The following is a 70,029-nucleotide window of genomic DNA, read 5'->3' as shown; positions in this document are numbered from 1 at the left end:
GCGCAAAATTTCCTCATGTCGCATTGAGGGGATAATTTTGTGGTGTTTCTGGGGTTGTGGCAGGAACCAGGGTCTACTTCTCTAGTTGCGACGGGGACCTCAGGAACTCGCTCGGGTTGCTTCAGGGAAGTCAAGTCCCCTTTTGAGTTGGAAGGGGGACTTCCGGATTAATCTCCACATGTTAAATGGGAATAATGCCTCTTCTCGATTTGAGTCCATAAAGTGTGTTTACCTCTCCAATGGGGAAGGATGTTAGGGAACATTCTGAGTCGAATAAAGGGTGTCAAGTACCTTTTTGCCTTTCAAGAGCGAATGTGGTATTGAGATGCTGCATCGCCAAATTTCCTCATCTCGCATGGAGGGGATAATTTTGTGGTGTTTCTCGAATTGCGGCGGGAAGCTGGGGTTACTTCTGGAGTTGCGACGGGGTTCTCAGGAATTCACTCGAGTTACTTCAGGGAAGTCAGTTCACCTTTTGTGCTGGAAAGGAACTTCCGGATTACTCTCAAGCTCTTTAAATGGAATAGGGCCTCTTCTCCAGTTGAGTCCATAAAGTGTGTTCTCCTCTCCAATGGGGATGGATGTTAGGGAATTTTTTGAGTGGCATAAAGGGAGTCAAGTTCGCTTATGCCTTTCAATCGGGAATGTGGGATTTCTCTTGAAATTCTGCAGCGCAAAATTTCCTCATCTCGCATCCAGGGGATAATTTTGCCGTGTTTCTCAAATTGCGGTAGGAAGCAGGGGGGTAATTCTGGAGTTGCGGCCGGGATCTCAGGAACTCACTCGAATTACTTCAGGGAAGTCAGGTCCCGTTTTGTGCTGGAAGGGGAACTTCTTGATTACTCTCTAGCCTTTAAATGGGAATATTGCCTCTTTTCGATTTGATTCCATGTAGTATGTTTTCCTCTCCACTGAGGATGGATGTTAGGGAACATTCTGAGTCACATAAAGGGAGTCAAGTACCCTTTTCCCTTTCAAGCGTGAATGTGGGATATCTCTTGAGATTCTGCAGCGCAAAATTTCCTCCTCGCTTTGAGGGGATAATTTTGTGATGTTTCTCGAATTTGACGGGTAGCTGAGGGTACTTCTGAAGTTGCCACGGGAACCTCAAGGACTCACTCGAGTTACTTCAGGTAAGTCAGGTCCCCTTTTGTGCTGGGAGGGGAGCTTCCGGATTACTCTCAAGGCCTTGAATGGGAATAGGGCCTCTTCTCGAGTTGAGTCCATAAAGTGTGTTCTCCTCTGGAATGGGGACGGATGTTAGGGAACTTTTTGAGTGGCATAAAGTGTGTCAAGTACGCTTTTGCCTTTCAAGCGCGAATGTGGGATTTCTCTTGAGATTCTGCAGCGCAAAATTTCCTCATCTCGCATTGAGGGGATCATTTTGTGGTGTTTCTGGAGTTGTGGCGGGAACCAGGGGCTACTTCTCTAGTTGTGATGAGGACCTCAGGAACTCGCTCGGGTTGCTTCAGAGAAGTCAAGTCCCCTTTTGTGTTGGAAGGAGAAGTTCCGGATTACTCTCCAGCTGTTAAATGGAAATAATGCCTCTTCTCGATTTGAGTCCATAAAGTGTGTTTTCCTCTCCACTGAGGAAGGATGTTAGGGAACATTCTGAGTTGCCTAAAGGCAGTCAAGTACCCTTTTGTCTTTCAAGCGGGAATGTGGGATTTCTCTTAAGATTCTGCAGCGCAAAATTTCCTCATATCGCATTGACAGGATAATTTTGTGGTGTTTATCGAATTGTGGCAGGAAGCAGGGGGTACTTCTAGAGTTGCAGCCGGGACCTCAGGAGCTCACTGGAGTTACTTCAGGGAAGTCAGGTCCCGTTTTGTGCTGGAAGGGGAACTTCCGGATTACCCTCGAGCCCTTTAATGGGAATAGGGGCTCTTCTGGAGTTGAGTCCATAAGGTGTGTATGCCTCTCCAATGGGGACGGATGTTAGGGAACTTTCTGTGGGGCATAAAGTGTGTCAAGTTCCCTTTTGCCTTTCAAGCGGGAATGTGGGATTTCTCTTGAGATTCTGCAGGGCAAAATTTCCTCATCTCGCATTGAGGGGATAATTTTGTGTTGTTTCTCGAATTGCAGCGGGAAGCTTGGGGGTACTTCTGGAGTGGCGACGGGAACCTCAGGAATTCACTGGAGTTACTTCAGGGAAGTCAGTTCACCTTTTGTTCTGGAAGGGGAACTTCCGTGTTACTCTCGTGCTGTTAAATGTGAATAATACATCTTCTCGATTTGAGTCCATAAGTTTGTTTTCCTCTCCACTAAGGAAGGATGTTATGGAACATTCTGAGTCGCCTAAAGGGAGTCAAGTACCCTTTTGCCTTTCAAGCGGAATTGTGGGATTTCTCTTGAGATTCTGCAGCACAAAATTTCCTCATCTCGCATTGAGGGGATAATATTGTGTTGTTTCTCGAGTTGCGGCGGGAAGCAAGGGGTACTTCTCCAGTTGAGCCGGGAACCTCAGGAACTCGCTCGGTTTGCTTCAGGGAAGTCAAGTGCTTTTTGTGTTGGAAGGGGAATTTCTTGATTACTCTCTAGCCTTTAAATGGGAATATTGCCTCTTTTCGATTTGACTCCATGAAGTGTGTTTTCCTCTCCACTAAGGAAGGATGTTAGGGAACATTCTGAGTCGCATAAAGGGAGTCTAGAACCCTTTTGCCTTTCAAACGGGAATGTGGGATTTCTCTTGAGATTCTGCAGCGCAAAATTTCCTCATCTCGCATTGAGGGGATCATTTTGTGGTGTTTCTGGAGTTGTGGCCTGAATCAGGGGGTAATTCTCTAGTTGCGATGGGGACCTCAGGAACTCGCTCGGTTTGCTTCAGGGAAGTCAAGTCCCCTTTTGTGTTTGAAGGGGAACTTCTGGATTACTCTCGTGCTGTTAAATGGGAATAATACATCTTCTCGATTTGAGTCCATATAGTGTGTTTTCCTCTCCACTGAGGAAGGATGGTAGGGAATATTCTGTGTCGCCTAAAGGGAGTCAAGAACCTTTTTGCCTTTCAAGCGGGATTGTGGGTTTTCTCTTGTGATTCTGCAGCGTAAAATTTCCTCATCTCGCATTGAGGGGATAATATTGTGTTGTTTCTCGAGTTGCGGCGGGAAGCATGGGTTAATTCTCGAGTTGAGCAGGGGAACCTCAGGAACTCGCTCGGGTTGCTTCAGGAATGTCAAGTCCCTTTTTATGTGTGAAGGGGAACTTCCGGATTACTCTCGTGCTGTTAAATGGGAATAATACATCTTCTCGATTTGAGTCCATAAAGTGTGTTTTCCTCTCCACTGAGGAAGGATGTTAGGGAACATTCTGAGTCGCCTAAAGGGAGTCAAGTACCCTTTTGCCTTTCAAGCGGGATTGTGGGATATCTCTTGAGATTCTGCAGCACAATATTTCCTCATCTCGCATTGAGGGGATAATTTGTGGTGTTTCTCGAGTTGCGGCGGGAAGCAGGGGGTAATTCTCGAGTTGTGCCGGGGACCTCAGGAACTCGCTCGCGTTGCTTCTGGGAAGTCAAGTCCACCTTTGTGTTGGAAGGGGAACGTCCGGATTACTCTCGAGCTGTTAAATGGGAAAAATGCCTCTTCTCGATTTGAGTCCATAAAGTGTGTTTTCCTCTCCACTGAGGAAGGATGTTAGGGAACATTCTGAGTCGCATAAACGGAGCCCGTACCCTTTTGCCTTTCAAGCTGGAATGTGGGATTTCTCTTGAGATTCTGCTGCGCAAAATTTCCTCATCTCGCATTGAGGGGAATATTTTGTGGTGTTTCTCGAATTGCGGCGGGACGCTGGCGGTACTTCTTGAGTTTAAATGGGGACCTCAGGAACTCGCTCGAGTTACTTCAGGGAAGTCTGGTCCCCTTTTGTGCTGGAAGGGGAACTTCCGGATTAGTCTCGAGCCCTTTAATGGGAATAGGGCCTCTTCTGGAGTTGAGTCCATAAACTTTGTATGCCTCTCCAATGGGGACGGATGTTAGCGAACTCTCTGAGGGGCATAAAGTGTGTCAAGCTCCCTTTTGCCTTTCAATTGGGAATGTGGGATTTCTCTTGAGATTCTGCAGCGCAAAATTTCCTCATCTCGCATTGAGGGGATAAATTTGTGGTGTTTCTCGAATTTTGGCGGGAAGCTGGGGGTACTCCTCCAGTTGCGGCGAGGTCCTCAGGAACTCGCTCGGGTTACTTCAGGGAAGTCAAGTCCCCTTTTGTGCTGGAAGGGGAACTTCCAGATTACTCTCTAGCCCTTAAAAGGGTATATTGCCTCTTCTCCATTTGAGTAGATAAAACATGTTCTCCTCTCCACTGAGGATGGATGTTATGAAATATTCTGAGTCGTATAAAGGGAGTCAAGTACCCTTTTGCCTTTCAAATGGGAATGTGGGATTTCTCTTGAGATTCTGTAGCGCAAAATTTCCTCATCTCGCATTGAGGGGATAATTTTGTGGTGTTTCTCGAATTGCAGCGGGAAGCTGGGGTTACTTCTGGAGTTGCGACTGGGACCTCAGGAACTCACTCGAGTTACTTCAGGGAAGTCCGGTCCCCTTTTCTGCTGGAAGGGGAACTTCCGGATTACTTTGGAGCCCTTTAATCGGAATAGGGCCTCTTCTCGAGTTGAGTCCACAATATCTGTTGTTCTCTCCAATGGGAACGGATGTTATGGAACTTTCTGAGTGGTATTAGGTGTGTCAAGTACCCTTTTGACTTTCAAGCGGGAATGTGGGATTTCTCTTGAGATTCTGCAGCGCAAAATTACCTCATCTCACATTGAGAGCATAATTTTGTGGTGTTTCTCGAGTTGAGGCAGGAAGCATGGTGTACGTCTCGAGTTGCGACGGGGAACTCAGTAACTCGCTCGGGTTGCTTCAGGGAAGTCAAGTCCCCCTTTGTGTTGGAAGGGGAAATTCCGGATTACTCTGGAGCTGTTAAATGGGAATAATGCCTCTTTTCGATTTGAGTCCATAAAGTGTGTTCTCCTCATAATGGGGACAGACATTATGGAAATTTCTGAGTGGCATAATATTTGTCAAGTCCACTTTTGCCTTTCAAACGGGAATGGGCGATTTGTCTTGAGACTGCAGCGCAAAATTACCTCATCTCTCATTGAGGGGATAACTTTGCGGTGTTTCTTGAGTTGCGGTGGGAAGCAGGGAGTACATTTCGAGTTGCGACGGGGACCTCAGGAACTTGCTCCGGTTTCTTCAGGGAAATCACATCCCCTTTTTTGATGAAAGGGGAACTTCCGGATTACTCTTGAGCCGTTAATTAGGAATATTGCCTCTTCTCGATTTGAGTCCATAAAGTGTGTTCCTCTCTCAAACGAGGACGGTTTTAGGGGCCATTCTTAGTCGCCTAAAGAGAGTCAAGTACCCTTTTGCCTTTCAAGCGGGAATGTGGGATTTCTCTTGGGATTCTGCAGGACAAAATTTCCTCATCTCGCATTGAGGGGATAATTTTGTGGTGTTTCTGGAATTGCGGCAGGAACCTGGGTGTACTTCTCCAGTTGCAACGGAACCTCAGGAACTCACTCGAGTTACATCAGGGAATCAGGCCCCTTTTGTGCTGGAAGGAGAACTTCTGGTTTACTCTTGAGCACTTTAATGGGAATAGGACCTCTTCTGAATTGAGTCCATAAAGTGTGTTTTTCTCTCCCCTGAGGACGAATGTTAGTGACCATTCTGAGTCACCTGAAGTGAGTCAAGTACCCTTTTGCCTTTCAAGCGGAAATGTGGGATTTCTCTTGAGATTCTGCAGTGTAAAATTTCCTAATCTCACATTGTGGGGATAATTTTGTGGTGTTTCTCGAGTTGCGATGGGGACCTCAGAAACTTTCTCGAGGTACTTCAGGGAATCAGGTCCCCTTTTGTGCTGGAAGGGGAACTTCCGGATTAGTCTCGAGCCCTTTAATGGGAATAGGGCCTCTTCGGGAGTTGAGTCCATAAAGTGTGTATTCCTCTCCAATGGGGACGGATGTTATGGAACTTTCTGAGTGGCATAAAGTGTGTCCAGTTCCCTTTTGCTTTCAAGCGGGAATGTGGGATTTCTCTTGAGATTCTGTAGCGCAAAATTACCTCATCTCGCACTGAGGGGATAATATTGCATCGTTTCTCGAGTTGGGGCATGAAGGAGGGGTTACTTTTGGAGTTGAGACGGGACCCTCTGGAACTGGCTCAGGTTGCTTCAGGGAAGTCAAGTCCTTTTTTGTGTTGGAAGGGGAACTTGCAGTTTACTCTCGAGCTGTTAAATGGGAATAGGGCCTCATCTCGAATTGAGTCTAATAAGTTTGTTCTCCTCTCCAATGGGGAAGGATGTGTGAGGGAACTTTATGAGTGGCATAACGAACCACACAAAGAGGTGCGGCCGTGAGGAGCTAACCCACGCCTGAGGCCAGGGCCGGCGACCGAGAGGAGTTACCCCACGTCCAACAGGCGGTGGCTGCGCGGGCGCAGGAGGGCCGAGAGGAGCTACTCCGCGTTCAAGGTCAGGAGGGGCGGCCTTGAGGAGATACCCCTCGTCCAAGGTAAGGTACAGCAGCTGCACTTTGCTGGAGCGGCTGTGAAGAGATTTTCCACGACCAAGGTAAGAGAAACCCAAATAAGACGGTAGGTATTGCTAGGGGGCACCAGAGGGCAGACAAACTGAAATCATAATCACAGGAAACTAGCCGATCTGATCACATGGACCACAGCCGAATGTGGTCCACTGGAGAAGGGAATGGCAAACCACTTCAGTATACTTGCCTTGAGAACCCCATGAACAGTGACAAAGGGCAAAATGATAGGATAATGAATGAGGAATTCCCCAGGTCGGTAGGTGCCCAGTATGCTACTGGAGCTCAGTGGAGAAATAACTATAGAAGGAATAAAGGGATGGAGCAAAAGCAAAACCAATACCCAGTTGTGGATGTGACCAGTGATAGAAGCAAGGTCCGGTGCTGTAAACAGCAATATTGCATAGGAACCTGGAATGTTAGGTCCATGAATCAAGGCAAATTGGAAGTGGTCAAACAGGAGATGGCAAGAGTGAACGTCGACATTCTAGGAATCAGTGAATTAAAATGGACTGGAATGGGTGAATTTAACTCAGATGACCATTATATCTACTACTGTGGGCAGGAATCCCTTAGAAGAAATGGAGTAGCCATCATGGTCAACAAAAGAGTCCGAAATGCAGTACTTGGATGCAATCTTAAAAATGACAGGATGATTTCTCTTCGTTTCCAAGGCAAACCATTAAATATTACAGTAATCCAGACCTATGCCTCAACAAGTAATGCTGAAGAAGCTGAAGTTAATCGGTTCTATGAAGACCTACAAGACCTTTTAGAACTAACACCCAAAAAAGATGTCCTTTTCATTCTAGGGGACTGGAATGCAAAAGTAGGAAGTCAAGAAACACCTGGAGTAACTGGCAAATTTGGCCTTGGAGCACGGAATGAAGCAGGGCAAAGGCTAATAGAGTTTTGTCAAGAGAATTCACTGGTCATAGCAAACACCCTCTTCCAACAACACAAGAGAAGACTCTACACATGGACATCACCAGATGGTCAACACCGAAATCAGATTGATTATATTCTTTGCAGCCAAAGATGGAGAAGCTGTATACAGTTAGCAAAAACAAGACCAGGAGCTGACTGTGGCTCAGATCATGAACTCCTTATTGCGAAGTTCAGACTTAAATTGAAGAAAGTAGGGAAAACCACTAGACCATTCAGATATGACCTCAATCAAATCCCTTATGAATATACAGTGGAAGTGAGAAATAGATTTAAGGCACTAGATCTGATAGATAGAGTGCCTGATGAACTCTGGACGGAGGTTCGTGACATTGTACAGGAGACAGGGACCAAGACCATCCCCATGGAAAAGAAATGCAAAAGAGCGAAATGGCTGTCTGAGGAGGCCTTACAAATAGCTGTGAAAAGAAGAGAAGCGAAAAGCAAAGGAGAAAAAGAGAGATATAAGCATCTGAATGCAGAGTTCCAAAGAATAGCAAGGAGAGATAAGAAAGACTTCCTCAGTGATCAATGCAAAGAAATAGAGGAAAACAACAGAATAGGAAAAACAAGAGACCTCTTCAAGAAAATTAGAGATTCCAAGGGAACATTTCATGCAAAGATGGGCTCGATAAAGGACAGAAATGGTATGGACCTAACAGAAGCAGAAGATATTAAGAAGAGGTGGCAAGAATACACAGAAGAACTGCACAAAAAAGATCTTCCCGACCAAGATAGTCACGATAACGTGATCACTGACCTAGAGCCAGACATCTTGGAATGTGAAGTCAGGTGGGCCTTAGAAAGCATCACTACTAACAAAGCTAGTGGAGGTGATGGAATTCCAGTTGAGCTATTACAAGTCTTGAAAGATGATGCTGTGAAAGTGCTGCACTCAATATGCCAGCAGATTTGGAAAACTCAGCAGTGGCCACAGGACTGGAAGAGGTCAGTCTTCATTCCAATCCCAAAGAAAGGCAATGCCAAAGAATGCTCAAACTACCGGACAATTGCCCTCATCTCACACGCTAGCAAAGTCATGCTCAAAATTCTCCAAGCCAGGCTTCAACAATATGTAAACCGTGAACTCCCAGATGTTCAAGCAGGTTTTAGAAAAGGCAGAGGCAGCAGAGATCAAATTGCCAACATCCGCTCGATCATGGAGAAAGCAAGAGAGTTTCAGAAAAACATCTATTTCTGCTTCATTGACTATGCCAAAGCCTTTGACTGTGTGGATCACAATAAACTGTGGAACATTCTGAAAGAGATGGGAATCCCAGACCACCTGACCTGCCTCTTGAGAAACCTGTATGCAGGTCAGGAAGCAACTGTTAGAACTGGACATGGAACAACAGACTGGTTCCAAATAGGAAAAGGTGTACGGCAAGGTTGTATATTGTCACCTTGCTTATTTAACTTATATGCAGAGTACATCATAAGGAACGCTGGGCTGGAAGAAGCACAAGCTGGAATCAAGATTGCTGGGAGAAATATCAATAACCTCAGATATGCAGATGACACTACCCTTATGGCAGAAAGTGAAGAGGAACTCAAAAGCCTCTTGATGAAAGTGAAAGAGGAGAGTGAAAAGGTTGGCTTGAAGCTCAACATTCAGAAAACAAAGATCATGGCATCTGGTCCCATCACTTCATGGGAAATAGATGGAAAAACAGTGGAAACAGTGTCAGACTTTGTTTTTTTGGGCTCCAAAATCACTGCAGATGCTGATTGCAGCCATGAAATTAAAAGACGCTTGCTCCTTGGAAGGAAAGTTATGACCAACCTTGATAGTATATTAAAAAGCAGAGACATTACTTTGCCAACCAAGGTCCGTCTAGTCAAGGCAATGGTTTTTCCCGTGGTCATGTATGGATGTGAGAGTTGGACTGTGAAGAAGGCTGATCGCCGAAGAATCGATGCTTTTGAACTGTGGTGCTGGAGAAGACTCTTGAGAGTCCCTTATACTGCAAGGAGATCCAACCAGTCCATTCTAAAGGAGATCAATCCTGGATGTTCATTGGAGGGACTGATGCTAAAGCTGAAACTGCAATACTTTGGCCACCTCATGCGACGAGTTGACTCACTGGAAAAGACTCTGATGCTGGGAAAGGTTGGGGGCGGGAGGAGAAGGGGACGACAGAGAATGAGATGGCTGGATGGCATCACTGACTCTGTGGACATGAGTTTGAGTGTACTCCGGGAGTTGGTGATGGACAGGGAGGCCTGGCGTGCTGTGATTCATGGGGTCGCGGAGAGTCGGACACGACTGAGCGACTGAACTGAACTGAAAGGGTGTCAAGTACCTTTTTGCCTTTCAAGAGGGAATGTGGTATTTCTCAGGAGATGCTGCATCGCCAAATTTCCTCATCTCGCATGGAGGGGATAATTTTGTGGTGTTTCTCGAATTGCGGCGGGAAGCTGGGGTACTTCTCCAGTTGCGGCGGGGAACTCAGGAACTCGCTCGGGTTGCTTCAGGGAAGTCAAGTCCCCTTTTGTGTTGGAAGGGGAACTTCCGGAATACTCTCTAACCATTAAAAGGGAAAATTGCCTCTTCTCCATTTGAGTCCATAAAATATTTTCTTCTCTCCACTGTGAATGGATGTTAGGGAATATTCTGAATCGCATAAAGTGTGTCAAGTACCCTTTTGCCTTTCAAGAGTGAATGTGGTATTTCTCTTGAGATGCTGCAGCGCAAAATTTCCTCATCTCGCATTGAGGGGATAATTTTGTGTTGTTTCTCGAGTTGCGGCTGGAAGCTTCGGGTATTTCTCGAGTTGCGACGGGGACCTCAGGAACTCGCTTGGGTTGCTTCAGAGAAGTCAGGTCCCCTTTTGTGTTGGAAGGGGAACTTCCGGTTTACTCTCGAGCCGTTATTTGAGAATAGGGCCTCATGTTGAATTGAGTCCATAAAGTGTGTTCTCCTCTACAATGGGGACGGCTGTGTGAGGGAACTTTCTGAGTCGCATAAAGCGTTTCAAGTACTGTTTTGCCTTTCAAGAGGGAATGTGGTATTTCTCTTGAGAATCTGTAACACAAAATTTCCTATTCTCGCATTGAGGGGATAATTTTGTGGTGTTTTTTGAGTTGCGGCGGGAAGCTGGGGGTACTTCTCGAGTTGCGATGGGTACCTCAGGAACTCAGTCAGGTTTCCTCAGGTAAGGCAGGTCCCCTTTTTGTTGGAAGGGGAACTTTCGATTTATTCTCGAGCAGTTAATTGGCAATAGTGCATCATTTCGAATTGAGTACATAAAGTTTGTTCACCTCTCGAATGGGGACTGATGTTAGTGAAATTTCTGAATCGCATAAAGGGTGTCAAGTACCGTTTTCCCTTTCAAGAGGTAATGTGCTATTTCTCTTAAGATTCTGCAGTGCAAAATATCCTCATCTCTCATTGAGGAGATAATTTTGTGGTGTATGTCGAGTTGCAGCGGGAATTTGGGATTACTTCTCGTGTTGCGACAGGGACCTCAGGAATTTGCTCGAGTTGCTTCTGGAAAGTCAGGTCCCCTATTGTATTGGAAGGGGAACTTCCAGTTTAGTCTGGAGCCGTTAAATCGGAATAGGGCCTCATCTCGAATTGAGTCCATAAAGTGTGTTCTCCTCTCTTATGGGGAATTTCTGAGTCGCATAAAGTGTGTCAAGTAACCTTTTGCCTTTCAAGCAGGTATCTTGGACTTCTTTTGAGATTTTGGAGCGCAAAATTTCCTCATCTCGCTTTGAGGGGATAATTTGTTGTGTTTCGAGTTTCGGCTTGGATCTGGGGGTACTTCTCGTGTTGCAACGTGGACCTCAGGAACTCGTTCGGGTTGCTTCAGGGAAGTCAGGTCCCCTTTTTTTGGAAGTGGAACTTCAGGATTACTCTTGAGCCCTTAAATGGGAATAGGTCCTCTTCTAGATTTGAGTCCATGAAGTGTGTTCTCCGCTCCAATAAGTACGGGTGTTAGGAAACTATCTGAATCGCATAAAGTGTGTCTAGTGCCCTTTTTCCTTTCAAGCGGGAATGTGGGATTTCTATTTAATTTGCAGTGCAAAAGTTCCTAATCTCACATTGAGCGGATAATTTTTTGGTGTTTCCCCTTTGAGGCGGGAAGCTGGGGGTACTTCTCGAGTTGCGACGGGGACCTCAGGAACTCTCTTGTGTTGCTTCAGGGAAGTTAGTTACCCTTTTCTGCTGGAACGGGAATTTCGGGATTACTCTCGAGCCGTTTAATGGGAATAGTGCCTCTTCCCAAGTTGAGTCCATAAATTGTGTTCTCCTCTCCAATGGGGACGGCTGTGTGAGGAAAATTTCTGAGTCGCATAAAGGGTGTTAAATACAGTTTTGCCTTTCCAGCGGAACGTAGGATTTCTCTTGAATTGTGCAGCGGAATATATTCCTGATCTCGCATTGAGGGGATAATTTTGTGGTGTTTCTAGAGTTGCAGTGGGAAGCTGGTTGAACTTCTCAGGTAGCAAAGAGGACCTCAGGAATTCACTCTGGCTGCTTCAGGGAAGTCAGGAACCCTTTTGTGTTGGAAGGGGAATTTCGGGATTACTGTTGAGCCTTTAAATGGGAATAGGGACTCTTCTCGAGTTAAGTACGTAAAGCGTGTTCTCCTCTCCAATGGGGACGACTGTTTGAGGGAATTTTCTGAGTCTCACCCGGCTGTGCAAACAGGTGAAATACCAGCCCCACGCGCGCAGACACGAGAGATGCCGGCCCAGGCGGCTGAGAAGCCAGAGACATGGGCCTTGCCGGCGCAGACGCGAGAGAGGCCTTCCCCGCCCGCGCAGACGCGAAAGACACAGGCCCCGCCCGCGCAGACGCGAGAGAACCCGGCCCCGCCCGCTCAGACTCCAGAGACCTCGGCCCCGCCCGCTCAGACGCTATTGTCGCTGGCGCCGCCAGCGCAGATGCAAGAGAAGCCGGCCCCGCCTGCCTGCACAGATGCAAGAGACCCTTGCCCCGCCCGCACAGACGCGAGAGACCCCGGCCCCGCCCACCAGACGCGGGATACGCAGTCCCTGCCCGCACAGACTCAGAAGCCGGCCCTGGCGCAACCGACCATGCAAAGATGTGCAGCGGTGAGGAGCTACCCCATGCCTGAGGCCAGGGCAGGCGGCCGAGAGGAGGTACCCCACCTCTAATAGGCGGTGGCTGTGCGGGGGTGGGCCGAGAGGAGGTACTCATGTTCAAGGTCAGGAGGGGCGGCCTTGAGGACATGCCCCTCATCCAAGGTAAGGTGCAGCAGCTGTGCTTTCTTGGAGCAGCTGTGAAGAGATATCCCACACCCAAGGTAAGAGAAACTCAAATCAGATGGTAGGTATTGCGAGGGGGCTTCAGATGGCAGACACACTGAAATCATAATCACAGGAATCTATTCGATCTGATCACATGGACCACAGCCGAATGTGGTCCACTGGAGAAGGGAATGGCAAACCACTTCAGTATACTTGCCTTGAGAACCCCATGAACAGTATCAAAGGGCAAAATGACAGGATACTGAATGAGGAATTGCCCAGGTCTGTAGGTGCCCAGTATGCTACTGGAGATCAGTGGAGAAATAACTCTAGAAGGAATGAAGGGATGGAGCAAAAGCAAAACCAGTACCCAGTTGTGGATGTGACCGGTGATAGAAGCAAGGTCTGGTGCTGTAAAGAGCAATATTGCATAGGAACCTGGAATGTAAGGTCCAGGAATCAAGGCAAATTGGAAGTGGTCAAACAGGAGATGGCAAGAGTGAACGTCGACATTCTAGGAATCAGTGAATTAAAATGGACTGGAATGTGTGAATTTAACTCAGATGACCATTATATATATACTACTGTGGGCAGAAATCCCTTAGAAGAAATGGTGTAGCCAACATGGTCAACAAGAGACTCTGAAATGCAGTACTTGGATGCAATCTTAAAAACGACAGAATGATTTCTGTTCGTTTCCAAGGCAAACCATTCAACATTACAGTAATCCAGGCCTATGCCCCAACCACTAATGCTGAAGAAGCCGAAGTTGAATGGTTCTATGAAGACCTACAAGACCTTTTAGAACTAACACCCAAAAAAGATGTCCTTTTCATTCTAGGGGACTGGAATGCAAAAGGAGGAAATCAAGAAACACCTGGAGTAACAGGCAAATTTGGCCTTGGAGCACGGAATGAAGCAGGGCCAAGTCTAATAAAGTTTTGTCAAGAGAACGCACTGGTCATAGCAAACTCCCTCTTCCAACAACACAAGAGAAGACTCTACACGTGGACATCACCAGATGGTCAACACCGAAATCAGATTGATTATATTCTTTGCAGCCAAAGATGGAGAAGCTGTATACAGTTAGCAAAAACAAGACCAGGAGCTGACTGTGGCTCAGATCATGAACTCCTAATTGCCAAATTCAGACTTAAATTGAAGAAAGTAGGGAAAACCCCTAGACCATTCAGATATGACCTCAATCAAATCCCTTAGGATTATACAGTGGAAGTGAGAAATAGATTTAAGGCACTAGATCTGATAGATAGAGTGCCTGATGAACTCTGGATGGAGGTTCATGACATTGTACAGGAGACAGGGACCAAGAGCATCCCCATGGAAAAGAAATGCAAAAAAAGCAAAATGGCTGTCTGAGGTGGCCTTACAAATAGCTGTGAAAAGAAGAGAAGCGAAAAGCAAAGGAGAAAGGGAAAGATATAAGCATTAGAATGCAGAGTTCCAAAGAATAGCAAGGAGAGATAAGAAAGCCTTCCTCAGTGATCAATGCAAAGAAATAGAGGAAAACAGCAGAATAGGAAAAACAAAGATCGCTTCAAGAACATTAGAGATTCCAAGGGAACATTTCATGCAAAGATGGGCTCGATAAAGGACAGAAATGGTATGGACCTAACAGAAGCAGAAAATATTAAGAAGAGGTGGCAAGAACACACAGAAGAACTGTACAAAAAAGATCTTCACGACCAAGATAGTCACGAAAATGTGATCACTGTCCTAGAGTCAGACATCTTGGAATGTGAATTCAAGTGTGCCTTAGAAAGCAACACTACGAGCAAAGCTAGTGGAAGTGATGGAATTCCAGTTGAGCTATTTCAAATCTTGAAAGATGATGCTGTGAAAGTGCTGCACTCAATATGCCAACAAATTTGGAAAACTCAGCAGTGGCCACAGGACTGGAAAAGGTCAGTCTTCATTCCAATCCCAAAGTAAGGCAATGTCAAAGAATGCTCAAACTACTGCACTATTGCACTCATCTCACACGCTAGTACAGTCATGCTCAAAATTCTCGAAGCCAGGCTTCAACAATATGTGATCCGTGAACTCCCAGATGTTCAAGCATGTTTTAGAAAAGGCAGAGGCACCAGAGATCAAATTGCCAACATCCGCTGGATCATGGAGAAAGCGAGAGAGTTCCAGAAAAACATCTATTTCTGCTTCATTGACTATGCCAAAGCCCTTGACTGTGTGGATCACAATAAACTGTGGAAGATTCTGAAAGAGATGGGAATACGAGACCACCTGACCTGCCTCTTTAGAAACCTGTATGCAAGTCAGGAAGCAACAGTCAGAACTGTGCATGGAACAACAGACTGGTTCCAAATAGGAAAGGAGTACGTCAAGGCTGTATATTGTAATCTTGCTTATTTAACTTCTATGCAAAGAGAATCGTGAGAAATGCTGGGCTGGAAGAAGAACAACTGGAATCAAGATTGCTGGGAGAAATATCAATAACCTCAGATATGCAGATGACACCACCTTTAGGGAAGAAAGTGAAGAGGAACTCAAAAGCCTCTTGATGAAAGTGAAAGAGGAGAGTGAAAGGTTGGCTTGAAGCTCAACATTCAGAAAACAAAGGTCATGGAATCTGGTCCGACACCCTTTTGCCTTTCAAAAGGGAATGTGGTATTTCTCTTGAGAATCTGCAGTGCAAAATTTCCTCATCTCGCATTGAGGGTATAATTTTGTGGTGTATATTGAGTTGAGGCGTTAAGATGAGGGTACTCCTCCAGTTGCCACGGGTACCTCAGCTGGTTTCAGGGAAGTCACTTCCCTATTGTGTTGAAAGGGGATATTCCGGTTTAATCTCAAGCCATTAAATGGGAATAGGGCCTCATCTAGAATTGAGTCCATAAAGTGTGTTGTCCTGACCAATGGGGACGGCTGTGTGAGGGAACATTCTAAGTCGAATAAAGGGTGTCAAGATCCCTTTTGCCATTCAAAAGGGAATGTGGTATTTCTCTTGAGATATTGCAGCCCGAAATTTCCTCAACTCGAAATGAGGGGATAATTTTGTGGTGTTTCTCGAGTTGCGGGGGGAAGCTGGGGGTGCTTCTCGAATTGCGTCGGGGACCTCAGGAACTCGCTGGGGTTCCTTCACGGAGGTCAGGTCCCCATTGGTGTTGGAAGGGGAACTTCCGGTTTCCTCTCGAGCCCTTCAATGTGCACAGGGGCTCCTCTCGAATTGAGTCCGTAAAGTGTGTTCTCCTGTCCAAAGGGGACGGCTGTGTGAGGGAACTTTCTGAGTCGAATAAAGGGTGTCAAGTACATTTTTGCCTTTCCAGAGGGAATGTGGTATTCCTCTTGAGATGCTGCATCGCCAAATATCCTCATCTCACATGGTGGGGAAAATTTTGGGGTGCTTCTCGAGTGGCGACGGGGACCTCAGGAACTCGTTGGCGTTCCTTCACGGAAATCAGGTCCTGTTTGGTTTTGGAAGGGGAACTTCCGGTTTCCTCTCGAGCCCTTCAATGTGCACAGGGGCTCCTCTCGAAATGCGTCCGTAAAGTGTGTTCTCCTCTCCAAAGGGGACGGCTGTGTGAGGAAACTTTCTGAGTCGAATAAAGGGTGTCAAGTACCTTTTTGCCTTTCCAGAGGGAATGTGGTATTTGTCTTGAGATGCTGCATCGCCAAATTTCCTCATCTCGCATGGAGTGGATAATTTTGGGGTGTTCCTCAGTTGCGGCGGGAAGCTTTGTGTGCTTCTCGAGTTGAGACGGGGACCTCAGAAACTCGCTGGGGTTGCTTCAGGGAAGTCAGGTCCCCTTTGGTGTTGGAAGGGGAACTTCCGGTTTCCTCTCGAGCCATTCAATATGCCCAGGGACTCCTCTCGAATTGAGTCCGTAAAGTGTGTTCTCTTGTCCAAAGGGGACAGCTGTGTGAGGGAACTTTCTGAGTCGAATAAAGGGTGTCAAGTACCTTTTTGCCTTTCCAGAGGGAATGTGGTATTTCTCTTGAGATGCTGCATCGCCAAATATCCTCATCTCGCATGGAGTGGATAATTTTGGGGTGTTTCTCGAGTTGAGGCGGGAAGCTGGTGGTGATTCTCGAGTTGTGACGGGGACCTCAGGAACTCCCTGGGGTTGCTTCACGGAGGTCCGGTCCCCGTTGGTGTTGGAAGGGGAAATTCCGATTTCCTCTCGAGCCCTTCAATGTGCACAGGGTCTCCTCTCGAATTGAGTCCGTAAAGTGTGTTCTCCTCTCCAAAGGGGACGGCTGTGTGAGGGAACTTTCTGAGTCGAATAAAGGGTGTCAAGTACCTTTTTGCCTTTCGAGAGGGAATGTGGTATTTCTCTTGAGTTGCTGCATCGCCAAATTTCTTCATCTCGCATGGAGGAGATAATTTTGGGGTGTTTCTCGAGTGTCAACGGGAAGCTCAGAAACTCGCTGGTGTTGCTTCACGGAAATCAGGTCCCATTTGGTATTGGAAGGGGAACATCCGGTTTCCTCTCGAGCCCTTCAGTGTGCACAGGGGCTCCTCTCGAATTGAGTCCGTAAAGTGTGTTCTCCTCTCCAAAGGGGACGGCTGTGTGAGGGAACTGTCTGAGTCGAATAAAGGGTGTCAAGTACCTTTTTGCCTTTCCAGAGGGAATGTAGTATTTCTCTTGAGATGCTGCTTCGCCAAATTTGCTCATCTCGCATGGAGGTGATAATTATGGGGTGTTTCTCGAGTTGCGGCGTGAAGCTGGGGGTGCTTCTCGAGTGGCGACGGGGACCTCAGGAAGTCGCTGATGTTGCTTCACGGAAATCAGGTCCCCTTTTGAGTTGGAAGGGGAACTTCCGGTTTCCTCTCGAGCCCTTCAATGTGCACAGGTGCTCCTCTCGTATTGAGTCCGTAAAGTCTGTTCTCCTCTCCAAAGGGAACGGCTGTGTGAGGGAACTTTCTGAGTCGAATAAAGGGTGTCAAGTAACTTTCTGCCTTTCCAGAGGGAATGTGGAATTTCTCTTGAGATGCTGCATTGCAAAATTTCCTCCTCTCGCATGGAGGGAATAATTAGGGGTGTTTCTCGAGTTGAGGCGGGAACCTGGGGGTGCTTCTCGAGTTCTGACGGGGACCTCAGGAACTCGCTGGGGTTGCTTCATGGACGTCAGGTCCCCATTGGTGTTGGAAGGGGAACTTTCGGTTTCCTCTTGAGCCCTTCAAAGTGCACACGGACTCCTCTCAAATTGAGTTCGTAAAGTGTGTTCTCCTCTCCAAAGGGGACGGCTGTGTGAGGGAACTTTCTGAGTCGAATAAAGGGTGTCAAGTACCTTTTTGCATTTCCAGAGGGAAATTGGTATTTCTCTTGAGATGCTGCTTCGCCAAATTGCCTCATTTCGCATGCAGGTGATAATTTTGGGGTGTTTCTCGAGTTGCGGCGAGAAGCTGGGGGTGCTTCTCGAGTTGCGACGGGGACCTCAAAAATCGCTGGGGTGGCTTCAAGGAAGTCAGGTCCCCTTTGGTGTTGGAAGGGGAACTTTCGGTTTCCTCTTGAGCCCTTCAAAGTTCACACGGACTCCTCTCAAATTCAGTTCGTAAAGTGTGTTCTCCTCTCCAAAGGGGACGGCTGTGTGAGGGAACTTTCTGAGTCGAATAAAGGGTGTCAAGTACCTTTTTGCATTTCCAGAGGGAAATTGGTATTTCTCTTGAGATGCTGCTTCGCCAAATTTCCTCATCTCGCATGCAGGTGATAATTTTGGGGTGTTTCTCGAGTTGCGGCGAGAAGCTGGGGGTGCTTCTCGAGTTGCGACGGGGACCTCAGGAAATCGCTGGGGTTGCTTCAAGGAAGTCAGGTCCCCTTTGGTGTTGGAAGGGGAACTTCCGGTTTCCTCTCGAGCCCTTCAATGGGCACAGGGGCTCCTCTCGAATTGAGTCCGTAAAGTGTGTTCTCCTCTCCAAAGAGGACGGCTGTGTGAGGGAACTTTCTGAGTCGAATAAAGGGTGTCTAGTACCTTTTTGCCTTTCCAGAAGGAATGTGGTATTTCTCTTGAGATGCTGCATCGCCAAATTTCCTCATCTCGCATGGAGGGGATAATTTTTGGGTGTTTCTCGAGTTGCGACGGTAAGCTGGGGTGCTTCTCGAGTTGCGACGGGGACCTCAGGAACTCGCTGGGGTTGCTTCAGGGAAGTCAGGTCCCCTTTGGTGTTGGAAGGGGAACTTCCGGTTTCCTCTCGAGCCCTTCAATGTTCACAGGGGCTCCTCTCGAATTGAGTCCGTAAAGTGTGTTCTCCTCTCCAAAGGGGACGGCTGTGTGAGGGAACTTTCTGAGTTGAAAAAGGGTGTCAAGTACCTTATTGCCTTTCCAGAGGGAATGTGGTATTTCTCTTGAGATGCTGCATCCCCAAATTTCCTCATCTAGCATGGAGGGGAGAATTTTAGTGTGTTTCTCGAGTTGCTGGGGAAAGCTTGGGGTGCTTCTCGAGTTGCGACGGGGACCTCAGGAACTCGCTGGGGTTGCTTCAGGGAAGTCAGGTCCCCTTTGCTGTTGGAAGGGAAACTTCCGGTTTCCTCTCGAGCCCTTCATTGTGCACAGGGGTCCTCTCGAATTGAGTCCGTAAAGTGTGTTCTCCTCTAAAAAGGGCACGGCTGTGTGAGGGAACTTTCTGAGTCGAATAAAGGGTGTCAAGTACCTTTTTGCCTTTCCAGAGGGAATGTGGTATTTCTCTTGAGATGCTGCATCGCCAAATTTCCCATCTCGCATGGAGGGGATAATTTTGGGGTGTTTCTCGAGTTGCGGCGGGAAGCTGGGGGTGCTTCTCGAGTTGCGACGGGTACCTCAGGAACTCGCTGGGGTTACTTCAGAGAAGTCAGGTCCCCTTTGGTGTTCGAAGGGGAACTTCCGGTTTCCTCTCGAGCCCTTCAATGTGCACAGGGGCTCCTCTCGAATTGCGTACGTAAAGTGTGTTCTCCTCTCCAAAGGGGACGGCTGTGTGAGGCAACTTTCTGAGTCGAATAAAGGGTTTCAAGTACCTTTTTGCCTTTCCAGAGGGAATATGGTATTTCTCTTGAGATGCTGCATCGCCAAATTTCCTCATCTCGCATGGAGGGGAGAATTTTGGGGTGTTTCTCGAGTTGCGGCGGGAAGCTGGGGGTGCTTCTCGAGTTGCCACGGGAGCCTCAGGAACTCGCTGGGGTTGCTTCAGGGAAGTCAGGTCCCCTTTGGTTTTGGAAGGGGAACTTCCGGTTTCCTCTCGAGCCCTTCAATGTTCACAAGGGCTCATCTCGAATTGATTCCATAAAGTGTGTTCTCCTCTCCAAAGGTGACGGCTGTGTCAGGGAACTTTCTGAGTCGAATAAACGGTGTCAAGTACCTTTTTGCCTTTCCAGAGGGAATGTGGTATTTCTCTTGAGATGCTGCATCGCAAAATTTCCTCAGCTCGCATGATGAGGATAATTTTGGGGTGTTTCTCTAGTTGCGGCGGGAAGCTGGGGGTGCTTCTCGAGTTGCGACGGGGACCTGAGGACTTGCTGTGGTTGCTTAAGGGAAGTCAGGTCCCCTTTGGTGTTGGAAGGGGAACTTCCGGTTTCCTCTCGATCCCTTCAATGTGCACAGGGGCTCCTCTCGAATTGAGTCCGCAAAGTGTGTTCTCTGACCCAAAGGGGACGGCTGTGTGAGGGAACTTTCTGAGTCGAATAATTGGTTTCAAGTACCTTTTTGCCTTTCCAGAGGGAATTTGGTATTTCTTTTGAGATGCTGCATCGCCAAATTTCCTCATCTCGCATGGAGGGGATAATTTTTGGGTGTTTCTCGAGTTTCGCCGGGAAACTGGGGGTGCTTCTCGAGTTGCGAAGGGGACCTCAGGAACTCGCTTGGTTTGCTTCCGGGAAGGCAGGTCCCCTTTGGTGTTGGAAGGGGAAATTTCGGTTTCCTCTCGAGCCCTTCAATGTGCACAGGGGCTCCTCTCGAATTGAGTCCGTAACGTGTGTTCTCTTTTCGAAAGGGGACGGCTGAGTGAGGGAACTTTCTGAGTCGAATAAAGGGTGTCAAGTACCTTTTTGCCTTTCCAGAGGGAATGTGGTATTTCTCGTGAGATGTTGCATCGCCAAATTTCCTCATCTAGCATGGAGGGGAGAATGTTGGGTTGTTTCTCGAGTTGCGGCTGGAAGCTGGGGGTGCTTCTCGATTTCAGACGGGGACCTCAGGAACTCGCTTTGGTTGCTTCAGGGAAATCAGCTCCCCTTTGGTGTTGGAAGGGGAACTTCCGGTTTCCTCTCGAGCCTTTCAATGGGCACAGGGGCTCCTCTCGAATTGAGTCCGTAAAGTGTGTTCTCCTCTCCAAAGGGGACGGCTGTGTGAGGGAACTTTCTGAGTCGAATAAAGGGTGTCAAGTCCTTTTAGCCTTTGCAGAGGGAATGTGATATTTCTCTTGAGATGCTGCATCGCCAAATTTCCTCATCTCGCATGGAGGGGATAATTTAGGGGTCTTTCTCGAGTGGCGGGGGGAAGCTGGGGGTGCTTCTTCAGTTGCGACGGAGACCTCAGGAACTCGCTGGGGTTGCTTCAGGGAAGTCAGGTCCCCTTTGGTGTTGGAAGGGGAACTTCCGGTTTCCTCCAGAGCCCTTCAATGTGCACAGGGGCTCCTCTCGAATTGAGTCCATAAAGTGTGTTCTCCTCTCCAAAGGGGACGGCTGTGTGAGGGAACTTTCTGAGTCGAATAAAGGGTGTCAGGTACCTTTTTGCCTTTCCACTGGGAATGTGGTATGTTTCGTGAGATGCTGCATCGCCAAATTTCCTCATCTCGCATGGAGGGGATAATTTTGGCGTGTTTCTCGAGTTGCGGCGGGAAGCTGGGGGTGCTTCTCGAGTTGCGACGGGGACCAGAGGAAATCGCTGGGGTTGCTTCAGGGAAGTCAGGTCCCCTTTGGTGTTGAAAGGGGAACTTCCGGTTTCCTCTCGAGCCCTACAATGTGCACAGGGACTCCTCTGGAATTGAGTCCGTAAAGTGTGTTCTCCTCTCCAAAGGGGACGGCTGTGTGAGGGAACTTTCTGAGTCGAATAAAGGGTGTCAAGTACCATTTTGCCTTTCCAGAGGGAATGTGGTATTTCTCTTGAGATGCTGCATCGCCAAATTTCCCATCTCGCATGGAGGGGATAATTTTGGGGTGTTTCTCGAGTTGCGGCGGGAAGCTGGGGGTGCTGCTCGAGTTGCGACGGGTACCTCAGGAACTCGCTGGGGTTACTTCAGAGAAGTCAGGTCCCCTTTGGTGTTCGAAGGGGAACTTCCGGTTTCCTCTCGAGCCCTTCAATGTGCACAGGGGCTCCTCTCGAATTGCGTACGTAAAGTGTGTTCTCCTCTCCAAAGGGGACGGCTGTGTGAGGCAACTTTCTGAGTCGAATAAAGGGTTTCAAGTACCTTTTTGCCTTTCCAGAGGGAATATGGTATTTCTCTTGAGATGCTGCATCGCCAAATTTCCTCATCTCGCATGGAGGGGAGAATTTTGGGGTGTTTCTCGAGTTGCGGCGGGAAGCTGGGGGTGCTTCTCGAGTTGCCACGGGAGCCTCAGGAACTCGCTGGGGTTGCTTCAGGGAAGTCAGGTCCCCTTTGGTTTTGGAAGGGGAACTTCCGGTTTCCTCTCGAGCCCTTCAATGTTCACAAGGGCTCATCTCGAATTGATTCCATAAAGTGTGTTCTCCTCTCCAAAGGTGACGGCTGTGTCAGGGAACTTTCTGAGTCGAATAAACGGTCTCAAGTACCTTTTTGCCTTTCCAGAGGGAATGTGGTATTTCTCTTGAGATGCTGCATCGCAAAATTTCCTCAGCTCGCATGATGAGGATAATTTTGGGGTGTTTCTCTAGTTGCGGCGGGAAGCTGGGGGTGCTTCTCGAGTTGCGACGGGGACCTGAGGACTTGCTGGGGTTGCTTAAGGGAAGTCAGGTCCCCTTTGGTGTTGGAAGGGGAACTTCCGGTTTCCTCTCGATCCCTTCAATGTGCACAGGGGCTCCTCTCGAATTGAGTCCGCAAAGTGTGTTCTCTGACCCAAAGGGGACGGCTGTGTGAGGGAACTTTCTGAGTCGAATAATTGGTTTCAAGTACCTTTTTGCCTTTCCAGAGGGAATTTGGTATTTCTTTTGAGATGCTGCATCGCCAAATTTCCTCATCTCGCATGGAGGGGATAATTTTTGGGTGTTTCTCGAGTTTCGCCGGGAAACTGGGGGTGCTTCTCGAGTTGCGAAGGGGACCTCAGGAACTCGCTTGGTTTGCTTCCGGGAAGGCAGGTCCCCTTTGGTGTTGGAAGGGGAAATTTCGGTTTCCTCTCGAGCCCTTCAATGTGCACAGGGGCTCCTCTCGAATTGAGTCCGTAACGTGTGTTCTCTTTTCGAAAGGGGACGGCTGAGTGAGGGAACTTTCTGAGTCGAATAAAGGGTGTCAAGTACCTTTTTGCCTTTCCAGAGGGAATGTGGTATTTCTCGTGAGATGTTGCATCGCCAAATTTCCTCATCTAGCATGGAGGGGAGAATGTTGGGTTGTTTCTCGAGTTGCGGCTGGAAGCTGGGGGTGCTTCTCGATTTCAGACGGGGACCTCAGGAACTCGCTTTGGTTGCTTCAGGGAAATCAGCTCCCCTTTGGTGTTGGAAGGGGAACTTCCGGTTTCCTCTCGAGCCTTTCAATGGGCACAGGGGCTCCTCTCGAATTGAGTCCGTAAAGTGTGTTCTCCTCTCCAAAGGGGACGGCTGTGTGAGGGAACTTTCTGAGTCGAATAAAGGGTGTCAAGTCCTTTTAGCCTTTGCAGAGGGAATGTGATATTTCTCTTGAGAGGCTGCATCGCCAAATTTCCTCATCTCGCATGGAGGGGATAATTTAGGGGTCTTTCTCGAGTGGCGGGGGGAAGCTGGGGGTGCTTCTTCAGTTGCGACGGAGACCTCAGGAACTCGCTGGGGTTGCTTCAGGGAAGTCAGGTCCCCTTTGGTGTTGGAAGGGGAACTTCCGGTTTCCTCCAGAGCCCTTCAATGTGCACAGGGGCTCCTCTCGAATTGAGTCCATAAAGTGTGTTCTCCTCTCCAAAGGGGACGGCTGTGTGAGGGAACTTTCTGAGTCGAATAAAGGGTGTCAAGTACCTTTTTGCCTTTCCACTGGGAATGTGGTATGTTTCGTGAGATGCTGCATCGCCAAATTTCCTCATCTCGCATGGAGGGGATAATTTTGGCGTGTTTCTCGAGTTGCGGCGGGAAGCTGGGGGTGCTTCTCGAGTTGCGACGGGGACCAGAGGAAATCGCTGGGGTTGCTTCAGGGAAGTCAGGTCCCCTTTGGTGTTGAAAGGGGAACTTCCGGTTTCCTCTCGAGCCCTACAATGTGCACAGGGACTCCTCTGGAATTGAGTCCGTAAAGTGTGTTCTCCTCTCCAAAGAGGACGGCTGTGTGAGGGAACTTTCTGAGTCGAATAAAGGGTGTCAAGTACCTTTTTGCCTTTCCAGAGGGAATGTGGTATCTCTCGTGAGATCCTGCATCCCCAAATTTCCTCATCTCGCATGAAGGGGATAATTTTGGGGTGTTTCTCGAGTTGCGACTGGAAGCTGGGGGTGCCTCTCGAGTTGCAACGGGGACCTCAGGAACTCGCTGGGGTTGCTTCACGGAAGTCAGGTCCCCTTTGGTGTTGGAAGGGGCACTTCCGGTTACCTCTCGAGCCCTTCAATGTGCACAGAGGCTCCTCTCGAATTGAGTCCGTAAAGTGCGTTCTCCTCTCCAAAGGGGACGGCTGTGTGAGGCAACTTTCTGAGTCGAATAAAGGGTGTCAAGTACCTTTTTGCCTTTCCAGAGGGAATGTGGTATTTCTCGTGAGATGCTGCATCGCCAAATTTCCTCATCTCGCATGGAGGGGATAAATTTGGGGTGTTTCTCGAGTTGCGGGGGAAAGCTGGGGGTGCTTCTCGAGTTGGACGGGGACCTCAGGAACTCGCTGGGGTTTCTTCAGGGAAGTCACGTCCCTTTTAGTGTTGGAATGGTTACTTCCGGTTTCCTCTCGAGCCCTTCAATGTGCACAGGGGCTCCTCTCGAATTGAGTCCGGAAAGGGTGTTCTCCTCTCCAAAGGGGACGGCTGTGTGAGGGAACTTTCTGAGTCGAATAAAGGGTGTCAAGTAACTTTTTGCCTTTCCAGACGGAATGTGGCACTTTTCTTGAGATGCTGCATCGCCAAATTTCCTCATCTCGCATGGAGGGGATAATTTTGGGGTGTTTCTCGAGTTGCGGCGGGAAGCTGGGTGTGCTTCTCGAGTTGCGACAGGGACCTCAGGAACTCGCTGGGGTTGCTTCAGGGAAGTCAGGTCCCCTTTTGTGTTGGAAGGGGAACTTCCGGTTTCCTCTCGAGCCCTTCAATGTGCACAGGGGCTCCTCTCGAATTGCGACCGTAAAGTGTGTTCTCCTCTCCAAAGGGGACGCCTGTGTGAGGGAACTTTCTGAGTCGAATGAAGGGAGTCAAGTACCTTTTTACCTTTCCAGAGGGAATGTGGTATTTCTCGTGATATCCTCATCGCCAAATTTTCTCATCTCGCATGGAGGGGATAATTTTGGGGAGTTTCTCGAGTTGCGGCAGGAAGCTGGGGGTGCTTCTCGAGTTGCGACGGGGACCTCAGGAACTCGCTGGGGTTGCTTCAGGGAAGTCAGGTCCCCTTTGGTGTTGGACGGGGAACTTCCGGTTTTCTCTCGAGCCCTTCAATGTGCACAGGGGCTCCTCTCGAATTGAGTCCGTAAAGTGTGTTCTCCTCTCCAAAGGGGACGGCTGTGTGAGGGAACTTTCTGAGTCGAATAAAGGGTGTCAAGTACCTTTTTGCCTTTCCAGAGGGAATGTGGTATTTCTCGTGAGATGCTGCATCGCCAAATTTCCTCATCTCGCATGGAGGGGATAAATTTGGGGTGTTTCTCGAGTTGCGGGGGAAAGCTGGGGGTGCTTCTCGAGTTGGACGGGGACCTCAGGAACTCGCTGGGGTTTCTTCAGGGAAGTCACGTCCCTTTTAGTGTTGGAATGGTTACTTCCGGTTTCCTCTCGAGCCCTTCAATGTGCACAGGGGCTCCTCTCGAATTGAGTCCGGAAAGTGTGTTCTCCTCTCCAAAGGGGACGGCTGTGTGAGGGAACTTTCTGAGTTCAATAAAGGGTGTCAAGTAACTTTTTGCCTTTCCAGACGGAATGTGGCACTTTTCTTGAGATGCTGCATCGCCAAATTTCCTCATCTCGCATGGAGGGGATAATTTTGGGGTGTTTCTCGAGTTGCGGCGGGAAGCTGGGTGTGCTTCTCGAGTTGCGACAGGGACCTCAGGAACTCGCTGGGGTTGCTTCAGGGAAGTCAGGTCCCCTTTTGTGTTGGAAGGGGAACTTCCGGTTTCCTCTCGAGCCCTTCAATGTGCACAGGGGCTCCTCTCGAATTGCGACCGTAAAGTGTGTTCTCCTCTCCAAAGGGGACGCCTGTTTGAGGGAACTTTCTGAGTCGAATGAAGGGAGTCAAGTACCTTTTTACCTTTCCAGAGGGAATGTGGTATTTCTCGTGATATCCTCATCGCCAAATTTTCTCATCTCGCATGGAGGGGATAATTTTGGGGAGTTTCTCGAGTTGCGGCAGGAAGCTGGGGGTGCTTCTCGAGTTGCGACGGGGACCTCAGGAACTCGCTGGGGTTGCTTCAGGGAAGTCAGGTCGCCTTTGGTGTTGGACGGGGAACTTCCGGTTTTCTCTCGAGCCCTTCAATGTGCACAGGGGCTCCTCTCGAATTGAGTCCGTAAAGTGTGTTCTCCTCTCCAAAGGGGACGGCTGTGTGAGGGAACTTTCTGAGTCGAAAAAAGGGTGTCAAGTACCTTTTTGCCTTTCCAGAGGGAATGTGGTATTTCTCTTGAGATGCTGCATCGCCAAATTTCCTCATCTCGCATGGAGGGGATAATATTGGGGTGTTTATCGAGTTGCGCGGGAAGTAGGGGGTGCTTCTCGAGTTGCGACGGGGACCTCAGAAACTCGCTGGGGTTGCTTCAGGGAAGTCAGGTCCCCTTTGGTGTTGGAAGGGGAACTTCCGGTTTCCTCTCGAGCCCTTCAATGTGCACAGGGGCTCCTCTCGAATTGAGTCCGGAAAGTGTGTTCTCTTTTCCAAAGGGGACGGCTGAGTGAGGGAACTTTCTGAGTCGAATAAAGGGTGTCAAGTACCGTTTTGCCTTTCCAGAGGGAATGTGGTATATCTCGTGAGATGCTGCATCGCCAAATTTCCTCATCTCGCATGGAGGGGAGAATTTTGGGGTGTTTCTCGAGTTGCGGCGGGAAGCTGGGGGTGCTTCTCGGGTTGCGACGGGGACCTCAGGAGCTCGCTGGGGTTGTTTCAGGGAAGTCAGGTCCCCTTTGGTGTTGGAAGGGGAACTTCGGGTTTCCTCTCGAGCCCTTCAATGTGCACAGGGGCACCTCTCGAATTGAGTCCGTAAAGTGTGTTCTCCTCTCAAAGGGGAGGGCTGTGAGAGGGAACTTTCTTAGTCGAATAAAGGGGGTCAAGTACCTTTTTGCCTTTCCAGAGGGAATATGTTATTTCTCTTGAATTGCTGAAGCGCCAAATTTCCTCATCTCGCATGGAGGGGATAATTTTGGGGTGTTTCTCGAGTTGTGGCGTGAAGCTGGTGGTGCTTCTCGAGTTGCGATGGGGACCTCAGGAACTCGCTGGGGTTGCTTCAGGGAAGTCAGGTCCCCTCTGGTGTTGGAAGGGGAACTTCCGGTTTCCTCTCGAGCCCTTCAATGTGCACAGGGGCTCCTCTCGAATTGAGTCCGTAAAGTGTGTTCTCCTCTCCAAAGGGGACGGCTGTGTGAGGGAACTCTCTGAGTCGATAACGGGTGTCAAATACCTTTTTGCCTTTTAAGAGGGAAATTGGTATTTATCTTGATATTCTGCATCGCAAAATTTCCTCATCTCGCATTGAGGGGATAATTTTGTGGTGTTGGTCAGGTTGCCGGCGGAAGCAGCGATTACTTCTCGAGTTGCGACGGGGACCTCAGAAACTCACTCACTTGCTTCAGTGATGTCAAGTCCCCTTTCGTGTTGGAAGGGGCACTTTCGGATTTCTCTCGAGACGTTAAATGGGAATATTAGCTCTTCTCGATTTCAGTCCGTATAGTGTGTTCCCCTCTCCACTGAGGACGGATGTTAGGGACCATTCTGAGTCTGCTCAAGGGTGTCAAGTACCCTTTTGCCTCAAGCGGGAATGTGGGATTTCTCTTGAGATTCTGCAGGGCAAAATTACCTCATCTCACATTGAGAGCATAATTTTGTGGTTTTTCTCGAGTTGAGGCAGGAAGCAGGTTGTACGTCGCGAGTTGCGACAGGGAACTCAGGAACTCCCTCGGGTTGCTTCAGGGAAATCAAGTCCCCTTTTTGTTGGAAGGGGAATTTCCGGATAACTCGGGAGCTGTTAAATGGGAATATTGCCTCTTCTCGATTTAAGTCCATAAATTTTTTTATCCTCTCCACTGATGATGGATGTTAGGGATCATTCTTAGTCGCCTAAAGGGAGTCAATTCCCCTTTTGCCTTTCAAGCGGGAATGTGGGATTTCTCTTGAGATTATGCAGCGCAAAATTTCCTCATGTCTCATTGAGGGGATAATATTGTGGTGTTTCTCGTATTGCGGAGGGAAGCTAGGGGTACTTCTCAAGTTGCGAAGGGGACCTCAGGAAATCATTCGAGTTACTGCAGGGAAGCCAGGTCCCCTTTTGTGCTGGAAGGGGAACTTCTGGATTACTCTCGAACCCTTTAATGGGAATAGGGCCTCTTCTCGAATTGAGTCCATAAATTGTGTTCTCCTCTCCATTGGGGACGGGTGTTAGGGAAATTTCTGAGTGGCATAAAGTTTGTCAAGTACACTTTTGCCTTTCAAGCGGGAATGGGCGATTTGTCTTGAGATTCTCTGGCGCAAAATTACCTCATCTCTCATTGACGGGATAATTTTGTGGTGTTTCTTGAGTTGTGGTGGGAAGCAGGGGGTACACTTCGAGTTGCGACGGGGACCTCAGAAACTCGCTCCGGTTTCCTCAGGGAAGTCAAGTCCCCTTTTGTGTTGATAGGGGAACTTCCGGATATCTCTCGAGCCGTGAAATAGGAATATTGCCTCTTCTCGATTTGAGTCCATAAAGTGTGTTCTCCTCTCAAATGAGGATGGTTTTAGGGGCCATTCTTAGTCGTCTAAAGAGAGTCAAGTACCCTTTTGCCTTTCAAGCGGGAATGTGGGATTTCTCGTGGGATTCTGCAGGACAAAATTTCCTCATCTCGCATTGAGAGGATAATTTTGTGGTGTTTCTGGAATTGCGGCGGGAACCTTGGGGGTACTTCTCCAGTTGCGACGGAACCTCAGGAACTCACTCGAGTTACTTCAGGGAAGTCAGGTCCCCTTTTTTGCTGTAAGGGAACTTCCGGATTACTCTCGAGCACTTTAGTGGGAATAGGGCCTCTTCTCGAGTCCATAAAATGTGTTCTCCTCTACAATAAGGACGGTTTTTAGGGTCCATCCTGCGTCGCCTAAGGGGAGTCAAGTACCCTTTTGCCTTTCAAGCGGGAATGTGGGATTTCTCTTTAGATTCTGTAGCACAAAATTTCATCTCTCATTGAGTGGATAATTTTATGCTGTATCTCGAATTGCGGCGGGAAGCTCGGGGTACTTCTCCAGTTGCGAGGGGACCTCAGGAACTCACTCGAGTTGCTTCAGGGAAGTCAGGTCCCCTTTTGTGCTTGAAGGGGAACTTCCGCATTACTCCCGAGCCCTTTAACGGGAATAGGGCCTATTCTCTATTTGAGTCCATAAGGTGTGTTCTCCTCTCCAATGGGGACAGATGTTAGGGAACTTTCTGAGTGGCATAAAGTGTGTCAAGTACCCTTTTGCCTTTCAAGCGGGAATGCGGGAATTGTCTTAAGATTCTGTAGCACAAAATTACCTCATCTCGCATTGAGGGGATAATTTTGTGGTGTTTCTCGAGTTTCGGCGGGAAGCAGGGGGTACTTCTCGAGTTGTGACGGGGACCTCAGAAACTCGTTCAGGATGATTCAGGGAGGGCAGGTCCCCTTTTGAGTTGGAAGGGGAACTTCCTGTTTACTCTCGAGCCGTTAATTGGGGATAGGACCTCATCTTAAATTGAGTCCATAAGGTGTGTTCTCCTCTCCAATGGGAACTGACATTAGTGAAATTTCTGAGTCACATAAAGGGAGTCAAGTACCCTTTTGCCTTTCAAGAGTGAATGTGGTATTTCTCTTGAGATTCTGCAACGTAAAATTTCCTCATCTCGCATTGAAGGGATAATTTTGTGGTGTTTCTCGAGTTGCGACTGGGACCTCAGGAAATCTCTCGGGTTTCTTCAGGAAAGGCAGGTTCCCATTTTGTTGGAACGGAACTCCCGGTTTACTCTCAAGACATTAAATAGGAATAGGGCCTCAACCCGAATTGAGTCCATAAAGTGTGTTCTCCTCTCCAATGGGGACGGCTGTGTGAGGAAACTTACTGAGTCGCATAAAGAGTGTCAAGTACCCTTTTGCCTTTCAAGCAGGAATGTGGGAATTCTCTTCAGATCTGCAGCGCAAAATGACCTCATCTCGAATTGAGGGGATAATTTTGTGGTGTTGGTCAAGTTGCCGGTGGAAGCAGTGATTACTTCTCGAGTTGCGACGGGGACCTCAGGAACTCACTCACTTGCTTCAGTGAAGTCAAGTCCCCTTTGGTGTTGGAAGGGGAACTTTCGGATTACTCTCGAGCCGTTAAATGGGAATATTAGTTCATCTCGATTTCAGTCCATAAATTGTGTTCTCCTCTCCACTGAGGACGAATGTTAGGGATCATTCTGAGTCGCCTAAACGGTATCACATACCCTTTTACCTTTCAAGCGGGAATGTGGGATTTCTCTTGAGATTCTGCAGTGCAACATTTCCTCATCTCACATTGTGGGGATAATTATGTGGTGTTTCTCGAGTTGCGATGGGGACCTCAGAAACTTACTCGAGGTACTTCAGGGAATCGGGTCCCATTTGTGCTGGAATGGGAAATTCCGGATTACTCTCGAGCCCTTTAATGGGAATAGGGCCTCTTCTGGAGTTGAGTCCATAAAGTGTGTATGCCTCTCCAATTGGGACGGATATTAGGGAACATTCTGAGTGGCATAAAGTGTGTCAAGTTCCCTTTTGCTTTCAAGCGGGAATGCGGGATTTCTCTTGAGATTCTGCAGCAGAAAGTTACCTCATCTCGCACTGAGGGGATAATATTGTGTCGTTTCTCGAGTTGGGGCCAGAAGCAGGGGATACTTCTGGAGTTGAGACGGGACGCTCGGGAACTCGCTCAGTTGCTTCAGGGAAGTCAAGTCCTTTTTTGTGTTGGAAGCGGAACTTCTTGATTACTCTCGAGCCTTTAAATGGGAATATAGCCTCTTTTCGATTTGAGTCCATGAAGTGTGTTTTCCTCTCCACTGAGGACGGATGTTAGGGAACATTCTGAGTCACCTAAAGGGAGTCAAGTACCTTTATGCCTTTCAAGCGGGAATGTGGGATATCTCTTGAGACTCTGCAGCGAAAAATTTCCTCATCTCGCATTGAGGAGATAATTTTGTTGTGTTTCTCGAGTTGCGAAGGGGATCTCAGGAACTTTCTCGAGTTACTTCAGGGAATCAGGCCCCTTTTTTTCCGGAAGGAGAACTTCCGGATTACTCTTGAGCCCTTTAATGGGAATAGGGCCTCTTCTGGAGTTGAGTCCATAAAGTGTGTTATCCTCTCCACTGAGGACGAATGTTAGGGACCATTCTGAGTCGGCTAAAGGGAGTCAAGTACCCTTTTGCCTTTCAAGCGGGTATCTGGGATTTCACTTGAGATTCTGCAGCGCAAAATTTCCTCATCTCACATTGTGGGGAAAATTTTGTGGTGTTTCTCGAGTTGCGATGGGGACCTCAGAAACTTACTCGAGGTACTTCAGGGAATCAGGTACCATTGTGCTTTAAGGGGAACTTCCGGATTACTCTCGAGCCCTTTAATGGGAATAGGGCCTCTTCTCCACTTGAGTCCCTAAAGTGTGTTATCTTCTCCAATGGGACGGATATTATTGAACTTTCTGAGTGGCATAAAGTGTGTCAAGTACGCTTTTGCCTTTCAAGCGGGAATGTGGGATTTCTCTTGAGATTCTGCATTGCAAAATTTCCTCATCTCTCATTGAGGGGATAATTTTGTGGTGTTTCTCGAATTGCGGCGGGAAGCTGGGGGTACTTCTCGAGTTGCAGCGGGGACCTCAGGAACTCGCTCGGGTTGCTTCAGGGAAGTCAAGTCCACTTTTGTGTTGGAAGGGGAACTTCCGGAATACTCTCGAGACGTTAAAAGGGAATATTGCCTCTTCTCCATTTGAGTCCATAAAATATGTTCTCCTCTCCACTGAGGATGGATGTTAAGGAATATTCTGAATCGCATAAAGGGAGTCAAGTACCCTTTTGCCTTTCAAGCGGGAATGTGGGATTTCTCTTGAGATTCTGCAGTGCAAATTTTCCTCATCTCGCATTGAGGGGATAATTTTGTGGTGTTTCTCGAATTGAGGCGGGAAGATGGGGGTACTTCTGGGGTTGCGACGGGGACCTCAGGAACTCACTCCAGTTACTTCAGGGAAGTCAGTTCCCCTTTTGTTCTTGAAGGGGAGCTTCCGGATTACTCTGGAGCCCTTTAAATGGAATAGGGCCTCTTCTGGAGTTGAGTCCATAAAGTGTGTTCTCCTCTCCAATGGGGTAGGATGTTAGGGAACTTTCTGAGTGACATAAAGGGAGTCAAGTACGCTTTTGCCTTTCAATTGGGAATGTGCGATTTCTCTTCAGATTCTGCAGCGCAAAGTTTCCTCCTCTCGCATTGAGGGGATAATTTTGTGGTGTTTCCCGAATTTCGGCGGGAAGCTGGGGGTACTTCTCGAGTTTCAACGGGGACCTCAGGAACTCACTGGAGTTACTTCAGGGAAGTCAGTTCCCCCATTGTGCTGGACGGGGAACTTTCGGACTACTCTCGAGCCCTTTAATGGGAATAGGGGCTCTTCTGGAGTTGAGTCCATAAATTGAGTACGCCTCTGCAATGGGGACGGATTTTAGGGAACTTTCTGAGGGGCCTAAGGTATGCCAAGTTCCCTTTTGCCTTTCAAGCGGGAATGTGGGATTTCCCTTGAGATTCTGCAGCACAAAATTACCTCATGTCGCATTGCGGGGATAATATTGTGTTGTTTCTCGAGTTGTGGTGAGAAGTAGGGGATACTTCTGGAGTTGAAACGGGAACCTAAGGAACTCTCTCGGTTTGCTCCAGGGAAGTCAAGTTCCCTTTTGTGTTGGAAGGGGAACTTCTTGATTACTCTTGAGCCTTTAAATGGGAATATTTCCTCTTCTCGATTTGAGTGTATGAAGAGTGTTCTCCTCTCCATTGAGGATGGATGTTAGGGAACATTCTGAGTCGCATAAAGGGAGTCAAGTATCCTTTTGCCTTTCAAGCAGGAATGTGGGATTTCTCTTGAGATTCTGCAGCGAAAATTTTCCTCTTCTCGCATTGAGGGTATAATTTTGTAGTGTTTCTCCAGTTGCGTCGGGAGGAGGGGTATGTCTCAAGTTGCGGTGGGGCCTCAGGAACTCGCTTGGGTTGCTTCAGGGAAGTCAAGTCCCCTTTTGTGTTGGAAGGGGAACTTCCGGATTACTCTCGAGACGTTAAAAGGGAATATTGCCTCCTCTCCATTTGAGTCCATAAAATGTGTTCTCCTCTCCACTGAGGACAGATGTTAGGGAACATTCTGAGTCGTATAAAGGGGGTGAAGTACCCTTTTGCCTTTCAAGCGGAAATGTGGGATTTCTCTTGAGATTCTGCAGCGTTAAATTTCCTCATCTCGCATTGAGGGGATTGTGTTGTTTCTCGAGTTGCGGCTGGAAGCATGGGGTACTTCTCGAGTTGAGCTTGGAACCTCAGGAACTCGCTCGGGTTGCTTCAGGGAAGTCAAGTCCTTTTTTGTGTTGGAAGGGGAACTTCTTGATTACTCTCTAGCCTTTAAATGGGAATATTGCCTCTTTTCGATTTGAGTCCATGAGGTGTGTTTTCCTCTCCACTGAGGAAGGAGGTTAGGGAACATTCTGAGTCGCAGAAACGGAGTCAGTACCCTTTTGCCTTTCAAGCCGGAATGTAGGATTTCTCTTGAGATTCTGCAGCGCAAAATTTCCTCATCTCGCAGTGAGGGGAGTATTTTGTGGTGTTTCTCGAATTGCGGCGGGACGCTGGGGCTACTTCTTGAGTTTAGATGGCTACCTCAGGAACTCACTCGAGTTTCTTCAGGGAAGTCAGGTCTCCTTTTGTGCTGGAAGGGGAACTTCCGGATTAGTCTCGAGCCCTTTAATGGGAATAGGGCCTCTTCTGGAGTTGAGTCCATAAAGTGTGTATGCCTCTCCAATGGGGACGGATATTAGGGAACATTCTGAGTGGCATAAAGTGTGTCAAGTTCCCTTTTGCTTTCAAGCGGGAATGCGGGATTTCTCTTGAGATTCTGCAGCAGAAAGTTACCTCATCTCGCACTGAGGGGATAATATTGTGTCGTTTCTCGAGTTGGGGCCAGAAGCAGGGGATACTTCTGGAGTTGAGACGGGACCCTCTGGAACTCGCTCAGGTTGCTTCAGGGAAGTCAAGTCCTTTTTTGTGTTGGAAGGGGAACTTCTTGATTACTTTCGAGCCTTTAAATGGGAATATTGCCTCTTTTCGATTTGAGTCCATGAAGTGTGTTTTCCTCTCCAATGAGGAAGGATGTTAGGGAACATTCTGAGTCGCCTAAAGGGAGTCAGGTACCCTTATGCCTTTCAAGCTGGAATGTGGGATTTCTCTTGAGATTCTGCACCGCAAGATTTCCTCATCTCACATTTAGGGGATAATTTTGTGGTGTTTCTCGAGCTGTTGCAGGAAGCAGGGAGTACTTCTCTAGTTCCAGGGGGGACCTCAGGAATTCGCTTGGGTTGCTTCAGGGAAGTCAAGTCCCCTTTTGTGTTGGAAGGGGAAATTTCGGATGACTCTCGAGCTGTTAAATGTGAATATTGCCTCTTCTCGATTTGAGTCCATAAACTGTGTTTTCCTCTCCACTGTGGAAGGATGTTAGGGAACATTCTGAGTCGCCTAAAGGGAGTCAAGTACCCTTTTGCCCTTCAAGCGGGAATGTGGGATTTCTCTTGAGATTCTGCAGAGCAAAATTTCCTCATCTCGCATTGAGCGGATAATTTTGTTGTGTTTCTCGAGTTGCGATGGGGACCTCAGGAACTTTCTCGACTTACTTCAGGGAATCAGGCCCCTTTTTTCCTGGAAGGAGAACTTCCGGATTACTCTTGAGCCCTTTAATGGGAATATGGCCTCTTCTGGAGTTGAGTCCACAAAGTGTGTTTTCCTCTCCATTGAGGACAAATGTTAGGGACCATTCTGAGTCGCCTAAAGGGAGTCAAGTAACCTTTTGCCTTTCAAGCGGAAATGTGGGATTTCACTTGAGATTCTGCAGCGCAAAATTTCCTCATCTCACATTGCGGGGATAATTTTGTGGTGTTTCTCGAGTTGCGAATACCTCAGAAACTTACCCGAGTTACTTCAGGGGATCAGGTGCCATTTGTACTGGAAGGGGAACTTCCGGAATACTTTAGAGCCCTGTAATGGGAATAGGGCCTCTTCTCCTGTTGATAACCTAAAGTGTGATTTCCTCTCCAATGGAGACGGAGCTTAGGGAACATTCTGAGTGACATAAAGTGTGTCAAGTAAGCTTTTGCCTTTCAATGGTAATGTGGATTTTCTTTAGAGATTCTGCAGCGCAAAATTTCCTCATCTCGCATTGAGGGGATAATTTTGTGGTGTTTCTCCAGCTGTGCTGGGAAGCAGGGGGCAGTTCTCTAGCTATGGTGGGGACCTCAGGAACTCGCTCGGGTTGCTTCAGGGAAGTCAAGTCGCCTTTTGTGTTGGAAGGGGAACTTCCGGATTACTGTCCAGACATTAAAAGGGAATATTGCCTCCTCTCCATTTAAGTCCATAAATTATGTTCTCCTCTCCACTGAGGATGGATGTTAGGGAACATTCTGAGTCGCATAAACGGAGTCAGTACCCTTTTGCCTTTCAAGCCGGTATGTAGGATTTCTCTTGAGATTCTGCAGCGCACAATTTCCTCATCTCGCAGTGAGGGGAATATTTTGTGGTTGTTTCTCGAATTGCGGCGGGACGCTGGGGGTAGTTCTTGAGTTTAGATGGGGCCCTCAGGAACTCACTCGAGTTTCTTCAGGGAAGTCAGGTCCCCTTTTGTGCTGGAAGGGGAACTTCTGTATTAGTCTCGAGCCCTTTAATGGGAATAGGGCCTCTTCTGGAGTTGAGTCCATAAAGTGTGTTCTCCTCTCCAATGGAAAAGGATGTTTGGGAACTTTCTGAGTGACATAAAGGGAGTCAAGTACGCTTTTGCCTTTCAATTGGGAATGTGGGATTTCTCTTCAGATTCTTCAGCGCAAAGTTTCCTCACCTCCCATTGAGGGGATAATTTTTTGGTGTTTCCCGAATTTCGGCGGGATGCCATGGGTACTTCTCGAGTTTCAACGGGGACTTCAGGAACTCCCTGGAGTTACATTAGGGAAGTCAGGTCCCCTTTAGTGCTGGACGGGGAACTTCCGGATTACTCTCGAGGCCTTTAAGGGAATGGGGCTCTTCTGGAGTTGAGTCCATAAATTGTGTATGCCTCTGCAATGTGGATGGATTTTAGGGAACTTTCTGAGGAGCATAAAGTATGCCAAGTTCCCTTTTGCCTTTCAAGCGTTAATGTGGAATTTCCCTTGAGATTCTGTAGCGCAAAATTTCCTCATCTCGCATTGAGGGGATAATTTTGTGGTGTTTCTCAAATTGCGGCGGGAAGTTGCGGTTACTTCTGGAGTTGCGACGGGGACCTCAGAATCTCACTCGAGTTACATCAGGGAAGTCAGGTCCCCTTTTGTGCTGGGAGGGAAACATCCGGATTACTCTCAAGCCCTTGAATGGGAATAGGGCCTCTTCTCGAATTGAATCCATAAAATCTGTTGTTCTCTCCAATGGGGACGGATGGTAGGGAACTTTCTAAGTGGCATAAAGTGTGTCAAGTACGCTTTTGCCTTTCAATGGTAATGTGGATTTTCTTTTGAGATTCTGCAGCGCAAAATTTCCTCATCTCGCATTGAGTGGATGATTTTGTGGTGTTTCTCCAGTTGTGGTGGGCAGCAGGGGGCACTTTTCTAGCTATGGAGGGGACCTCAGGAACTCACTCGAGTTACTTCAGGGAAGTCTGGTCCCCTTTTGTGCTGGGAGGGGAATTTCCGGATTAGTCTCGAGCCCTTTAATGGGAATAGGGCCTCTTCTGGAGTTGAGTCCATAAACTTTGTATGCCTCTCCAATGGGGATGGATGTTAGGGAACTCTCTGAGGGCCATAAAGTGTGTCAAGTTCCCTTTTGCCTTTCAATTGGGAATGTGGGATTTCTCTTGAGATTCTGCATTGCAAAATTTCCTCATCTCGCATTGAGGGGATAATTTTGTGGTGTTTCTCGAATTTTGGCGGGAAGCTGGGGGTACTTCTCCAGTTGCGGCGAGGTCCTCAGGAACTCGCTCGGGTTACTTCAGGGAAGTCAAGTCCTCTTTTGTGTTTGAAGGGGAACTTCTTGATTACTCACTAGGCTTTAAATGGGAATATTGCCTCTTCTCGATTTTAGTCCATGAAATGTGTACTCCTCTCCAATGAGGACTAATGTTAGGGAACATTCTGAGTCGCATAAACGGAGTCAAGTACCCTTTTGCCTTTCAAGCGGGAATGTGGGATTTCTGTTGAGATTCTGCAGCGAAAATTTTCCTCATCTCGCATTGAGGGGATAATTTGTGGTGTTTCTCGAGTTGGGGCGGGAAGCAGGGGGTAATTCTAGAGTTGCGGCAGGGACCTCAGGAAGTCGCTCGGGTTGCTTCAGGAAACTCAAGTCCCCTTTTGTGCTGGAAGGGAAACTTCCGGATTACTCTCGAGCCCTTAAAAGGGAATATTGCCTCTTCTCCATTTGAGTAGATAATATATGTTCTCTCCACTGAGGATGGATGTTATGAAATATTCTGAGTCGTATAAAGGGAGTCAAGTACACTTTTGCCTTTCAAAAGGGAATGTGGGATTTCTCTTGAGATTCTGTAGCACAAAATTTCCTCATCTCGAATTGACGGGATAATTTTGTGGTGTTTCTCAAATTGCAGCGGGAAGCTGGGGTTACTTCTGGAGTTGCGACTGGGACCTCAGGAACTCACTCGAGTTACTTCAGGGAAGTCCGGTCCCCTTTTCTGCTGGAAGGGGAACTTCCGGATTACTTTGGAGCCCTTTAATCGGAATAGGGCCTCTTCTCGAGTTGAGTCCATAATATCTGTTGTTCTCTCCAAAGGGAATGGATATTATGGAACTTTCTGAGTGGTGTTAAGTGTGTCAAGTACACTTTTGTCTTTCAAGCGGGAATGTGGGATTTCTCTTGAGATTCTGCAGCGCAAAATTACCTCATCTCACATTGAGAGCATAATTTTGTGGTGTTTCTCGAGTTGAGGCAGGAAGCATGGTGTTCTTCTCGAGTTGCGACGGCGAACTCAGTAACTCGTTCGGGTTGCTTCAGGGAAGTCACGTCCCCCTTTGTGTTGGAAGGGGAAATTCCGGATTACTCTGGAGCTGTTAAATGGGAATAATGCCTCTTTTCAATTTAGGTCCATAAAGTGTGTTTTCCTCTCCACTGAGGAAGGATGTTAGGGAACATTCTGAGTCGCCTAAAGGGAGTCAAGTACCCTTTTGCCTTTCAAGCGGGAATGTGGGATTTCTCTTGAGACTCTGCAGCGCAAAATTTCTTCATCTCGCTTTGAGGGGATAATTTTGTGGTGTTTCTCGAATTTCGGCGGGAAGCTGAGGGTACATCTCCAGTTGCGGCGGGGTCCAGAGGAACTCGCTCAGGTTGCTTCAGGGAAGTCATGTCCCCTTTTGTGTTGAAAGGGGAACTTCCGGATTACTCTCGAGACCTTAAATAGGAATATTGGCTCTTCTCCGCTTGAGTCCATAAAGTGTGTTCTCCTCTCCAATGAGGACGGTTTAGGTGCCATTCTGAGTCGCCTAAAGGGAGTCTAGTACCCTTGTGCCATTCAAGCGGGAATGTGGGATTTCTCTTGCGATTCTGCAGCAAAAATTTACCTCATCTCGCATTGAGAGCATAATTCTGTGGTGTTTCTCGAGTTGCTGCCGAAAGCAGGGTTTACTTTTAGAGTTTCGACGGGGAACTCAGGAACTCGCTCGGGTTGCTTCAGGGAAGTCAGGTCCCCTTTGGTGTTGGAAGGGGAACTTCCGCATTACTCTCGAGCTGTTAAATGGGAATATTGCCTCTTCTCGATTTGAGTCCATAAAGTGCGTTCTCCTCTCCACTGAGGAGGTATGTTAGGGACCATTCAGAGTCGCCTCAAGGGAGCCAAGTACACTTTTTCCTTTCAAGTGGGAATGTGGGATTTCTCTTGAAATTCTGCAGCGCAAAATTTCCTCATCTCGCATTGAGGGGATAATTTTGTGGTGTTTCTTGAATTGCAGCGCGAAGCTGGGGGTACATCTCGAGGTGCCACGGGGACTTCAGGAACTCACTCGAGTTTCTTCAGGGAAGTCAGATCCCCTTTTGTGCTGGAAGGGGAATTTCCGGGTTACTCTTGAGCCGTTAAATGGGAATATTGCCTCTTCTCGATTTGACTCCATGAAATGTGTTTTCCTCTCCACTGAGGATGGATGTTAGGGAACATTCTGAGTCGCATAAAGGGAGTCAAGGACCCTTTTGCCTTTCAAGCGGGAATGTGGGATATCTCTTGATATTCTGCAGCGCAAAATTTCCTCCACGATTTGAGGGGATAATTTTGTGATGTTTCTCGAATTTCACGGGTAGCTGGGGGTACTTCTGAAGTTGCCACGGGAACCACAAGGACTCACTCGAATTACTTCAGGGAAGTCAGGTCCCCTTTTGTGCTGGAAGGGGAAATTCCGGTTTACTCTCGAGCTCTTTGATGGGAATAGGGCCTCTTCTCGAGTTGAGTCCATAAAGTGTGTTCTCCTCTGGAATGGGGACGGATGTTAGGGAACTTTTTGAGTGGCATAAAGTGTGTCAAGTACGCTTTTGCCTTTCAAGCGCGAATGTGGGATTTCTCTTGAGATTCTGCAGCACAAAATTTCCTCATCTCGCATTGAGGCGATAATTTTGTGGTGTTTCTGGAGTTGTGGCGGGAACCAGGGGCTACTTCTCTAGTTGCGATGGGGACCTCAGGAACTCGCTCGGGTTGCTTCAGGGAAGTCAAGTCCCCTTTTGTGTTGGAAGGAGAAGTTCCGGATTACTCTCCAGCTGTTAAATTGAAATAATGCCTCTTCTCGATGTGAGTCCATAAAGTGTGTTTTCCTCTCCAATGAGGACGGATGTTAGGGAACATTCTGAGTCGCCTAAAGGCAGTCAAATACCCTTTTGCCTTTCAAGCGGGAATGTGGGATTTCTCTTAAGATTCTGCAGCGCAAAATTTCCTCATCTCGCATTGACAGGATAATTTTGTTGTGTTTATCGAATTGTGGCAGGAAGCAGGGTGTACTTCTAGAGTTGCGGCCGGGACCTCAGGAACTCACTCGAGTTACTTCAGGGAAGTCAGGTCCCGTTTTGTGCTGGAAGGGGAATTTGCGGTTTACTCTTGAGCCTTTAAATGGGAATATTGCCTCTTCTCGATTTGAGTCCATAAAGTGTGTTTTCCTCTCCACTGAGGAAGGATGTTAGGGAACATTCTGAGTCGCATAAACGGATCCCGCACCCTTTTGCCTTTCAAGCCGGAATGTGGGATTTCTCTTGAGATTCTGCTGCGCAAAATTTCCTCATCTCGCATTGAGGGGAATATTTTGTGCTGTTTCTCGAATTTCGGCGGGACGCTGGCGGTACTTCTTGAGTTTAAATGGGGACCTCAGGAACTCACTCGAGTTTCTTCAGGGAAGTCTGGTCCCCTTTTGTGCTGGAAGGGGAACTTCCGGATTAGTCTCGAGCCCTTTAATGGGAATAGGGCCTCTTCTGGAGTTGAGTCCATAAACTTTGTATGCCTCTCCAATGGGGATGGAAGTTAGGGAACTCTCTGAGGGCCATAAAGTGTGTCAACTTCCCTTTTGCCTTTCAATTGGGAATGTGGGATTTCTCTTGAGATTCTGCTGTGCAAAATTTCCTCATCTCACATTGAGGGGAATATTTTGTTGTGTTTCTCGAATTGCGGTGGAAAGCTGGGAGTACTCCTCCAGTTGCGGCGAGGTCCTCAGGAACTCGCTCGGGTTGCTTCAGGGAAGTCAAGTCCCCTTTTGTGTTGAAAGGGGAACTTCAGGATTACTCTGGAGCCATTAAATAGGAATATTGCCTCTTCTCGACTTGAGTCCATAAAGTGTGTTCTCCTCTCCAATGAGGACGGTTTTAGGGGCCATTCTGAGTCGCCAAAAGGGAGTCAAGTACCCTTGTGCATTTCAAACGGGAATGTGGGATTTCTCTTGAGATTCTGCAGCAAAAATTTACCTCATCTCGCATTGAGAGCATAATTCTGTGGTGTTTCTCGAGTTGCTGCGGGAAGCAGGGTTTACTTCTGGAGTTTCGACGGGGAACTCAGGACTGGTCGGGTTTCTTCAGGGAAGTCAAGTCCCCTTTTGTGTTGGAAGGGGAACTTCCGCATTACTCTCGAGCTGTTAAATGGGAATATTGCCTCTTCTCGATTTGAGTCCATAAAGTGCATTCTCCTCTCCACTGAGGAGGTATGTTAGGGACCATTCGGAGTCGCCTCAAGGGAGCCAAGTACACTTTTTCCTTTCAAGTGGGAATGTGGGATTTCTCTTGAAATTCTGCAGCGCAAAATTTCCTCATCTCGCATTGAGGGGATAATTTTGTGGTGTTCTTGAATTGCAGCGCGAAGCTGGGGGTACATCTCGAGGTGCCATGGGGACTTCAGGAACTCACTCGAGTTTCTTCAGGGAAGTCAGGTCCCCTTTTGTGCTGGAAGGGGAATTTCCGGGTTACTCTTGAGCCGTTAAATGGGAATATTGCCTCTTCTCGATTTGAGTCCATAAAGTGTGTTTTCCTCTCCACTGAGGAAGGATGTTAGGGAACATTCTGAGTCGCATAAACGGAGCCCGGACCCTTTTGCCTTTCAAGTCAGAATGTGGGATTTCACTTGAGATTCTGCTGCGCAAAATTTCCTCATCTCTCATTGAGGGGAATATTTTGTGCTGTTTCTCGAATTTCGGCGGGACGCTGTCGGTACTTCTTGAGTTTAAATGGGGACCTCAGGAACTCACTAGAGTTACTTCAGGGAAGTCTGGTCCCCTTTTGTGCTGGGAGGGGAACTTCCGGATTAGTCTCGAGCCCTTTAATGGGAATAGGGCCTCTTCACGAGTTGAGTCCATTAACTTTGTATGCCTCTCCAATGGGGAAGGATGTTAGGGAACTCTCTGAGGGCCATAAAGTGTGTCAAGTTCCCTTTTGCCTGTCAATTGGGAATGTGGGATTTCTCTAGAGATTCTGCAGCGCAAAATTTCCTCATCTCGCATTGAGGGGATAATTTTGTGGTGTTTCTCGAATTTTGGCGGGAAGCTGGGGGTACTCCTCCAGTTGCGGCGAGGTCCTCAGGAACTCGCTCGGGTTATTTCAGGAAAGTTAAGTCCTCTTCTGTGTTTGAAGGGGAACTTCTTGATTACTCACTAGGCTTTAAATGGGAATATTGCCTTTTCTCGATTTTAGTCAATGAAATGTGTACTCCTCTCCACTGAGGACTAATGTTGGGGAACATTCTGAGTCGCATAAACGGAGTCAGGTACACTTTTGCCTTTCAAGCGGGAATGTGGGATTTCTCTTGAGATGCTGCATCGCAAAATTTCCTCATCTCGCATGGAGGGGATAATTTTGGGGTGTTTCTCGAGTTGCGGCGGGAAGCTGGGGGTGCTTCTCGAGTTGCGACGGGGACTTCAGGAACTCGCTGCGGTGGCTTCATGGAAGTCAGGTCCACTTTGTTGTTGGAAGGGGATATTATGGTTTCCTCTCGAGCCGTTAAATGTGCATAGGGGCTCATCTCGAATTGAGTCCATAAAGTGTGTTCTCCTCTCCAAAGGGGACGGCTGTGTGAGGGAACTTTCTGAGTCGAATTAAGGCTGTCATGTACCTTTTTGCCTTTCAAGAGGGAATGCGGTATTTCTCTTGAGATGCTGCATCGCAAAATTTCCTCATCTCGCATGGAGGGGATAATTTTGGGGTGTTTCTCGAGTTGCGGCAGAGAGCTGTGGGTGCTTCTCGAGTTGCGACGGGGACCTCAGGAACTCGCTGGGGTTGCTTCAGTAAATTCAGGTCCCCTTTGGTGTTGGAAGGGGAACTTCCGGTTTCCTCTCGAGCCCTTCAATGTGCACAGGGGCTCATCTCGAATTGAGTCCATAAAGTGTGTTCTCCTCTCCAAAGGGGACGGCTGGGTGAGGGAACATTCTGAGTCGAATAAAGGGTGTCAAGTACCTTTTTGCCTTTCAAGAGGGAATGTGGTGTATCCCTTGAGATGCTGCATCGCAAAATTTCCTCATCTCGCATAGAGGGGATAAATTGGGGTGTTTCTCGTGTTGCGACGGGAAGCAGGGGGTGCTTCTCGAGTTTCGACGGGGACCTCAGGAATTCGCTGGGGTTGCTTCAGGGAAGTCAGGTCCGCTTTGGTGTTGGAAGGGGAACTTCCGGGTTCCTCTAGAGCCCTTAAATACGCACAGGGCTCATTTCGAGTTGAGTCCATAAAGTGTGTTCTCTCCAAAGGGGACGGCTGTGTGAGGGAACTTTCTGAGTCAATTAAAGGGTGTCAAGTACCTTTTTGCCTTTCAAGAGGTAATGTGGTATTTCCCTTGAGATGCTGCATCACCAAATTCCCTCATCTCGCATGGAGGGGATAATTTTGGGGTGTTTCTGGAGTTGCGGCGGGAAGCTGAGGGTGCTTCTCGAGATGCTACGGGGACCTCAGGAACTCGCTGGGGTTGCTTCAGGGAAGTCAGGTCCCCTTTGTTGTTGGTAAGAGAACATCCGGTTTCTTCTCGAGCCCTTGAAAGTGCACAGGGGTTCATCTCGAATGGAGTCCATAAAGTATGTTCTCCTCTCCAAAGGGGACGGCTGTGTGAGGGAACTTTCTGAGTCGAATAAAGGGTGTCAAGTACCCTATTGCCTTTCAAGAGAAAATGTGGTATTTTTCTTGAGATGCTGCATCGCAAAATTTCCTCATCTCGCATTGAGGGGATAATTTTGGGGTGTTTCTCGAGTTGCGGCGGGAAGCTGGGGGTGCTTCTCGAGTTGCCACGGTGATCTCAGGAACTCGCTGGGGGTGCTTCAGGAAGTCAAGTGCCCTTTGGTGTTGGAAGGGGAACATCCGGGTTCCTCTCGAGCCCTTAAATGTACACAGGGGCTTATCTTGAATTGAGTCCATAAAATGTGTTCTCTCCAAAGGGGACGGCTGTGTGAGGGAACTTTCTGAGTCGAATAAAGGGTGTCAAGTACCTCTTTGCGTTTCTAGATGGAATGTGGTATTTCTCTTGAGATGCTGAATCGCAAAATTTCCTCAACTCGCATGGAGGGGATAATTTTGGGGTGTTTCTCGAGTGCGGCGGGAAGCAGGGGGTGCTTCTCGAGTTGCGACGGGGAACTGAGGAACTCGCTGGAGTCGCTTCAGGGAAGTCAGGCCCCCTTTGGTGTTGGAAGGGGAACTTCCGGTTTCTTCTCGAGCCCTTCAATGTGCACAGGGTCTCATCTCGAATTGAGTCCATAAATTGTGTTCTCTCCAAAGGGGACGGCTATGTGAGGGAAATTTCTGAGTCGAGTAAAGGGTGTCACGTACCTTTTTGCCTTTCAAGAGGGAATGTGGTATTTCTCTTTCGATGCTGCATCGCAAAATTTCCATTTCCTCATCTCGCATGGAGGAGATAATTTTGGGGTGTTTCTCGAGTTGCGGCGGGCAGCTGGGGGTGCTTCTCGAGTTGCGACGGGGACCTCAGGAACTCGCTGGGGTTGCTTCAGGGAAGTCAGGTCCCCGTTGGTGTTGGAAGGGGAACTTCCGGGTTCCTGTCGAGCCCGTCAATGTGCACAGGGGCTCCTCTCGAATTGAGTCCGTAAAGTGTGTTCTCCTCTCCAAAGGGGACGGCTGTGTGAGGGAACTTTCTGAGTCGAATAAAGGGTGTCAAGTACCTTTTTGACTTTCCAGAGGGAATGTGGTATTTCCCTTGAGATGCTGCATCGCAAAATTTCCTCATCTCGCATGGTGGGGATAACTTTGGGGTGTTTATCGAGTTGCGGCGGGAAGCTGGGGGTGCTTCTCGAGTTGCGACGGGGACCTCAGGAACTCGTTGGTGTTGCTTCAGGGAAGTCAGGTCCCCTTTGGTGTTGGAAGGGGAACTTCCGGTTTCCTCTCGATCCTTTCAATGTGCACAGGGGCTCCTCTGGAATTGAGTCCGTAAAGTGTGTTCTCCTCTCCAAAGGGGACGGCTGTGTGAGGCAACTTTCTGAGTCGAATATAGGGTGACAAGTACATTTTTGCCTTTCCAGAGGGAATGTGGTATTTCTCTTGAGATGCTGAATCTTAAAATTTCCTCATCTCGCATGAAGGGAATAATTTTGGGGTGTTTCTCGAGTTGCAGCAGTAAGCTGGGGGTGCTTCTCGAGTTGCGACGGGGAACTCAGAACTCGCTGGGGTTGCTTCAGGGAAGTCAGGTCCCCTTTGGTGTTGAAAGGGGAACGTCCGGTTTCCTCTCGAGCCCTTCAATGTGCACAGGGGCTCCTCTCGAATTACATCCGTAAAGTGTGTTCCCCTCTCCAAAGGGGACGGCTGTGTGAGGGAACTTTCTGAGTCGAATAAAGGGTGTCAAGTACCTTTTTGCCTTTCCAGAGGGAATATGGTATTTCTCTTGAGATGCTGCATCGGAAAATTTCCTCATCTCGCATGGAGGGAATAATTATGGGGTGTTTCCCGAGTTGCAGCAGTAAGCTGGGGGTGCTTCTCGAGTTGCGACGGGGACCTCAGAACTCGCTGGGGTTGCTTCAGGGAAGTCAGGTCCCCTATGGTGTTGGAACGGGAACGTCCGGTTTCCTCTCGAGCCCTTCAATGTGCACAGGGGCTCCTCTCAAATGAGTCCGTAAAGTGTCTTCTCCTCTCCAAAGGGGACAGCTGTGTGAGGGAACTTTCTGAGTCGAATAAAGGGTGTCAAGTACCTTTTTACCTTTCCAGAGGGAATGAGGTATTTCTCTTGAGATGCTGCATCGCCAAATTTCCTCATCTCGCATGGAGGTATAATTTTGGGGTGTTTCTCGAGTGGCGGAAGGACGCTGGGGGTGTTTCTCGAGTTGCGTCGGGGTCCTCACGAACTCGTTGGGGTTCGTTTACGGAGTCAGGTCCCCTTTGGTGTTGGAAGGGGAACCTCCGGTTTCCTCTCGAGCCATTCAATGTGCACAGGGGCTCCTCTCGAATTCCATCCGTAAAGTGTGTTCCCCTCTCCAAAGGGGACGGCTGTGTGAGGGAACTTTCTGAGTCGAATAAAGGGTGTCAAGTACCTTTTTGCCTTTCCGAAGGCAATATGGTATTTCTCTTGAGATGCAGCATCGCCAAATTTCCTCATCTCTCATGGAGGGGATAATTTTGTGGTGTTTCTCGAGTTGCCCCGGGAAGCTGGGAGTACTTCTCGAGTTGCGACGGGGACCTCAGGAACTCGCTGCTGTTGCTTCAGGGAAGTCAGGTCCCCTTTGGTTTTGGAAGGGGAACTTCCGGTTTCCTCTCGAGCCCATTAATGTTCACAGGGGCTCCTCTCGAATTGAGTCTGTAAAGTGTGTTCTCGTCTCCAAAGGGGACGGCTGTGTGAGGGAACTTTCTGAGTCGAATAATGGGTGTCAAGTACCATTTTGCCTTTCCAGAGGGAATGTGCTATTTCTCTTGAGATGCTGCATCGCCAAATTTCCTCATGTCGCATGGAGGGGATAATTTTGGGGTGTTTCTCGAGTTGCGGCGGGAAGCTGGGGGTGTTTCTCGAGTTGCGACGGGGAACTCAGAACTCGCTGGGGTTGCTTCAGGGAAGTCAGGTCCCCTTTGGTGTTGAAAGGGGAACGTCCGGTTTCCTCTCGAGCCCTTCAATGTGCACAGGGGCTCCTCTCGAATTGAGTCCAAAAAGTGTGTTGTCCTCTCCAAAGGTGACGGCTGTGTGAGGGAACTTTCTGAGTCGAAGAAAGGGTGTCAAGTACCTTTTTGCCTTTCAAGAGGGAATGTGGTATTTCTCTTGAGATGCTGCATCGCCAAATTTCCTCATCTCGCATGGAGGGGATTATTTTGGGGTGTTTCTCTAGTTGCGCCGGGAACCTGGGGGTGCTTTTCGAGTTGCGACGGGGACCTCAGGAACTCGCTGGGGTTGCTTCAAGGAAGTCAGGTCCCCTTTGGAGTTGGAACGGGAACGTCCGGTTTCCTCTCGAGAGTTCAATGTGCACAGGGGCTACTCTCGAATTGAGTCCGTAAAGTGTGTTCTCCTCTCCAAAGGGGACGGCTGTGTGAGGGAACTTTCTGAGTCGAATAAAGGGTGTCAAGTACCTTTTTACCTTTCCAGAGGGAATGAGGTACTTCTCTTGAGATGCTGCATCGACAAATTTCATCATCTCGCATGGAGGTATAATTTTGGGGTGTTTCTCGATTGGCGGCGGGACGCTGGGGGTGCTTCTCGAGTTGCGACGGGGACCTCAGGAACTCGTTGGGGTTCCTTTAGGGAAGTCAGGTCCCTTTTGGTTTTGGAAGGGGAACTTCCGGTTTCCTCTCGAGCCATTCAATGTGCACAGGGGCTCCTCTCGAATTGCATCCGTTAAGTGTGTTCCCCTCTCCAAAGGGGACGGCTGTGTGAGGGAACTTTCTGAGTCGAATAAAGGGTGTCAAGTACCTTTTTGCCTTTCCTGATGGAATATGGTATTTCTCTTGAGATGCTGCATCGCCAAATTTCCTCATCTCGCATGTTGGGAATAATTTTGGGGTGTTTCTCGAGTTGCGGCGGGAAGCTGGGGGTGCTTCTCGAGTTGCGACGGGGATCTCAGGAACTCGCTGGGGTTGTTTCAGGGAAGTCAGGTCCCCTTTGGTTTTGGAAGGGGAACTTCCGGTTTCCTCTCGAGCCCATTAATGTTCACAGGGGCTCCTCTCCAATTGAGTCCGTAAAGTGTGTTCTTGTCTCCAAAGGGGACGGCTGTGTGAGGGAGCTTACTGAGTCGAATAATGGGTGTCAAGTACCTTTTTGCCTTTCCAGTGGGAATGTGCTATTTCTCTTGAGATGCTGCATCGCCAAATTTCCTCATCTCGCATTTAGGGGATAATTTTGGGGTGTTTCTCGAGTTGCGGCGGGAAGCTGGGGGTGCTTCTCGAGTTGCGACGGGGACCTCAGGAACTCGCTGGGGTTGCTTCAGGGAAGTCAAGTCCCCTTTGGTGTTGGAAGGGGAACTTCCGGTTTCCTTCCAGCCCTTCAATGTGCACAGGGGCTCCTCTCGAATTGAGTCCGTAAAGTGTGTTCTCCTCTCCAAAGGGGACGGCTGTGTGAGGGAACTTTCTGAGTCGAATAAAGGGTGTCAAGTACCTTTCAAGAGGGAATGTGCTATTTCTCTTGTGATGCTGCATCGCATAATTTCCTCATCTCGCATGGAGGGGATAATTTTGGGGTGTTTCTCGAGTGGCAGCGGGAAGCTGGGGGTGCTTCTCGAGTTGCGACGTGACCTCAGGAACTCGCTGGGGTTGCCTCAGGGAAGTCAGGTCCCCTTTGGTGTTGGAAGGGGAACTTTCGGTTTCCTCTCGATCCCTTCAATGTGCACAGGGGCTCCTCTGGAATTGAGTCCGTAAAGTGTGTTCTCCTCTCCAAAGGGGACGGCTGTGTGAGGCAACTTTCTGAGTCGAATATAGGGTGACAAGTACATTTTTGCCTTTCCAGAGGGAATGTGGTATTTCTCTTGAGATGCTGAATCTTAAAATTTCCTCATCTCGCATGAAGGGAATAATTTTGGGGTGTTTCTCGAGTTGCAGCAGTAAGCTGGGGGTGCTTCTCGAGTTGTGACGGGGAACTCAGAACTCGCTGGGGTTACTTCAGGGAAGTCAGGTCCCCTTTGGTGTTGAAAGGGGAACGTCCGGTTTCCTCTCGAGCCCTTCAATGTGCACAGGGGCTCCTCTCGAATTACATCCGTAAAGTGTGTTCCCCTCTCCAAAGGGGACGGCTGTGTGAGGGAACTTTCTGAGTCGAATAAAGGGTGTCAAGTACCTTTTTGCCTTTCCAGAGGGAATATGGTATTTCTCTTGAGATGCTGCATCGGAAAATTTCCTCATCTCGCATGGAGGGTATAATTATGGGGTGTTTCCCGAGTTGCAGCAGTAAGCTGGGGGTGCTTCTCGAGTTGCGACGGGGACCTCAGAACTCGCTGGGGTTGCTTCAGGGAAGTCAGGTCCCCTATGGTGTTGGAACGGGAACGTCCGGTTTCCTCTCGAGCCCTTCAATGTGCACAGGGGCTCCTCTCAAATGAGTCCGTAAAGTGTCTTCTCCTCTCCAAAGGGGACAGCTGTGTGAGGGAACTTTCTGAGTCGAATAAAGGGTGTCAAGTACCTTTTTACCTTTCCAGAGGGAATGAGGTATTTCTCTTGAGATGCTGCATCGCCAAATTTCCTCATCTCGCATGGAGGTATAATTTTGGGGTGTTTCTCGAGTGGCGGAAGGACGCTGGGGGTGTTTCTCGAGTTGCGTCGGGGTCCTCACGAACTCATTGGGGTTCGTTTACGGAAGTCAGGTCCCCTTTGGTGTTGGAAGGGGAACCTCCGGTTTCCTCTCGAGCCATTCAATGTGCACAGGGGCTCCTCTCGAATTCCATCCGTAAAGTGTGTTCCCCTCTCCAAAGGGGACGGCTCTGTGAGGGAACTTTCTGAGTCGAATAAAGGGTGTCAAGTACCTTTTTGCCTTTCCGAAGGGAATATGGTATTTCTCTTGAGATGCAGCATCGCCAAATTTCCTCATCTCTCATGGAGGGGATAATTTTGTGGTGTTTCTCGAGTTGCCCCGGGAAGCTGGGAGTACTTCTCGAGTTGCGACGGGGACCTCAGGAACTCGCTGGGGTTGCTTCAGGGAAGTCAGGTCCCCTTTGGTTTTGGAAGGGGAACTTCCGGTTTCCTCTCGAGCCCATTAATGTTCACAGGGGCTCCTCTCGAATTGAGTCTGTAAAGTGTGTTCTCGTCTCCAAAGGGGACGGCTGTGTGAGGGAACTTTCTGAGTCGAATAATGGGTGTCAAGTACCATTTTGCCTTTCCAGAGGGAATGTGCTATTTCTCTTGAGATGCTGCATCGCCAAATTTCCTCATCTCGCATGGAGGGGATAATTTTGTGGTGTTTCTCGAGTTGCCCCGGGAAGCTGGGGGTGCTTCTCGAGTTTCGACGGGGACCTCAGGAACTCGCTGGGGTTGCTTCAGGGAAGTCAGGTCCCCTTTGGTTTTGGAAGGGGAACTTCCGGTTTCCTCTCCTGCCCTTCAATGTGCACAGGGGCTCCTCTCGAATTGAGTCCGTAAAGTGTGTTCTTCTCTCCAAAAGGGACGGCTGTGTGAGGGAACGTTCTGGGTGGATTAAAGGTTTTCAAGTACCTTTTTGCCTTTCCACAGGGAATGTGGTGTTTCTCTTGAGATGCTTCATCGCCAAATTTCCTCATCTCGCATGGAGGGGATAATTTTGGGGTGTTTCTCGAGTTGCGGCGGGAAGCTGGGTGTGCTTCTCGAGTTGCGACGGGGACCTTAGGAACTCATTGTTGTTGCTTCAGGGAAGTCAGGTCGCCTTTGGTTTTGGAAGGGGAACTTCCGGTTTCCTCTCGAGCCCTTCAATGTGCACAGGGACTCCTCTCGAATTGAGTCCGTAAAGTGTGTTCTCCTCTCCATAGGAGACGACAGTGTGAGGGAACGTTCTGAGTCGAATATATGGTGTCAAGTACCTTTTTGCCTTTCCAGAGGGAATGTGGTATTTCTCTTGAGATGCTGCATCGCAAAATTTCATCATCTCACATTGAGGGGATAATTTTGGGGTGTTTCTCGAGTTACGGCGGGAAGCTGGGATTGCTTCTAGAGTTGCGACCGGGACCTCAGGAACTCGCTGGGGTTGCTTCAGGGAAGTCAGGTTCCTTTTGGTGTTTTAAGGGGAACTTCCGGGTTTCTCTGGAGCCCTTTAATGTGCACACGGTCTCATCTCAAATTGAGTCCCTAAAGTGTGTTCTCCTCTAAAAGGGGACGGCTATTGAGGGAACACTCTGAGTCGAATAAAGGCTGTCAAGTACCTTTTTGCATTTCAAGAGGGAATGTGGTATTTCTCTTGAGTTGCTGCATCGCAAAATTTCCTCATCTCGCATTGAGGGATAATTTTTGGGTGTTTCTGGAGTTGCGGCGGATAGCTGGAGGTCCTTCAAGTGTTACGACGGGGACCTCAGGAACTCGCTCGGGTACTTCAGGGAAGTCAGGTCCCCTTTGCTGTTGGAAGGGGATCTTCCAGGTTCCTCTCGAGCCTTTAAATGTGCACAGGGGCTCATCTCGAATTGAGTCCATAAACTGTGTTCACTCCAAAGGGGACGGCTGTGTGAGGGAACTTTCTGAGTCCAATAAAGGGTGTCAAGTTCCTTTTTGCCTTTCAAGAGGGAATGTGGTATTTATCTTGAGATGCTGCATCGTAAAATGTCCTCATCTCGCATTGAGGGGATAATTTTGGGGTGTTTCTCGAGTTGCGGAGGGAAACTGGGGTTGCTTCTAGAGTTGCGACGGGGACCTCAGGAACTCGCTGGGGTTGCTTCAGGGAAGTCAGGTTCCCTTTGCTGTTGGAAGGGGAACTTCCGGGATCCTCTCGAGCCCTTAAATGTGCCCAGGGTCTCATCTCGAATTGAGTCCATAAAGTGTGTTCTCCTCTAAAAGGGGACGGTTGTGTGAGGGAACTATCTGAGTTTAATAAAGGGTGTCAAGTACATTTTTGCCTTTCAAGAGGGAATGTGGTATTTCTCTTGAGATGCTGCATCGCAAAATTTCCACATCTCGCTTGAGGGGATAATTTTGGGGTGTTTCTCGAGTTGCTGAAGAAGCTGGGGGTGCTTCCCGAGTTGGGACGGGGACCTCAGGAACTCGCTGGGGTTGCTTCAGGGAAGTCAGGTCCCCTTTTCTGTTGGAAGGGCAACTTCCGGGTTCCTCTCGAGCCCTTAACTGTGCACAGGGGCTCATCTCGAATTGAGTCCATAAAGTGTGTTCACTCCAAAGGGGACTGCTGTTTGAGGGAACTTTCTGAGTCGAATAAAGGGTGTCAAGTACCTTTTGGCCTTTCAAGAGGGAATGTGGTATTTCTCTTGAGATGTTGTATCGCAAAATTTCCTCATCTCGCATTGAGGGGATTATTTTGGTGTGTTTCTCGAGTTGCGGCGGGAAGCTGCCGGTGCTTCTCGCGTTCCGACGGGGACCTCAGGAACTCGCTGGGGTTGCTTCAGGGAAGTCAGGTCCCCTTTGCAGCTGGAAGGGGAAATTCCTGTTTCCTCTCTAGCCCTTAAATGTGAACAGGGGCTCATCTCGAATTGAGTCCATAAAGTGTGTTCTCCTCTAAAATGGGACGGCTGTATGAGGGAACTTTCTGAGTCGAATAAAGGATGTCAAGTACCTTTTTGCCTTTCAAGAGGGAATGTGGTATTTCTCTTGAGATGGTGCATCGGAAAATTTCCTCATCTCGCATTGAGAGAATAATTTTGGGGTGTTTCTCGAGTTGCAGCGGGATGCTGGGGGTGCTTCTCGAGGTGCGACGGGTACCTCAGGAACTCGCTGGGGTTGCTTCGAGGAAGTCAGGTCCACTTTTGTCTTGGAAGTGGAACTTCCGTGTTCCTCTGGAGCCCTTAAGTGTGCACAGGGGCTCATCTCGAATTGAGTCCATAAATTGTGTCCTCTCCAAAGCGACCTCTATGTGAGGCAACTTTCTGAGTCGAATAAAGGGTGTCAAGTACCTTTTTGCCTTTCAAGAGGGAATGTGGTATTTCTCTTGAGATGCTGCATCGCAAAATTTCCTCATCTCGCATTGAGGGGATAATTTTGGGGTGATTCTCGAGTTGCGGCGGGAAGCTGTGGGTGCTTCAAGAGTTGCCACGGGGAGCACAGGAACTCGCTGGGGTTGCTTCAGGGAATTCAGGTCCCCATTGGTGTTGGAAGGGGAATTTCCGGGTTCCTCTCGAACCTTTACATGTGCACAGGGGCTCATCTCCAATTGAGTCCATAAAGTGTGTTCTCTCCCAAGGGTAGGGCTGTGTGAGGGAACTTTCTGAGTCGAATAAAGGGTGTCAAGTACCTTTTTGCCTTTCAAGAGGGAATGTGCTATTTCTCTTTTGATGCTGCATCACAAAATTTCCTCATCTCGCATTGAGGGAATAATTGTGCTGTGTTTCTCGAGTTGAGGCGGGAAGCTGGGGTGCTTCTAGATTTGCGACGGGAACCTCAGGAATTCGCTGGGGTTGCTTCAGGGAAGTCAGGTCCCCTTTACTGTTGTAAGGGGAACTACCGGGTTCCTCTCGAGCCCTTAAATGTGCACAGGGTCTCATCTCGAATTGAGTCCATAAAGTGTGTTCTCTCCAAAGGGGACTGCTCTGTGAGGGAACTTTCTGAGTCGAATAAAGGGTGTCAAGTACCTTTTTGCCTTTCAAGAGGGAATGTGTTATTTCTCTTGAGATGCTGCATCTCAAAATTTCCTCATCTCGCATTGAGGGGATAATTTTGGAGTGTTTCTCGAGTTGCGGCGGGATGCTGGGGTGCTTAAAGCGTTGCGACGGAAACCTCAGGAACTCCCTGGGGTTGCTTCAGGGAAGTCAGGTCCCCTTTGCTGTTGGAAGGGGAACTTCCGGGTTCCTCTCGAGCCCTTAAATGTGCACAGGGGCTCCTCTCGAATTGAGTCCATAAAGTGTGTTCTCCTCTAAAAAGGGACGGCTGTTTGAGGGAACTTTCTGAGTCGAATAAAGGGTGTCAAGTACCTTTTTGCCTTTCCAGAGGGAATGTGGTATTTCTCTTGAGATGCTGCATCTCAAAATTTCTTCATCTCGCATTGAGGGGATAATTTTGGGGTGTTTCACGAGTTGGGGAGGGAAGCTCGGGGTGCTTCTAGAGTTGCGATGGGGACCTCAGGAACTCGCTGTGGTTGCTTCAGGGAAGTCATTTCCCCTTTGGTGTTGAAAAAGGAAATTCCGGGTTCCTCTCGAGCCCTTAAATGTGCACAGGGGCTCATCTTGAACTGAGCCCATAAAGTGTGTTTTCTCCAAAGGGTTCGGCTGTGTGAGTGAACTTTCTGAGTCGAATAAAGGGTGTCAAGTATCATTTTGCCTTTCAAGAGGGAATGTGGTATTTTTCTTGAGATGCTGCATCGCAAAATTTCCTCAAATCGCATTGAGAGGATAATTTTGGTGTGTTTCTCGAGTTGTGGCGGGAAGCAGGCGGTGCTTCTCGAGTTGCGACGGGAACCTCAGGAACTCGCTGGGGTTGCTTCAGGGAAGTCAGGTCCCGTTTGCTGTTGGAAGGGGAACTTCCGGTTTCCTCTCGAGCCCTACAATGTGCACAGTGGCTCCTCTCGAATTGAGTCCGTAAAGTGTGTTCTCCTCTCCAAAGGGGACGGCTGGTGAGGTAACATTCTGAGTCGATTTTGCCTTTCCAGAGGGAATGTGGGATTTCTCGTGAGATGCTGCACCGCAAAATTTCCTCATCTCGCATGGAGGGGATAATTTTGGGCTATTTCTCGAGTTGCGGCGGGAAGCGGGGAGTGCTTCTCGAGTTTCGACAGGGAACTCAGGAACTCTCTGGGGTTGCTTCAGGGAAGTCAGGTCCCCTTTGGTGTTGGAAGGGGAACTTCCGGTTTCCTCTCGAGCCCTTCAATGGGCACAGGGGCTCCTCTCGAATTGAGTCCGTAAAGTGTGTTCTCCTCTCCAAAGGGGACGGCTGTGTGAGGGAACTTTCTGAGTCCGATAAAGGGAGTCAAGTACCTTTTTGCCTTTCCAGAGTGAATGTGGTATTTCTCTTGAGATGCTGCATCGCCAAATTTCCTCATCTCGCATGGAGGGGAGAATTTTGGGGTGTTTCTTGAGTTGCTGCGGGATGCTGGGGGTGCTTCTCGAGTTGCGACGGAGACCTCAGGAACTCGCTGGGTTTGCTTCAGGGAAGTCAGGTCCCCTTTGGTGTTGGAAGGGGAACTTCCGGTTTCCTCTCGAGCCCTTCAATGTGCACAGGGGCTCCTCTCGAATTGAGTCCGTAAAGTGTGTTCTCCTCTCCAAAGGGGACGGCTGTGTGAGGGAACTTTCTGAGTCGAATAAAGGGTGTCAAGTACCTTTTTGCCTCTACAGAGGGAATGTGGTATTTCTTTTGAGATGATGTATCGCCAAATTTCCTCATCTCGCATGGAGGGGAGAATTTTGGGCTGTTTCTCGAGTTGCGGCGGGAAGCTGGGGGTGCTTCTCGAGTTACGACGGGGACCTCAGGAACTCGCTGGGGTTGCTGCAGGGAAGTCAGGTCCCCTTTGGTGTTGGAAGGGGAACTTCCGGTTTCCTCTCGAGCCCTTCAATGGGCACAGGGGCTCCTCTGGAATTGAGTCCGTAAAGTGTATTCTCCTCTCCAAAGGGGACGGCTGTGTGAGGGAATTTTCTGAGTCGAATAAAGGGTGTCAAGTACCTTTTTGCCTTTCCAGAGGGAATGTGGTATTTCTCTTGAGATGCTGCATCGCCAAATTTCCTCATCTCGCATGGAGGGGAGAATTTTGGGCTGTTTCTCCAGTTGCGGCGGGAAGCTGGGGTTGCTTCTCGAGTTGCGACGGGGACCTCAGGAATTCGCTGGGGTTGCTTCAGGGAAGTCAGGTCCCCTTTGGTGTTGAGAGGGGAACTTCCGGTTTCCTCTCGAGCCCTTCAATGTGCACAGGGGCTCCTCTCGAATTGAGTCCGTAAAGTGTGTTCTCCTCTCCAACGGGGATGGCTGTGTGAGGGAACTTTCTGAGTCGAATAAAGGTTGTCAAGTACTTTTTGCCCCTCCAGAGGGAATGTGGTATTTCTCGTGAGATGCTGCATCGCCAAATTTCCTCTTCTCGCATGGAGGGGAGAATTTTGGGCTGTTTCTCGAGTTGCGGCGGGAAGCTGGGGGTGCTTCTCGAGTTTCGACTGGGACCTCAGGAGCTCGCTGGGGTTGCTTCAGGGAAGTCAGGTCCCCTTTGGTGTTGAAAGGGGAACTTCCGGTTTCCTCTCGAGCCCTTCAATGTGCACAGGGGCTCCTCTCGAATTGAGTCCGTAAAGTGTGTTCTCCTCTCCAAAGGGCACGGCTGTGTGAGGGAACTTTCTGAGTCGAAAAAGGGTGTCAAGTACCTTATTGCCTTTCCAGAGGGAATGTGGTATTTCTCTTGAGATGCTGCATCGCCAAATCTCCTCATCTCGCATGGAGGGGATAATTTTGGGGTGTTTCTTGAGTTTCGGCGGGAAGCTGGGGATGCTTCTCGAGTTGCGAAGGGGACCTCAGGAACTCGCTGGGGTTGCTTCAGGGAAGTCAGGTCCTCTTTGTTGTTGGAAGGGGAAATTTCGGTTTCCTCTCGAGCCCTTCAATGTGCACAGGGGCTCCTCTCGAATTGCGACCGTAAAGTGTGTTCTCCTCTCCAAAGGGGACGCCTGTGTGAGGGAACTTTCTGAGTCGAATAAAGGGAGTCAAGTACCTTTTTACCTTTCCAGAGGGAATGTGATATTTCTCGTGAGATCCACATCGCCAAATTTTCTCATCTCGCATGGAGGGGAGAATGTTGGGCTGTTTCTCGAGTTGCGGCGGCAAGCTGGGGGTGCTTCTCGAGTTGCGACGTGGACCTCAGGAACTCGCGGGGGTTGCTTCAGGAAAGTCAGTTCCCCTTTGGTGTTGGACGGGGAACTTCCGGTTTCCTCTCGAGCCCTTCAATGTGCACAGGGGCTCCTCTCGAATTCAGAACGTAAAGTGTGTTCTCCTCTCCAAAGGGGACGGCTGTGTGAGGGAACTTTCTGAGTCGAATAAAGGCTGTCAAGTCCTTTTAGCCTTTCCAGAGGGAATGTGGTATTTCTCTTGAGATGCTGCATCGCCAAATTTCCTCATCTCGCATGGAGGGGAGAATTTTGGGTTGTTTCTCGAGTTGCAGCGGGAAGCTGGCGGTGCTTCTCGAGTTGCGACGGGTACCTCAGGAACTCGCTGGGGTTGCTTCAGGGAAGTCAGGTGCCCTTTGCTTTTGGAAGGGGAACTTCCGGTTTCCTCTCGAGCCCTTCAATGTGCACAGGGGCTCCTCTCGAATTGAGTCCGTAAAATGTGTTCTCCTCTCCAAAGGGGACGGCTGTGTGAGGGAACTTTCTGAGTCGAATAAAGGGTTTCAAGTCCTTTTAGCCTTTCCAGAGGGAATGTGGTATTTCTCTTGAGATGCTGCATCACCAAATTTCCTCATCCCGCATGGAGGGGATAATTTAGGGGTCTTTCTCGAGTGACGGGGGGAAGCTGGGGGTGCTTCTCCAGTTGCGACGGAGACCTCAGGAATTCGCTGGGGTTGCTTCAGGGAAGGCAGGTCCCCTTTCGTGTTGGAAGGGGAACTTCCGGGTTCCTCTCGAGCCCTTAAATGTGCACAGGGGCTCATCTCGAATTGAGTCCATAAAGTGTGTTCTCCTCTCCAAAGGGGACGGCTGTGTGAGGGAACTTTCTGAGTCGAATAAAGGGTGTCAAGTACCTTTTTGCCTTTCCAGAGGGAATGTGGTATCTCTCGTGAGATGCTGCATCCCCAAATTTCCTCATCTCGCATGGAGGGGATGATTTTGGGGTGTTTCTCGAGTTGCGACGGGAAGCTGGGGGTGCTTCTCGAGTTGCGACGGGTACCTCAGGAACTCGCTGGGGTTGCTTCAGGGAAGTCAGGTGCCCTTTGCTTTTGGAAGGGGAACTTCCGGTTTCCTCTCGAGCCCTTCAATGTGCACAGGGGCTCCTCTCGAATTGAGTCCGTAAAATGTGTTCTCCTCTCCAAAGGGGACGGCTGTGTGAGGGAACTTTCTGAGTCGAATAAAGGGTTTCAAGTCCTTTTAGCCTTTCCAGAGGGAATGTGGTATTTCTCTTGAGATGCTGCAGCACCAAATTTCCTCATCCCGCATGGAGGGGATAATTTAGGGGTCTTTCTCGAGTGACGGGGGGAAGCTGGGGGTGCTTCTCCAGTTGCGACGGAGACCTCAGGAATTCGCTGGGGTTGCTTCAGGGAAGGCAGGTCCCCTTTCGTGTTGGAAGGGGAACTTCCGGTTTCCTCTCGAGCCCTTCAATGTGCACAGGGGCTCCTCTCGAATTGAGTCCATAAAGTGTGTTCTCCTCTCCAAAGGGGACGGCTGTGTGAGGGAACTTTCTGAGTCGAATAAAGGGTGTCAAGTACCTTTTTGCCTTTCCAGAGGGAATGTGGTATCTCTCGTGAGATGCTGCATCCCCAAATTTCCTCATCTCGCATGGAGGGGATGATTTTGGGGTGTTTCTCGAGTTGCGACGGGAAGCTGGGGGTGCTTCTCGAGTTGCGACGGGGACCTCAGGAACTCGCTGGGGTTGCTTCAGGGAAGTCAGGTCCCCTTTGGTGTTGGAAGGGGAACTTCCGGTTTCCTCTCGAGCCCTTCAATGTGCACAGGGGCTCCTCTCGAAATGAGTCCGTAAAGTGTGTTCTCCTCTCCAAAGGGGACGGCTGTGTGAGGGAACTTTCTGAGTCGAATAAAGGGTGTCAAGTACCTTTTTGCCTTTCCAGAGGGAATGTGGTATTTCTCGTGAGATGCTGCATCCCCAAATTTCCTCATCTAGCATGGAGGGGATGATTTTGCGGTGTTTCTCGAGTTGCGGGGGGAAGCTTGGGGAGCTTCTCGAGTTGCGACGGGGACCTCAGGAACTCGCTGGGGTTGCTTCAGGGAAGTCAGGTCCCCTTTGATGTTGGAAGGGGAACTTCCGGTTTCCTCTCGAGCCCTTCAATGTGCACAGGGGCTCCACTCGAATTGAGTCCATAAAGTGTGTTCTCCTCTCCAAAGGGGACGGCTGTGTGAGGAAACTTTCTGAGTCGAATAAAGGGTGTCAAGTACCTTTTTGCCTTTCCAGAGGGAATGTGGTATTTCTCTTGAGATGCTGAATCGCCAAATTTCCTCATCTCGCATGGAGGGGATAATTTTGGGGTGTTTCTCGAGCTGCCGCGGGAAGCTGGGGGTGCTTCTCGAGTTGCGACGGGGACCTCAGGAACTCGCTGGGGTTGCTTCAGGGAAGTCAGGTCCTCTTTGGTGTTGGAAGGGGAACTTCCGGTTTCCTCTCGAGCCCTTCAATGTGCACAGTGGCTCCTCTCGAATTGAGTCCGTAAAGTGTGTTCTCCTCTCCAAAGGGGACGGCTGTGTGAGGGAACTTTCTGAGTCGAATAAAGGGTGTCAAGTACCTTTTTGCCTTTCCAGAGGAAATGTGCTATTTCTCTTGAGATGCTGCATCGCCAAATTTCCTCATCTCGAATGGAGGGGATAATTTTGGGGTGTTTCTCGAGTTGCGGCGGGAAGCTGGGGGTGCTTCTCGAGTTGCGACGGAGACTTCAGGAACTCGATGGGGTTGCTTCAGGGAAGTCAGGTCCCCTTTGGTGTTCGAAGGGGAACATTCTGTTTCCTCTCGAGCCCTTCAATGTGCACAGGGGCTCCTCTCGAATTGAGTCCGTAAAGTGTGTTCTCCTCTCCAAAGGGGACGGCTGTGTGAGGGAACTTTCTGAGTCGAATAAAGGGTGTCAAGTACCTTTTTGCCTTTCCAGAGGGAATGTGGTATTTCTCTTGAGATGCTGCATCGCCAAATTTCCTCATCTCGCATGGAGGGGATAATTTTGGGGTGTTTCTCGAGCTGCCGCGGGAAGCTGGGGGTGCTTCTCGAGTTGCGACGGGGACCTCAGGAACTCGCTGGGGTTGCTTCAGGGAAGTCAGGTCCCCTTTGGTGTTGGAAGGGGAACTTCCGGTTTCCTCTCGAGCCCTTCAATGTGCACAGGGGCTCCTCTCGAATTGAGTCCGTAAAGTGTGTTCTCCTCTCCAAAGGGGACGGCTGTGTGAGGGAACTTTCTGAGTCGAATAAAGGGTGTCAAGTACCTTTTTGCCTTTCCAGAGGAAATGTGCTATTTCTATTGAGATGCTGCATCGCCAAATTTCCTCATCTCGAATGGAGGGGATAATTTTGGGGTGTTTCTCGAGTTGCGGCGGGAAGCTGGGGGTGCTTCTCGAGTTGCGACGGAGACTTCAGGAACTCGCTGGGGTTGCTTCAGGGAAGTCAGGTCCCTTTTGGTGTTCGAAGGGGAACATTCTGTTTCCTCTCGAGCCCTTCAATGTGCACAGGGTCTCCTCTCGAATTGAGTCCGTAAAGTGTGTTCTCCTCTGCAAAGGGGACGGCTGTGTGAGGGAACTTTCTGAGTCGAATAAAGGGTGTCAAGTACCTTTTTGCCTTTCCAGAGGGAATGTGGTATTTCTCTTGAGATGCTGCATCGCCAAATTTCCTCATCTCGCATGGAGGGGAGAATTTTGGGCTGTTTCTCGAGTTGCGGCGGGAAGCTGGGGGTGCTTCTCGAGTTGCGACGGGGACCTCAGGAACTCGCTGGGGTTGCTTCAGGGAAGTCAGGTCCCCTTTGGTGTTGGAAGGGGAACTTCTGGTTTCCTCTCAAACCCTTCAATGGGCACAGGGGCTCCTTTCGAATTGAGTCCGTAAAGTGTGTTCTCTTTTCCAAAGGGGACGGCTTAGTCAGGGAACATTCTGAGTCGAATAAAGGGTGTCAAGTACCTATTTGCCTTTCCAGAGGGAATCTGGTATTTCTCGTGAGATGTTGCATCGCCAAATTTCCTCATCTCGCATGGAGGGGAGAATTTTGGGGTGTTTCTCGAGTTGCGGCGGGAAGCTGGGTGTGCTTCTCGAGTTGCGACGGGGACCTCAGGAACTCGCTGGGGTTACTTCAGGGAAGTCGGGTCCCCTTTGGTGTTGGAAGGAAAACTTCCGGTTTCCTCTCGAGCCTTTCAATGTGCACAGGTTCTCCTCTCGAATTGAGTCCGTAAAGTGTGTTCTCCTCTCCAAAGGGCACGGCTGTGTGAGGGAACTTTCTGAGTCGAATAAAGGGTGTCAAGTACCTTTTTGCCTTTCCGGAGGGAATGTGGTATTTCTCTTGAGATGCTGAAGCGCCAGATTTCCTCATCTCCAATGGAGGGGATAATTTTGGGGTGTTTTTCGAGTTGCGGCGGGAAGCTGGGGGTGCTTCTCGAGTTGCGACGCGGACCTCAGGAACTCGCTGGGGTTGCTTCAGGGAAGTCAGGTCCCCTTTGGTGTTGGAAGGGGAACTTCCGGTTTCCTCTCGAGCCCTTCAATGTGCACAGGGGCTCCTCTCGAATTGAGTCCGTAAAGTGTGTTCTCCTCTCCAAAGGGGACGGCTGTGTGAGGGAACTTTCTGAGTCGAAAAAGGGTGTCAAGTACCTTTTTGCCTTTCCAGAGGGAATGTGGTATTTCTCTTGAGATGCTGCATCGCCAAATTTCCTCATCTCGCATGGAGGGGATAATTTTTGGGTGTTTCTCGAGTTGCGGCGGGAAGCTGGGGGTGCTTCTCGAGTTGCGACGGGGACCTCAGGAACTCGCTGGGGTTGCTTCAGGGAAGTCAGGTCCCCTTTGGTGTTGGAAGGGGAACTTCCGGTTTCCTCTCGAGCCCTTCAATGTGCACAGGGGCTCCTCTCGAATGGAGTCCGTAAAGTGTGTTCTCCTCTCAAAGGGGACGGCTGTGTGAGGGAACATTCTGAGTCGAATAAAGGGTGTCAAGTACCTTTTTGACTTTCCAGAGGGAATGTGGTATTTCTCTTGACATGCTGCATCGCCAAATTTGCTAATCTCGCATGGAGGGGATAATTTTGGGGTGTTTCTCGAGTTGCGGTGGGATGCTGGGTGTGCATCTCGAGTTGCGACGGGGACCTCAGGAACTCGCTGGGTTTGCTTCAGTGAAGTCAGGTCCCCTTTGGTGTTGGAAGGGGAACTTCCGGTTTCCTCTCGAGCCCTTCAATATTCACAGGGGCTCCTCAAGAATTGAGTCCGTAAAGTGTGTTCTCCTCTCCAAAGGGGACGGCTGTGTGAGGGAACTTTCTGAGTCGAATAAAGGGTGTCAAGTACCTTTTTGCCTTTCCAGAAGGAATGTGGTATTTCTCTTGAGATGCTGCATCGGCAAATTTCGTCATCTCGCATGCAGGGGATAATTTTGGGGTGTTTCTCGAGTTGCGGCGGGAAGCTGGAGGTGCTTCTCGAGTTGCGACGGGGACCTCAGGAACTCGCTGGGGTTGCTTCAGGGAAGTATCGTCCCCTTTGGTGCTGGAAGGGGAACTTCCGGTTTCCTCTCGAGCCCATCAATGTGCACAGGGGCTCCTCTCGAATTGAGTCCGTAAAGTGTGTTCTCCTCTCCAAAGGGGTCGGCTGTGTGAGGGAACTTTCTGAGTCGAATAAAGGGTGTCAAGTACCTTTTTGCCTTTCCAGAGGGAATGTGGTATTTCTCGTGAGATGCTGCATCGCCAAATTTCCTCATCTCGCATGGAGGGGAGAATTTTGGGGTGTTTCTCGAGTCGCGGCTGCAAGCTGGGGGTGCTCCTCGAGTTGCGACGGGGACCTCAGGAACTCGCTGGGGTTTCTTCAGGGAAGTCAGGTCCCCTTTGGTGTTGGAAGGGGAACTTCCGGTTTCCTCTCGAGCCCTTCAATGGGCACAGGGGCTCCTCTGGAATTGAGTCCGTAAAGTGTGTTCTCCTCTCCAACGGGGACGGCTGAGTGAGGGAACTTTCTGAGTCAAATAAAGGGTGTCAAGTACCTTTTTGCCTTTCCAGAAGGAATGTGGTATATCTCATGAGATGCTGCATCGCCAAATTTCCTCATCTCACATGGTGGGGAGAATTTTGGGCTGTTTCTCGAGTTGCGGCAGGAAGCTGGGGGTGCTTCTCGAGTTGCGACGTGGACCTCAGGAACTCGCTGGGGTTGCTTCAGGGAAGTCAGGTCCCCTTTGGTGATGGAAGGGGAACTTCCTGTTTCCTCTCGAGCCCTTCAATGTGCACAGGGGCTCCTCTCGAATTGAGTCCGTAAAGTGTGTTCTCCTCTCCAAAGGGGACGGCTGTGTGAGGGAACTTTCTGAGTCGAATAAAGGGTGTCAACTACTTTGTGCCTTTCCAGAGGGAATGTGGTATTTCTCGTGAGATGCTGCATCGCCAAATTTCCTCATCTCGCATGGAGGGGAGAATTTTGGGATGTTTCTCGAGTTGTGGCGGGAAGCTGGGGGTGCTTCTCAAGTTGGGACGGGGACCTCAGGAACTCGCTTGGGTTGCTTCAGGGATGTCAGGTCCCCTTTGGTGTTGGAAGGGGAACTTCCGGTTTCCTCTCGAGCCCTTCAATGGGCACAGGGGCTCCTCTCGAATTGAGTCCGTAAAGTGTGTTCTCCTCTCCAAAGGGGTCGGCTGTGTGAGGGAACTTTCTGAGTCAAATAAAGGGTGTCAAGAACCTTTTTGTCTTTCCAGAGGGAATGTGGTATTTCTCGTGAGATGCTGCATCGCCAAATTTCCTCATCTCGCATGGAGGGGAGAATTTTGAGGTATTTCTCGAGTTGCGGCGGGAAGCTGGGGGTGCTTCTCGAGTTGCGACGGGGACTTCAGGAACTCGCTGGAGTTGCTTAAGGGAAGTCAGGTCCCCTTTGGTGTTGGAAGGGGAACTTCCGGTTTCCTCTCGAGCCCTTCACTGTGCACAGGGGCTCCTCTCGAATTGAGTCCGTAAAGTGTGTTCTCCTCTCCAAAGGGGACGGCTGTGTGAGGGAACTTTCTGAGTCGAATAAAGGCTGTCAAGTACTTTTTTGCCTTTCCATAGGGAATGTGGTATTTCTCTTGAGATGCTGCATCGCCAAATTTCCTCATCTCGCATGGAGGGGATAATTTTGGGCTGTTACTCGAGTTGCGGCGGGAAACTGGGGGTGCTTCTCGAGTTGCTTCAGGGAGATCAGCAACTCGTTGGGGTTGCTTCAGGGAAGTCAGGTGTCCTTTGATGTTGGAGGGGAACTTCCGGTTTCCTCTCGCGACCTTCAATGTGCACAGGGGCTCCTCTCGAATTGAGTCCGTAAAGTGTGTTCTCCTCTCCAAAGGGGACGGCTGTGTGAGCGAAGTTTCTGAGTCGAATAAAATGTGTCAAGTACCTTATTGCCTTTCCAGAAGTAATTTGGTATTTTTCTTGAGATGCTGCATCGCCAAATTTCCTCATCTCGCATGGAGGGGATAATTTTGTGGTGTTTCTCGAGTTGCGGCGGACAGCTAGGGGTGCATCTCGAGTTGCGACGGGGACCTCAGGAACTCGCTGGGGTTGCTTCAGGGAAGTCAGGTCCCCTTGGGTGTTGGAAGTGGAACTTCCGGTTTCCTCTCGACCCCTTCAATGTGCACAGGGGCTCCTCTCGAATTGAGTCCGTCAAGTGTGCTCTCCTCTCCAAAGGGGACGGCTGTCTGAGGGAAATTTCTGAGTCGAATAAAGGGTGTCAAGTACCTTTTGCCTTTCCAGAGGGAATGTGGTATTTCTCGTGAGATGCTGCATCGCCAAATTGCCTCATCTCGCATGAGGGGAGAATTTTGGGGTGTTTCTCGAGTTGCGGCTGGAAGCTGGGGGTGCTCCTTGAGTTGCGACGGGAACCTCAGGAACTCGCTGGGGTTGCTTCAGGGAAGTCAGGTCCCCTTTGGTGTTGGAAGGGGAACTTCCGGTTTCCTCTCAAGCCCGTCTATGTGCACAGGGGCTCCTCTCGAATTGAGTCCGAAAAGTGTGTTCTCCTCTCCAAAGGGGATGGCTGTGTGAGGGAACTTTCTGAGTCGAATAAAGGGTGGCTAGTACCTTTTTGCCTTTCCAGAGGGAAAGTGGTATTTCTCGTGAGATGCTGCATCGCCAAATATCCTCATCTCGCATGAAGGGGATAATTTTGGGGTGTTTCACGAGGTGCGGCGGGAAGCTGGGGGTGCTTCTCGAGTTGCGAGGGGGACCTCAGGAACTGGCTGGGGTTGCTTCATGGAAGTCAGGTCCCCTTTGGTGTTGGAAGGGGAACTTCCGGTTTCCTCTCGAGCCCTTCAATGTGCACAGGGGCTCCTCTCGAATTGAGTCCGTAAAGTGTGTTCTCCTCTCCAAAGGGGTCGGCAGTGTGAGGGAACTTTCTGAGTCGAATAAAGGGTGTCAAGTACCTTTTTGCCTTTCCAGAGGGAATGTGGCATTTCTCGTGAGATGCTGCATCGCCAAATTTCCTCATCTCGCATGGAGGGGATAATTTTGGGGTGTTTCTCGAGCTGCGGCGGGAAGCTGGGGGTGCTTCTCGAGTTGCGACGGGGACCTCAGGAACTCGCTGGGGTTGCTTCAGGGAAGTCAGGTCCCCTTTGGTGTTGGAAGGGGAACTTCCGGTTTCCTCTCGAGCCCGTCAATGTGCACAGGGGCTCCTCTCGAATTGAGTCCGAAAATTGTGTTCTCTTCTCCAAAGGGGACGGCTGTGTGAGGGAACTTTCTGAGTCGAATAAAGGGTGTCAAGTACCTTTTTGCCTTTCCAGAGGGAATGTGGTATTTCTCGTGAGATGCTGCATCGCCAAATTTCCTCATCTCGCATGGAGGGGATAATTTTGGGGTGTTTCTCGAGTTGCGGCGGGAAGATGGGGGTGCTTCTCAACTTGGGACGGGGACCTAAGGAACTCGCTGGGGTTGCTTCAGGGAAGTCAGGTCCCCTTTGGTGTTGGAAGGGGAACTTCCGGTTTTCTCTCGAGCCCTTCAATGGGCACAGGGTCTCCTCTCGAATTAGGTCCGTAAAGTGTGTTCTCCTCTCCAAAGGGGTCGGCCGTGTGAGGGAACTTTCTGAGTCGAATAAAGGGTGTCAAGTACCTTTTGCCTTTCCAGAGGGAATGTGGTATTTCTCGTGAGATGCTTCATCGACAAATTTCCTCATCTCGCATGGAGGGGAGAATTTTGGGGTGTTTCTCGAGTTGCGGTGGAAGCTGGGGGTGCTCCTTGAGTTGCGACGGGAACCTCAGGAACTCGCTGGCGTTGCTTCAGGGTAGTCAGGTCCCCTTTGGTGTTGGAAGGGGAACTTCCGGTTTCCTCTCGAGCCCGTCTATGTGCACAGGGGCTCCTCTCGAATTGAGTCCGTAAAGTGTGTTCTCCTCTCCAAAGGGGACGGCTGTGTGAGGGAACTTTCTGAATCGAATAAAGGGTGGCTAGTACCTTTTTGCCTTTCCAGAGGGAATGTGGTATTTCTCGTGAGATGCTGCATCGCCAAATTTCCTCATCACGCAAGGAGGGGAGAATTTTGGGCTGTATCTCGAGTTGCGGCGTGAATCTGAGTGTGCTTCTCGAGTTGCGACGGGGACCTCAGGAACTCGTTGGGGTTTCTTCATGGAAGTCAGGTGCCCTTTGGTGTTGGAAGGGGAACTTCCGGTTTCCTCTCGAGCCCTTCAATGGGCACAGGGGCTCCTCTGGAATTGAGTCCGTAATGTGTGTTCTCCTCTCCAACGGGGACGGCTGTGTGTGGGAACTTTCTGAGTCGAATAAAGGGTGTCAAGTACCTTTTTGCCTTTTCAGAGGGAATGTGGTATTTCTCGTGAGATGCTGCATCGCCAAATTTCCTCATCTCGCATGGAGGGGATAATTTTGGGCTGTTTCTCGAGTTGCGGCGGGAAGCTGGGGGTGATTCTCGAGTTGCGACGGGGACCTCAGGAACTCGCTAGGGTTGCTTCAGGGAAGTCAGGTCCCTTTTCGTGTTGGACGGGGAACTTCCGGTTTCCTCTCGAGCCCTTCAATGTGCAGAGGGGCTACTCTCGAATTGAGTCCGTAAAGTGTGTTCTCCTCTCCAAAGGGGATGGCTGTGTGAGGGAACTTTCTGAGTCGCATAAAGGATGTCAAGTACCTTTTTGCCTTTCCAGAGGGAATGTGGTATTTCTCGTGAGATGCTGCATCGCCAAATATCCTCATCTCGCATTTAGGGGAGAATTTTGGGGTGTTTCTCGAGTTGCGGCTAGAAGCTGGGTGTGGTTCTCGAGTTGCGACGGGGACCTCAGGAACTCGCTGGGGTTGCTTCAGGTAAGTCAGGTCCCCTTTGCTGTTGGAAGGGGAACTTCCGGTTTCCTCTCGAGCCATTCAATGGGCACAGGGGCACCTCTCGAATTGAGTCCGTAAAGTGTGTTCTCCTCTCCAAAGGGGATGGCTGTGTGAGGGAACTTTCTGAGTCGAATACAGGATGTCAAGTAACTTTTTGCCTTTCCAGAGGGAATGTGGTATTTCTCTTGAGATGCTGCATCGCAAAATTTCCTATTCTCGCATGGAGGGAATAATTTTGTTGTGTTTCTCAAGTTTCGGCGGGAAGCTGGGGGTGCTTCTCGAGTTGCGACGGGGACCACAGGAACTCGCTGGGGTTGCTTCAGGGAAGTCAGGTCCCCTTTGGTGTTGTAAGGGGAACTTTTCGTTTCCTCTCGAGTCCTTCAATGTGCTAGGTGCTCCTCTCGAATTGAGTCCGTAAAGTGTGTTCTCCTCTCCAAAGGGGATGGCTGTGTGAGGGAACTTTCTGAGTCGAACACAGGATGTCAAGTACCTTTTTGCCTTTCCAGAGGGAATGTGGTATTTCTCTTGAGATCCTGCATCTCAAAAGTTTCTCATCTTGCATGGAGGTGATAATTTTGGGGTGTTTCTTGAGTTGCGGCGGGAAGCTATTGGTGCTTCTCGAGTTGCGACGGGGACCTCAGGAACTCGCTGGGGTTCCTTCAGGGAAGTCAGGTCCCCTTTGGTGTTGGAAGGGGAACTTCCGGTTTCCTCTCGAGCCCTTCAATTTGCACAGGGGCTCCTCTCGAATTGAGTCCGTAAAGTGTGTTCTCCTCTCCAAAGGGGACAGCTGTGTGAGGGAACTTCTTTGTCGAATAAAGGGTGTCAAGTACCTTTTTGCCTTTCCAGAGGGAATGTGGTATTTCTCGTGAGATGCTGCATGGCCAAATTTCCTCATCTTGCATGGAGGGGAGAATTTTGGGCTGTTTCTCGAGTTGCGGCGGGAAGCTGGGGGTGCTTCTCGAGTTGCGACGTGGACCTCAGGAACTCGCTGGGGTTGCTTCAGGGAAGTCAGGTCCCCTTTGGTGTTGAAAGGTGAACTTCCCGTTTCCTCTCGAGCCCTTCATTGTGCACAGGGGCTCCTCTCGAATTGAGTCCGGAAAGTGTGTTCTCCTCTCCAAAGGGGACGGCTGTGTGACGGAACTTTCTGAGTCGAATAAAGGGTGTCAAGTACCTTTTTGCCTTTCCAGAGGGAATGTGGTATTTCTCGTGAGATGCTGCTTCGCCAAATTTCCTCATCTCGCATGGAGGGGAGAATTTTGGGGTTTTTCTCGAGTTGCGGTGGGAAGCTTGGGGTGCTTCTCGAGTTGCGACGGGGACCTCAGGAATTCGCTGGGGTTGCTTCAGGGAAGTCAGGTCCCCTTTGGTGTTGGAAGGGGAACTTCTGGTTTCCTCTCGAGCCCTTCAATGTGCACAGGGGCTCCTATCGAATTGAGTCCGTAAAGTGTGTTCTCCTCTCCAAAGGTGACGGCTGTGTGAGGAAACTTTCTGAGTCGAATAACGGGTGTCAAGTACCTTTTTACCTTTCCAGAGGGAATGTGGTATTTCTCTTGAGATGCTGCATTGCCAAATTTCCTCATCTCGCATGGAGGGGATAACTTTGGGGTGTTTCTCGAGTTGCGGCGGGATGATGGGTTGCTTCTCGAGTTGCGACGGGGACCTCAGAAACTCGCTGGGTTTGCTTCAGGGAAGTCAGGTCACCTTTGGTGTTGGAAGGGGAACTTCCGGTTTCCTCTCGAGCCCTTCAATGTTTACAGGGGCTCCTCTCGAATTGAGTCCGGAAAGTGTGTTCTCCCTTCCAAAGGGGACGGCTGTGTGAGGGAACTTTCTGAGTCGAATAAAGGGTGTCAAGTACCTTTTTGCCTTTCCAGAGGGAATGTGGTATTTCTCTTGAAATGCTGAATCGCCAAATTTCCTCATCTCGCATGGAGGGGATAATTTTGGTGTGTTTCTCGATTTGCGGCGGGAAGCTGGGGGTGCTTCTCGAGTTGCGACGGGGACCTCAGGAACTGGCTGGGTTTGCTTAAGGAAAGTCAGGTCCCCTTTGGTGTTGGAAGGGGATCTACCGGGTTCCTCTCGAGCCCTTCAATGTGCACAGGGGCTCCCCTCGTATTGAGTCCGTAAAATGTGTTCTCCTCTCCAAAGGGGACGGCGGTGTGAGGGAACTTTCTGAGGCGAATATAGGGTGTCAAGTACCTTTTTGCCTTTCCAGAGGCAATATGGTATTTCTCTTGAGATGCAGCATCGCCAAATTTCCTCATCTCGCATGGAGGGGATAATTTTGGGGTGTTTTCGAGTTGCGGCTGGAAGCTTGGGGTGCTTCTCGAGTTGCGACGGGGAACTCAGGAACTCGCTGGGGTTGCTTCAGGGAAGTCAAGTCCCGTCTTGTGTTGGAAGGGGAACTTCCGGTTTCCTCTCGAGCCCTTCAATGTGCACAGGGGCTCCTCTCGAATTGAATCCGTAAAGTGTGTTCTCCTCTCCAAAGGGGACCGCTGTGTGAGGGAACTTTCTGAGTCGAATAAAGGGTGTCACGTACCTTTTTGCTTTTCTGAGAGAATGTGGCATTTCTCTTGAGATCCTGCATCGCCAAATTTCCTCATCTCGCATGGAGGGGATAATTTTGGGGTGTTTCTCGAGTTGTGGCGGGAAGCTGGGGGTGCTGCTCGAGTTGCGAAGAGAACCTCAGGAACTCGCTGGGGTTGCTTCAGGGAAGTCAGGTCCCCTTTGGTGTTGGAAGGGGAACTTCCGGTTTCCTCTCGAGCCCTTCAATGTGCACAGGGGCTCCTCTCGAATTGAGTCCGTAAAGCGTGTTCTCCTCTCCAAAGGGGACGGCTGTGTGAGGGAACTTTCTGAATCGAATAAAGGTGTCAAGTAGCTTTTTGCCTTTCCAGAGGGAATGTGGTATTTCTCGTGAGATGCTGCATCGCCAAATTTCCTCATCTCGCATGGAGGGCATAATTTTGGGGCGTTCTAGAGTTGCGGCCGGAATATAGGAGTGCTTCTCGATTTGCAACGGGGACCTCAGGAACTCGCTGGGGTTGCTTCAGGGAAGTCAGGTCCCCTTTGGTGTTGGAAGGGGAACTTCCGGTTTCCTCTGGAGCCCTTCAGTGTGCACAGGGGCTCCTCTGGAATTCCGTCCGAAAACTGTGTTCTCCTCTCCAAAGGGGACGGCTGTGTGAGGGAACTTTCTGAGTCGAATAAAGGGTGTCAAGT

The sequence above is a fragment of the Moschus berezovskii genome, chromosome 3, assembly GCF_049115385.1.
Source record: "Moschus berezovskii isolate FMDL1 chromosome 3, NW_MosBer_1.0, whole genome shotgun sequence".
Lineage (NCBI taxonomy): Eukaryota > Metazoa > Chordata > Mammalia > Artiodactyla > Moschidae > Moschus > Moschus berezovskii.
The sequence above is the reverse complement of the archived record's forward strand: the minus strand, read 5'-3'. Positions refer to the sequence as shown.